The 70750-nt window shown below is 47.8% G+C and overlaps 1 protein-coding gene across 3 annotated transcripts; it reads left to right on the forward strand.

The window, feature by feature from the left end:
- The first annotated feature begins 19171 nt into the window (after positions 1-19171).
- Positions 19172-57955, forward strand: TBC1D24 (TBC1 domain family member 24). Of its 3 annotated transcripts, none has more exons than XM_060260678.1 (8): positions 19172-19211; positions 24566-24603; positions 32100-33110; positions 46672-46830; positions 50559-50622; positions 52718-52813; positions 53365-53599; positions 54423-57955. In XM_060260678.1, the coding sequence occupies exons 3-8, from the start codon at positions 32152-32154 to the stop codon at positions 54575-54577; spliced, it is 1668 nt and encodes a 555-aa protein (XP_060116661.1). In that variant the 5' UTR covers positions 19172-19211; positions 24566-24603; positions 32100-32151; the 3' UTR covers positions 54578-57955. The 3 variants fall into 3 exon arrangements, with proteins under 3 accessions (XP_060116661.1, XP_060116662.1, XP_060116663.1); XM_060260680.1 differs by lacking the exon at positions 19172-19211 and adding an exon at positions 19286-19391; XM_060260679.1 differs by lacking the exon at positions 24566-24603.
- Positions 57956-70750: the final 12795 nt, after the last annotated feature.

Raw genomic sequence — 70750 nt, forward strand, 5'->3', positions numbered from 1 at the left:
GGTGGGTATCTACTGCTTATTTAGAGGGACCTGATGCTAATGTGCATGTGTGAGGAGCAAGAACACCACATGTCCTTTCTCCTTTTGCATGCACAGAGGAGCAGCAAGACAGATAGGCAAGGCCACATATCAGCATTGGGGATGATTCTGCAGTACATAGACCCCTGGTTCACACCTCACTTTGGTATAGATGCCTCCAGGGACTCAACTTGTCTCTCTTGCTTCCCAACCGAAAACCCCACCACTAACATGAGCGAGGTCCTAACACTGGCCTCCCTTCTTCCTGTCATGTGGCTGTGATGTCACATCCTGGCAGCTCAGTGGGTGTCTGGCTGCCCCCTGGAGGTTGCAGGTGGGTGCTGCATCTGGAGCGGTTTGAAGACCACTGTTGTCATGTCCTTTTCATACACTCTTCATTCTGTCCTCTTCATACACTCTCCCTGCACACAGTGGCAGACTTTTGTCCATGCCTGTAAACCTCCAGTGAAATATGCCCATATCAGCAGGGGAAGAAATGAATGCTATATGACCACCATTTTTGTGACTCTTTATAACATTTTTAAAAAAACAACCCTGAAACAAACTTGGTAATCTCATTCTAGATCTCCCACACTATTATCTAGGCCAAGGGTGGCCAAACTTGGTTAATGTAAGAGCCACATGGAATAAATGTCAGATGTTTGAGAGCCACAAAACATGAACGTTAGATGTTTGAGAGCTGCAAGACAAGGAAGGAAGGAAGGAAGGAGAGGTGAAAAGAAAGCAACTTTAACTTTAAATGCATTCTTCAAGCCACTGGCTGGTTTGGCTTGGCTAAGTGATTTAAAGAGACAAATGCCTTCTCTAAGCTGGCCAACCGGGTGGTGGGGGCTTCAAGAGCATGATATGTGTGAGAGAGCCGCATGTTGCTTCTGAGCCATAGTTTGACCAACCCTGATCTACACATTTTATCTCACTTCATCTCTAAAGAGCTCAGGGCAGTGTACACAGTTCTTTGTCCACTATTTTTGTCTTCACAATAACCCTGTGAAGTCCGTCACAGGCTGAAAGACTTGCCAGAGCTTAGCATTCTATCCCACACTTGCCTGATTGAATTCAGCCCTCATTGTGACCTTGGGTTAGCCATAGCTATTGCAGGAGTTGTCCTTGAAAGGGCAGCTGCTGCGAGAGCCCTCTCAGCCCCACCCAACTCACAGGGTGTCTGTTGTGGGGGGAGAAGACATAGAAGATTGTAAGGCGCTCTGAGTCTCTGATTCAGAGAGAAGGGCGGGGTATACATCTGCAGTCTTCTTCATAAGGAATCATGGAGTGCCCAGCAGACATTTCCCTTCCCCCACCCCCGCTTTCTGATGACCCTGAAGCGGGCAGAGGGCCTCCAAACTGGGGCATCCCCTGCCCTCACCTGGAGAATGGCAACCCTGGTAAGAACAAATAAAATGCGATCATAGCTTCAGGAGACAGAACTTTCCAACCATGGAGGAGAGGCATTTCTACGAAAGGCGTTGACGAGAGGAAACAGCAGAGCTTTCCTCCTTTTTTTGCAAATCCAAGTACCCCAGTCTTGCCAGCTTTCCCCCTGGCTCAGAATCAGAAATTTCTGTTTATCTAAAGAGGAGCTTTCAGTCATTGGGAAAGTCGCTTTTTTAATGCTAATCTTTGCTAATTTCTAATCCGTGGCCAAGCCTTTGCCAACATACACATTTCCCTTCCACGCATCAAGTTTTTCTTCCATCTGAAGCCAGGCCACTTTGTTGAGATCCACTTTCCCGGTTCCCTCTCGAAGCCAGCCGATTCCAGCCTCCAGCGCCAGGCATGCAGAACTGGGCCGCTCATGTTACTGTTGTGAACACAAAGACTATAAAGCACCACAATGTGTGCAAAGTAACAGAAGAATGCCCAGAGGATTGTATATTGTTGCCGCTATGCAGAGTTAGGAAACGACGTTTACTTTCTAGGCTTTGTATGACTAAGAGCTTAGAAGGGTTCTTTTGAAGCCCACTTCGGGGGAGCCGGGGGAGCTTACCACTATGTGATTGTTGCATGCACGTGGCACCTTGTTTAAACTGAGTTCTCAGCTCCAACATAAGGAGTGTTTGCATACCAAAGCTTCTAGTGTCCTGGAGAAACTGGTGGACCTCCTGATGGCACCTGGTTTTTTTGGGCCGCTGTGTATCAGAATGTTGGACTGGATGAGCCACTGGCCTGATCCAACATGGCTTCTCTTATATCCTTATGTTCAAAGAGACATAGTGGTGGGCTAGGGTTGCCAGGTCCAATGCAAGAAATATCTGGGGACTTTGGGGGTGGAGCCAGGAGACTTTGGGGGTGGAGCCAGGAGCAAGGGTGTGACAAGCATCATTGAACTCCAAAGGGAGTTCTGGCCATCACATTTAAAGGGACCACACACCTTTTAAATGCCTTCCTTCCATAGGAAATAATGAGGGACAGGGGCACCTTCTTTTGGGGCTCATAAAAATGGACCCCCGGTTCAATGTTTTTTAAACTTGGAGGGTGTTTTGAGGAGAGGCACTGGATGCTATGGTGCAAATTTGGTGCCTCTACCTCAAAAAACAACCCCCTCCCCAGATACCCAAGGATCAATTCTCCATTATACCCTATGGGAATCGGTTTCCATAGGGAATAATGGAGTGCCCAGCAGACATTTCCCTGCCCCCGCTTTCTGCCCCCCCCCCCGGAACTGGGGGATTCCAAACCGGGGGGATTCCCTGCCCTTACCTGGAGATTGGCAACAGAAGGAAGGAAGATGATGATGATGTTGATGAAGATAGATAGATAGATAGATAGATAGATAGATAGATAGATAGATAGATAGATAGATAGATAGATAGATAGATAGATAGATAGATAGATAGATAGATAGATAGATAGATAGAAAGCAACATTAACTTTAAATGCATCCTCTAAACCAGGGGTGTCAAACATGTGGCTTGGGGGCTGAATCAGGCCCCCAGAGGGCTCCCATCAGGCCACCGAGTAACTGGCTGTCATCTGCTTCCTTCTCTCTCTCTCTTGCTTCCTTCTGCATCACAGCTTGCTTTGCAAGGCTTGGCCAATCACACAGGAGCTACAAAGAAAACCTCTGTTTTCTCCATTGGCTGAGGCTCCTCCCTTGGGGAAGAATGGGGGGAAGACAGAGCTCGCTTTGCCAGGCTCTCTCATTTGCGCAGCAGAGCTACTGATCCAAGTCTCTCTTCCTTCTATTGGCTGATGCTGCTCCCCCTCCTGGCCTCCTGGGAAGGAAGGAAAGAGCCAGAGCTTCCTTTGCTCAGTTCTCTGGATCCAGTGGGAGAAATAGAAAGAAAGCACATTTAAGACTAATGAGCGCTAATGTTTTAAGGGGTTTTTTTGAAAAAAATCTTTGTGTTTGTCTGCATCCTTTTTAAAGTTTATATCTCTGCTACCTAATCTTAAATAGGTACAAACATGGGCTGGCCTGACAAGGTCTCATTTAGGTCAGATCTGGCCCTCATAACAAATGAGTTTGACGCCCCTGCTCCAGGCTGCTGACTGGCTTGGCTTAGAGAAGTGATTTAAAGCAGGGGTCCCCAACTCCCAGGCTGTGGACCGGTATCGGTCCGTGGCCTGTTAGCAACTGGGCTGTGAGTTGTAATTATTTCATTATATATTACAATGTAATAATAATAATAATAATAATAATAATAATAATAAGAAGAAGAAGAAGAAGAAGAAGAAGAAGAAGAAGAAGAAGAAGAAGAAGAAGAAGAAGAAGAAGAAGAAGAAGAAGAAGAAGAAGAAGAAGAAATTGGATTTATATCCTGCCCTCCACTCTGAATCTCAGAGTGGCTCACAATCTTCTTTATCTTCCTCCCCCACAACAGACACCCTGTGAGGTGGGTGGGGTTGAGAGAGCTCTGACAGAAACTGCCCTTTCAAGGACAGCTCTGCAAGAGCTATGGCTAACCCAAGGCCATTCCAGCAGCTGCAAATGGAGGAGTGAGAAATCAAACCCAGTTCTCCCAGATAAGAGTCTACATATTTAACCGCTACACCAAAATAAAGTGCACAATTGTATCATCCTGAAAAGATCGCCCCCACCAGTCCGTGGAAAAATTGTCTTCCACAAAACCAGTCCCTGGTGCCAGAAAGGTTGGGGACCACTGAATTAAAGAGACAAATGCCTTCTCCAAGCTGGCCAACGGGGTGGTGGGGTCTTCGAGAGCCATACAATATGTGTGAAAGAGTGAGGCTCCACCCCTCTTTTTGTCTGTTTCTGGCAAACCCCGAACAGGTAGCATATCTTTAAGTGTTGCCTTGAGACTCTTCCTGGACACAGCTGACTCCACCGGCCATCGAAATAGAGGGGCACCAAAGAAGAGGTACAAGGACTCCTTGAAGAAATCCCTTGGCACTTGTCGCATCAACCATCACCAGTGGTCTGACCTAGCCTCAGATCGCAAAGCATGGAGGCACACCATCCACCAGGCTGTCTCTTCTTTTGAGAACGCACGCATAGCTGGTCTTGAGGACAAAAGGAGATTGAGGAAGAATCGCACTGCTACAGCACCAACCCTAAATCAGACTTTTCCCTGCAGCCACTGTGGCTGGACCTGCCTGTCCCGCATTGGTCTTGTCAGCCACCAGCGAGCCTGCAGCAGACGTGGACTATTGCACCCTTCTTAAATCTTCGTTCACGAAGCCAAGCCGAGAGACTTGGCATTTAATCAGCCATCCGATTGTATCAAATGGAAAAGCCGCCACAGTTTAGTGCAGGGGTGTCAAACATGCAGCCCAAGGGCCGAATCAGACTCCCAGAGGGCTCCTATCAGCCCCCCCCCCCAAGCAAGTGGCTGTCATCTGCTTCCTCTCTTTCTTTCTTCTGCATCATGGCTTGACAATCGCACAGGAGCTACAGAGCAAAACCTCTATTTTCTCCATAGGCTGAGGCTCCTCCTACAGGGGAGGAGGGGGAAGGAGAGCTTGCTTTGCCAGGCTCTCTCAATTGCACAGCAGAGCTACTGAGCCAAACCTCTCTTCTATTGGCTGACGCTCCTTCCCCTCCTGGTCCCTTGGGGAAAAAAGGAAAGAGCCAGAACTTCCTTTGCCCAGTTCCCTGGATCCCATGGGAGAGATACCAATAAAGCACCTTTAAGACCAACAAGTGCTAATGTTTTAAGCATGTTTCATTTTAAAATATATTTAATTGTGTTTTGTTTTCAAAATATATTTAATTGTGTTTGTGTGCTTTATAAAGTTTATATCTCTGCTACCTGTCATTACATTTTAAGAAACACATGTTCCGGCCTAGCAAAGTCTCAATTATATCAGATCTGGCATTTATAATGACAAGTTAGTTCAACGCCCCTGGTTTAGTGGTTAGAATGTTGGACTAAGAGCTTAGAGATCCAGATTTGAATCCTTACTCTACCATGAATTCTTGATGGGTGGCCTTGGTCCCGTCAGGCTCTCTCAACCTGACCTACGTCGCAGGGCACTTGTAGTGAGAATAAAATGGAGGAGAGCAGAAGGATGTTGCAAGCAAGGATCTCCACTTAGGAGAAAGGAAAGGAAAGGTCCTCTATGCAAGCACCAGTCGTTTCCGACTCTGGGGTGACGTTGCTTTCACAATGTTTTCATGGCAGACTTTTTACGGGGTGGTTTGCCATTGCCTTCCCCAGTCATCTATGCTTTCCCCCCAACAAGCTGGGTACTCATTTTACCAACCTCGGAAGGATGGAAGGCTGAGTCAACCTTGAGCTGGCTACCTGAAACCCCAGCTTCCGCCAAGGATCAAACTCTGGTTGTGAGCAGAGCTTAAAACTGCAGTACTGCAGCTTTAACACTCTGCGCCACGGGGCTCTTACTTAGGAGAAAAGTAGGGCACAAATACTGAAATAAATAAAAGAGGCAATTCTCATCCCTGTGAGGTATTCCAAGCTTCCAAAAGCCTTGGCACATATTTTTCTTACCACCTTTTTCGGCAATTTCCCATCTCAGGCGATGATCCATGCTCAGGCAATGATCCATTTCCAAACCTGCTTTACTTCACCAGTGGAACACCAACCGTTTTTGAACTCCAGATAGAGCCGGAAGAATCTGTAATCTCCTGCAAGAATGGCTTTTGTTTCCCAACCTCTTGCGCCATCATCTGCCCCCTCCGCCAAACACCCCACTGGTTTTTAAGTGGGCCGTAAATGTTTTGTACCATGGCCCTGTCCCAAATATACCCCATAAACCGCATTCCCGTGCTGATCATAAGACAGGTAATAAGGCCACCTTTTTTGGAGGGGGAGGGCGTCCCACCAACTGCACAGAGGTGGTAGGGAGGAGGGATAAATGCTTATTAACACCGAGGTAGATTTTATGTGCCGATGGAAAATGTTTACTCAGCTGAAAGCAAGCCGGGTTTCGAACCCTGAGAACACCCATTAACGAAAACAAGGGCATGTCAGACGAGAGGGGGGTTCGTTCTTGGCACAGAGTGGCAACTCATTCTCCAGCACAGGTGCGAGCACGCAGGAGAAGACCGAGGCCTCAGAATCGGAGCACTCACTGTGGTAGGGTTGCCAAGTCCAATTCAAGAAATATCTGGGGACTTTGAGGGCGGAGCCAGGAGACTTTGGGGGTGGAGCCAGGAGCAAGGTTGTGACAAGCATCATTGAGCTTGAAAGGGAGCTCTGGCCATCGCATTTAAATGGACTGCTCGCCTTTTAAATGACTTCCCTCCGTTGGAAATAATGAAGGATAGGGTCACCTTCTTTAAAGGCTCATAGAATCGGACCCCCTGACCCAATCCTTTTGAAACTTGGAGGGTATTTTGGGGAGAGGCATCAGATGCTATGTTGAAAATTTGGTGCCTTTACCTCAAAAAACAGCCCCCTCCAGAGCCCCAGATACCCACAGATCAATTCTCTATTATACCCCATGGGAATCAGTCTCCATAGGGAATAATGGAGTGCCCAGCAGACATTTCCCTCCTCAGGTGGGGGCGGGAGATCCCCCAGTTTGGAGGGCCCCCCTAACTTTCTGATTATCCTGAAGCGGGGGGGCGGGGCTCCAAACTGGGGGATTCCCTGCCCCCACCTGGGGATTGGCAACCCTATCCATGCTGATGCCCCTCCCGTCCCCAAACCCCACCCTCTCCCAGATCCACCCCCGAAGTCTCCAGGTATTTTCCAACATAGACCTGTGAATCCTAGAGCTTCCTCTTTTACAACTGATCTACAGCTGACAGACACCAGCTTCCCTGGAGAAAATGGCTGGTTTGAAGGGTGGACTCTGTGGCACTGGACCATGCTGAGGCCCCTCCCCTCCCCAAAGCCCACCCTCTCCCAGATCCACCCCTAAAGTCTCCAAGTACTTTCCAACACAGACCTGGCAACCAACGTTCTGTCTAAGCTGCAGAGTCTTGTGAGCAAAAATTCTACTTCGTGAGCTACTGGTTTCAAAGCTGTGAGCTGCTGCATAAATTAGTGTGCTCTGGGGCCATCCTTCCTGAGCTAAGACAAAAAATGTGTGAACAGGAGACTAAAAATCTGTGAGCCAGCTCACGCTAACTCAGCTTAGAGGGAACACTGCTGGCCACCCTGCTCCTGCAGCCGCCATTTTGTGGCTGTGCCCACCACACTGAAGAAGAAGAAGAAGACTGCAGATTTAGAACCCGCCCTTCTCTGGCTTACAATCTCCTATATCTTCTCCCCCCACAACAGACACCCTGTGAGGTGGGTGGGGCTGAGAGGGCTCTCACAGCAGCTGCCCTTTCAAGGACAACTCCTGCGATAGCTATGGCCAACCCAAGGCCATTCCAGCAGCTGCAAGTGGAGGAGTGGGGAATCAAACCCGGTTCTCCCCGGTTAAGTCCACGCACTTAACCACTACACCAAACTGGCTCTCTGTGACAGAATTACAAAGGCGCCCCCAGGCTGAAAAAGTTTGGGGACCCCTGAAGAATGTTTGCTGGGTTTGCAAAAAGACTTAGAATCATTATCCTCCGGTAATCAGCACGACCGGCGTGCCTTGCAATCGTTATAGGCTTCCAGTCAATATCGTAAAAGTAATCTTATGAACTACTTTAATGCCCTACAGTATAAACTTGTTTACTTAAATTCATTTATATAACTCCATGCGTGCTGCTACAGCCTCAGCCATAAATATTCCACCATCCGTGTACAGCAAACTTGGGCTGTTTGGTCAGCAATTTAATTAGTTTTTCCAGATGTTTTCTTTCTAGCATTTCCTTGCTTGCATTACAGGTGTAAAAACAAAAGCTGTATTTGAACAGACAAAGTCTCACATAGCATTTCTGATATTTAATTGAGGTGTGCAGCTAACTGCACTGTGCCCTAGGCAACCTTTTTTGGCATTTGTCCATCATAATATGTTGAAAAGCAGTGCAACGCTTTAAAAATAAAATACAGATTGCTGTGAATTCATTCTGTCTTACCGGAAGGTATTTCATAATGGTATGTTTTTCTGGAAGCTGTATGATAAATAAAAAGCCTGCATTTGTCTCTGTGGAAGCTTGCTGGACAATCTTGAGCCAGACGCACATTCTCAGCTGACCTGACAAAATGAAGAAGGGGAGAACGTTGTAAGCCTTTGGAAAATGGAGTATTAGCAGAAGAAGAAGAGGAGGAGAAGGAAGAAGAGGAGGAGCTCTGCTTACGACCTGAGTTCGATCCCCAGCGGAAGCTGGGCTTTCAGGTAGCCGGCTCGAGGTTGACTCAGCCTTCCATCCTGAGGTCGGTAAAATGAGTACCCAGCTTGCTAGGGGGAAAGTGTAGATGACTGGGGAAGGCAATAGCAAACCACCCCGTAAAAACGTTGTGAAAACAACGTCACCCCAGAGTCGGAAACGACTGGTGCTTGCACAGGGAACCTTTACTTTCCTATACTCTGAATCTCAGAGTCTCAGAGCAGTCACAATCTCCTTTACCTTTCCCCACCCACCCACAACAGTCACCCTGTGAGGTGGGTGGGGCTGAGAGAGCTCTCGCAGCAGCTGCCCTTTCAAGGACAACTCCTACAAGAGCTATGGCTGACCCATGGTCATTCCCGCAACTGCAAGTGGAGGAGCAGGGAATCAAACCCAGTTCTCCCAGATAAGAGTCTGCGCACTTAACCACTACACCAAACTAGCTTTCACATAAAGAATCAATGTGTGGTTTTTTTAAATACTCAGGGATTCAGGTGACACAGTAAATGTTCTTGTTTGCTACTCGTTTGCCAGTTTGGTGTAGTGGACAGCCAGGTTTGATTCCCCACCTCACCACATGCGCCTGGGCGGTGTGAGCTTGAGACAGTCACAAGTACTCACAGAGCTGTTCTGTCCAAGACCAGTTCTCTTAGACCTCTCTCAGCCCAACCTACCTCACTGGCAATACTCCCTCTAAGCTGTGGAGTCTTGTGAGCAAAAATTCTACTTCCTGAGCTACTGGCATTAAAGTGGTGAGCTACTGCATCAAAAATGTGTGAACCAGAGGCTAAAAAAAAAAGTGAGCTAGCTCACACTAACTCAGGCTCAGTTTAGAGGGAACACTGCTCACAGGGTGTGAGGAGGGGAGGGGATTCCTTCAGGTAGTGAAGGGCAGGGTATAAATCCAATCTCTTCTTCTCTGTGGTATATTTGCATTTGTGAAACCTCCCTTCACTTATTGATCATAGGGCTGCCGATTCCCAGGTGGGGGCAGGGGATCCCCCGGTTTGGAGGCCCTCCCCCCACATCAGGGTCATCAGAAAGTGGAGGGAGGGGAGGGAAATGTCTGTTGGGAACTCTATTATTCCCTATGGAGACTTATTCCCTTAGGAAATAATGGAGAATTAATCCTCAGGTATCTGGGACTCTGGGGGAGGCTGTTTTTTGTAGCAGATGCACCAAATTTTCAATATAGCATCCAGTACATCTCCCCAAAATACCCCTCAAGTTTCAAATAGAGTGGACCAGGGGGTCCAATTCTATGAGCCCCAAAAGGAGGTGCCCCTATCCATTATTTCCTATGGAAGGAAGGCATTTAAAAAGGTGTGCAGTCCCTTTAAATGTGATGGCCAGAACTCTCTTGGAGTTCAGTGATGCTTGTCACACCCTTGCTCCTGGCTCCACCCCCAAAGTCCCCAGATATTTCTTGAAATGGACTTGGCAACCCTAAGTGATCATGATGTGCACAGCCAGAAAATAATTTGCCTTGCGAAAATAGGACGTAATGAGGGTTGCCTGTTCCAAGTTGGGGAATACTTGGAGATTTGGGGGATGGAGCCCTGAGAGGTCAGAGTTTGGGGAAGGGAGGGACTTTCATGGAGTGTGATGTCCTAGAGTCCACCTTCCATAGCGGCCGTTTTTCCCCAGGTGAATTGATGTTTGTTGCCTGGAGATCAGTTGTAATCCCAGGAGATCCAGTCACCCCCAGCTGGAGGTTTGCAACCCTAAAAGTAACCCTGCATAAGGATCACAGCCAGCATGGCACAGGACCAAAGGCTTGGGTTTGGATGTATGAAACCTAAATTCGAGCCCTACCTTTTTTTAAGGAGCCTAAAATTTATATTCTCTCAGGGCTATTTTTGTAGGAAAAGCCCAGCAGGAACTCATCTGCATATTAGACCACACCCCCTGATGTCACCATTGTTTCACATAGGGCTTTTTTGTAGAAAAAGCCCAGTAGAAACTTGTGTCTTGCATTTCAGTCCTGAAATTACAACACAGCGGACGCTACGGAGGTGACCAGTGGACTTCGCAAATACGCTCCGCCAATGTAGCTCTGCAAATACGCTCTGCCAATCAAGATCTGTGGCGGGAAGTTTAACTGGCTAGGATTGGACCTGGCCAGACTGAGGGTTGTTCCGGGCTATGTATATAATTGGGACCCGGCCCGCGTTGCCTTGCTTTGTGATGTACTCGCTAATAAAATATGTTGCCTTCAACACGTCTCGTCACTCAGTACATTACAGTGGCGATGAAGGTGGGATTCTAGCCAGGTAACTCCACAAGCGGGACTTCACTGACCTGGCCGGAAACGAGGAAGGCACGCATTCGAGGGAGACGGAAGCAACCACCGCTGCCACCATGGCTAACCCAAGTGGGACAACGGGCCACCTTGCAGAGTTTGACCCCGCCAACCCCGATAGGTGGGAGACCTACACGGAGCGGGTCGACTGCTACCTACGAGCGAACATGATTACAGATGACAGCCGTAAGAGAGAAGTGCTCCTGAGTGTCTGCGGGGAGGTCACATTCAAGATCGCAAAGGGTCTCTCAGCCCCTGCGAAGATCATGGAGAAAACGTACAAGGAGATAGTCAGACTCCTGACCAGGCACTTCTTGCCCCAGCCTTCCATCATCGCTCGCCGATTCCTCTTCCACAAGAGGGATCAAGGGGCAGAAGAGACAGCTGCCATCTACCTGGCCGCCCTCCGCCAAATCGCAGGGAACTGCAGCTTCGACAAGCTAGAGGAAGCCCTGAGGAATAGCTTCGTCTGGGACCTCCGAGATGAAAGACTGCAGCAAAAGCTCTTTGCAAAGGAAGAGCTCACCCTCCAACTCGCCTTCAACGAAGCCACCACGTTCAAGAGAGCAACCAAAGCTTACAACAACCCGCGAGCGGAAGCCGTCCACCAGGAGGAGATGGCACTGGGCAACCCAGAGGAGGAGGAAGCAAACCAGCTACGTCGCCAACCAGGAATGGGGCCCAGAGTACCCATGCGGCCATGAGTGACAGAGAGACCAGCCAACACCAAGTGCGCCAGCTGTGGGGATCCACACAAGCACCGGGACTGCCCCTACCGCAACGTGGACTGCAGGAACTGCGGAAGAGTGGGCCACATAGCACGGGCTTGCCGGGCCAAGGCCACCCGCAGACGCCAGTCCACCAACCATGACTCGACCGATGCCTACTCGACCGCATTGACTAGCCTGCAGGTAGTGAACTTGCCCCTCACCACCCCAGATAAGGTCAGGGTGTCGGTCCTAATCGAGGGCGCTCCATGCCTGATGGAGCTGGACTCGGGCTCCTCCATCTCCATAATTTCAGAGGAGTCTCTAAGAAAACTTTGTCCCCGTGGCCGGCCCCGGCTGCGACTGGCGGACTTCATACTGCGGGACTTCCAAAAAAACCCTGTACAGATTTTGGGTTGGGCCACTGTAAGGGTAGAGTTTAAGAACTTTAAGGGCAAGCTGGACATTTTCGTGGTCACCACATTACTGGGGCTGGCCTGGTTTCGACCTCTGGGTATTCAAATAGTGGGGGTGCAGCAGTTGCGAACGCAAAATTTCGAGCACATGTGCCGGGAATTCCCGGAAGTGTTTGATGGGTCCCTGGGGTGCTACGTTACCCCTCAATCCCCACGTGAGACCGATAAGGCTGAAGGCCAGGCGAGTTCCGTTCGCTCTTAAACCAAAAATAGAAGCGGAGCTGGACCGCCTCACAGCCCAGGGAGTGCTAGAACCGGTATCCTATGCTCAACGGGAAACACCCATAGCACTCCAGTGAAGCCGAATGGAGATGTGCGCATATGCGCTGATTACAAGTGCACAATAAATAAGGCACTTCAGGACAACCTATACCCCATTCCGGTGGTCAGCCACGTACTGGCAGCCCTAGCAGGCTCTAAGGTTTTTGGGAAACTGGACTTGGCCCAGGCGTACCAGCAACTCCCGGTGGATGCCGAGACAGCAGAAGCCCAGTCCATTGTGACTCACAGGGGAGCTTTTCAGGTGTGGCGGTTGCAATTTGGGGTTAGTGTGGCTTCGGGGATTTTTCAGAGCATAATGGATGCTCTTCTCAAAGGGATCCCCGGAGCGCTGCGGTTTTTTGATGACGTTTTGATCGCCGCCCCGGATGCTGAGGAGTTCAGCAGCCATCTGCGTGAGGTACTCTGCCGTTTCCAGGCGGCGGGACTTAAAGTAAAGCGGGAGAAGTGTTCCCTCGGGGTGTCGAGGGTAGAGTTCTTGGGGTTTGCAGTAGACGCCACGGGAATCCACCCAACAGCTGACAAGACCAGGGCTATTGTCCATGCCCCAGCCCCCACGTGCAAGACGGAGTTACAAAGTTTCTTGGGATTATTAAATTTTTATCATTCATTTTTGCCCCACAAAGCGGCCATCGCAGAACCCCTTCATAGGCTCCTCGATAAAAACGCCTCGTGGGTCTGGGAAAAGAAGCAGGCCGCTGCTTTTCAGGCAGTCAAGGACCTCCTAGTTTCCAATGATGTGCTCCACCATTTTGACAAATCCTTACCAGTGATTCTGGCTTGCGATGCTTCCCCGTATGGGGTGGGCGCCGTTCTGGGGCACCAACTCCCAGACGGGAGGGAGGTTCCCGTGACCTATTATTCGAGGACCCTGACCCCCGCAGAGCGCAACTATGCCCAGATAGACAAGGAGGCCTTGGCAATAGTGGCGGGTGTGCATAAATTCAACAACTACCTGTACGGTAGGCGTTTCATGATCGCCACAGACCATAAGCCGCTACTGGACCTCCTCGCCCCAGACCACCAGACACCGCAAATTCTGTTACAGCGTGTCCTGCGGTGGAACCAGTACCTCAACTCGAACACATATGCCCTGGTCCACCACCCTGGCAAAGATATAGGACATGCGTATGCCCTCAACCGCCTGCCGCTGCCCAATATGGACTCAGATCCTGCCCCCGCCCACCATGTGATGCTTATAGAGACTCTACCAGAGAGGCCCCTCCACGCTGCCGAGGTAGCTAGGGCCACGGGTAGAGACCGCATCCTCGCACGCATTTTAGACTGGGTGGGAAGGGGGTGGCCCACAGGCAAACTGGACACAGAATTCAGGGCATTCGCATCACGCAGAGAAGAACTGTCCAGGCACAAGGCGTGCCTTCTCTGGGGTATCAGGGTGGTGGTTCTCCCCACATCGCAGAAGCAAGTGCTGGAAGCCCTACACGAAACACACCCGGGGATAGTGCGCATGAAGGCCCTGGCATGTAGCTATGTATGGTGGCTGGGAATGGACGAGGAGATAGAAGGGTGGGTTTGAAGGTGCCAACCCTGCCAAGAGTTCCGACCTGATCCGCCCAGTGCCCCTGTCCACCGCTGGGAGTCCAACAGGAGGCCGTGGTCCCGGTTACACCTAGACTTTGCGGGGCCATACCAGGGCCAAATATTCTTTATCTTAGTCGATGCATACACCAAGTGGTTGGAAGTGATTCCCGTAGCTTCAACCTCCACCGCGGCGGCAATTAGAGCCTTGCGAAGGGTCTTCTGCACTCATGGGATTCCCGAGACCCTCATCACGGACAATGGGACTGCTTTCACCTCCCGGGAATTCCAGGAGTTCTTGAATTGGTACCTCATCCAGCACATTCGGTCCACCCCTTTCCATCCAGCCACCAATGGCCAAGCAGAGTGCATGGTGCGCACCACTAAAGATGCCCTGGGTCGCATTGCACAGGGAGATTGGAATCACCGCCTGGCAGCCTTCCTATTTGATAACAGAATCACCTCCAACCCCATCACTGGGTTAAGCCCTGCCGAGTTACTAATGGGGAGGAAGTTGATCACGAGGCTAGACAGGTTGCATCGTGACTGAGCTATGGACCTCCGCAGTTCCCCCCAAACCAGGAAAGCTGCTAGGGGATTCTTTCCAGGGGATCCGGTATACGCAAAAAACTTTGCAAGCGGGCCGGAGTGGTTAACCGCTTGGGTGCTGCGGGTCACCGGGTCCCGCTCCTACGAGGTCTCGTTGGAAGGGGGCCTGATCCTAAGGAGGCATATTGACCAGCTGCGCTGTCGCACATTGCTGGAAGAACCAACAGCGATCAGGGAAGCAGGAAGGGGGGGAGTACTAACAACAACACCCCCGGAAGCTGCCCAGCCTATGCCAGCTGCACCGACTATGCGGGCGAAAGAGCACCACAGCGGAGGGAGCCCCCCCCCCCAGAGAGGAGATTCCGGAACAGCAACAGGCGACGGACAGCCCTTTTCCGGTGTCACCCCACCACGAGGAACCAGCTGCCCTGCCAACCACGGCGGCCGCTCCAATTCCCCAAATAACCCCAAGGAGGTCGACCCAGGAACGCAGGGCGCCAGCCTACTTGAAAGACTTTGTGTCTTGAACTAGGGGGGGAGGAGTGTTGTGTCTTGCATTTCAGTCCTGAAATTACAACAAAGCGGATGCTATGGAGGTAACCAGTGGAAATCCCCTGGTCCCCGGATGTAGCTCCGCAAATACGCTCTGCCAATCAAGATCTGTGGCAGGAAGTTTAACTGGCCAGGATTGGACCTGGCCAGACTGAGGGTTGTTCCGGGGTATGTATATAATCGGAACTCAGCCCGCGTTGCCTTGCTTTGTGATGTACTCGCTAATAAAGCATGTTGCCTTCAACACGTCTCGTCACTCAGTACATTGCAGAACTCATCTGTATATTAGGCCACACACCCTGACACCAAGCCAGCTGGAACTACGTTCCTGTTCAAAAAAAAAGCCCTGTATTCTCTTAATTTAACTGTAGCCATGAAATTAAAAGACACTTGCTCCTTGGGAGAACAGCTATGACAAACCTAGGCAGTATAATAAAAAGTAGAGATATCACCCTGCGAACAAAAGTCCGTATAGTCAAAGAGATGGTATTCCCAGTAGTGATGTAGGGCTGTGAGAGCTGGACTGTAAGGAAGGCCGAGCGCAGAAGAATAGATGCTTTCAAGCTGTGGTGCTGGAGAAGACTCTTGAGAGTCCCTTGGTCTGCAAGAATATCCACTCAGTCAGTCCTAAGGGAAATCAACCCTGACTGTTCCCTGGCAGGTCAGATGCTGAAGCTCAAATACTTTGGCCACCAAATGAGAAGGGAGCACTCACTGGAGAAAACACTGATGCTGGGAAAGACAGAAGGCAAAGAAGAAGGGGATGGCAAAAGAGGAGATGGCTGGACAGCATTACTGATGTAACAAACATGAATCTGAGCAGACTTCAGAGGATGGTGGAAGACAGGAGGGCCTGGCGTGACTTTGTTCATGGGGTCGCAAAGAGTCGGACTCGACTGTGCAACTGAACAACAACAACAACAGAGATTATGTATCTATTTGTGCAATGACCAACGAAGTTTTATCTGTATCTGAAGAAGTGTATCTGTGTCTGAAGAAGCGTGCTTGCACACGAAACCTTATACCTTGGATAAAACTTTGTTGGTCTTAAAGGTGTCACTGGACTCAAATTTTGTTCAAGAACACTGTGAGGCTGGCTAGGCAGACAGAGGGCTCCTCGTCCAACTCTTTTACATTCATAAGACAGACTGATAGGCACTTGTGAGTCTCCTCCTGAACTGGAAAACAGAGATAACGTGGCATATAAACCACAGGCAATAAATAAGAAACCATGTTTAAAATGAACAGGTCATAAATTCCCTAGATCCTGCTGCAGCTAAAACTGCAAAAACGTCCTAGGATAGCTTAAAAATATATTCACATGGGTAGCCATGTTGGCCTGAAGCAGCAGAACAACGTTTGAGTCCAGCGGTACCTTTAAGACCAACAAAAGTTTATTCAAGGTAAATGTTTTCATGTGCATGCACACTTCTCCAGAAATTTCTGTCTGAAGTATCTGGACTTCTATCTGAGGACATGTGCACCCACCTGAAAGCTCATACTTTCCGATGTACCAGTTCTCCTCTTATTAAAGTAACATGATAGTTGGAAATAGATAGATCCAAGTGGGCAGCTGTGTTGGTCTGAAACAGTTGAACAAAGCAGGAGTCAAGTTGCACCTTTAAGACCAACCAAGTTTTATTCAGAACGTAAGCTTTCGTGTGCGCTCTAAGCACACTTCAGGTGTTTTTACACTGGCAGTTTGCGACTCTCTATCTCCACATTGTAAACTCACCTTTTACATTACATAACGTTCTCATAACTGTTTCACATCGTTGCTTCCCAAGGCATTTAAATTTGTTTCAGTGAGATGGGTTTCGACACCACTGCAAAAGCATTTTTCTCAAGACTAGTTTTGGTCTGGTCTTTTCTCTACGGGCGTTTCAAACTTGTATTGTAAAAGTTTTCCTGCATTTTAAAAGACTCCTCCAAAAGCCACCACAAGGTGTAGTAATTTGCATGAGAACTGACAGCACTTGAAATTTTTACATATTATTGCTTGCCTCATCTAGTGATTTAAATTTGTATTGTTTTTACAGTGTTGACACGATTTCCAAGCAATCACATACATTTAACGAAGCACTGGTATTCCGGCTGCCCTCTGATCAGAGACCCCCCCCCCTCCAAATTGAAACGCTTAAATGTAAAAGGAAAATAATTAAAGCGTAACAGTGGCAGGCGATTTGAAGACTCTAAAACTCTGGATCAAACTGAATGTAAAAACACCCAAATCAGATGAAGGAATCAGGTACTTAATCCCCTCATCTGATGAAGTGTGCTTAGAGAGCACACAAAAGCTTACGTTCTGAATAAAACTTGGTTGGTCTAAAAGGTGCAACTTGACTCCTGATTTGTTCAGTTGGAAATAGTCTCCAAAAGCTCTTAAATAATTTTTGAACAATTAATAAATAATTTTTGAACAATTATTTTAAATAATTTTTGAACAATTAATAAATAATTAACTTTGACAAATAGTTCGTTATGCTCAATCTATATTAGTGTAGAGAATACAGATATTATATAGTGGCAAAGATCTGCTCTTGATTTCTCACTTTGGAACCCGTTCATATTGACATAAAGTAATGTGCTTTTGTTTTTAGCCCTGGTTGTGAGCAAGCAAGTTACTATTATAGATATATAGTGTATACTCATCTTACCCATTTATGTTTACTTTTAATATTTTTAAAACCATTCAGTCAGGTTTTTTTTTCTCTTGTTTGTCTCTTTGTTTTTCGCCTTTGGATAAACATTTTGCATCAGAGATAAATAGTTCAGATTTATACTATAAATATTAGAACGGTATAACAGTTTAAAAAGCTATAAAAGGACTGTAGAATTTAATGGTAACATTTGGTTAAAGCTCAAAGACTTGCAGGTAGAAGAAATCTGATATCTTGTTTTGTTGTGGAAAGGTAACTGATATATTTTTTGCTTTTCCTTTGTTTTTTCTGTTTTGCCCCTTCTTTTTTTCTTCTGTACCCCCTTTCTTATTCTTAAAACCAATAACAAGTTAAAATGCGAAATCTCATACTTTGAATAAACTTTTGTTGGTCTTAAAGGTTCCACTGGACTAAAAAGATTCAAGGATAAAACAGGAATAATAAGCTTAGTTTCTAGGAGCTGATCTGTTTGGGAATACCTTTAAAACTGATACCTTTAAATACCTATACCTTTAAAACTTTCTTGGTCTTAAAAGGTGCCACTGCACTAAAAAATATCCCAACGTAATAGCTGTGTTGGTGCAAAATAATAAAGAGCACCTAAGACAGGGGTGGCCAAACTTGCTTAATGTAAGAGTTACACAGAATAAACGTCAGATGTTTGAGAGCCATAAGACATGAGCATCAGATGTTTGAGGAAGGGAGGGAGGAATGAAAATAGATGGGGAGAGAGAGGTGGAAAGAAAACAACCTTAACTTTAAATGCCTTTGCTAAGCCGCCAGCTGGCTTGGTTCAGATAAGTGATTTAAAGAGAGAAATGCCTTCTCCAATCCAGCCAACAGAACGGTGGGGGCTTTGAGAACCAAACAATATGTGTGAAAGAGCCCATTTCTGAGCCACAGTTTGGCCACCCCTGACCTAAGACTAACAAATTTTATTGTAGCATAAATTTATGCTCGAAAGCTTATGCTACAATAAAGTCTGTTAGTCTGATGAAGAGAGCTGTGTTTCTCAAAAGCTTATGCTATAATAAAAGTCGTTAGTCTTAAAGGTGTTACATGGACTCTTTACTATTTTAAAATTTACTGTATTTTGTGTGGTGATTTTCAGTGTCTGAGAAGTATTAGCAGAAGGACTTATTTGCAGGCATGGGAAGAACTCGACTGCAAAAAGACTGCCGTGTTTTTATTTTGTTTTTATTTTCTTTCATCACGGGGCTCGAGCTAATATCTCGCCACTGCTTCTGCGCTGGGGCTGAAGCGAAGCGAAGGGGGGGGGGGGTCTTGCGCATGCGCTCAACGCTCTTTCTCGCTTCTGTCCTCGCCGCGACTGAAGTAGAAGTAAAAAAACGAAGCCGTGTGAGGGAGTGAAAGAAGGCGCATGCGCGCAGCTCTGCCCCAGGCGTTATATCAACGCACTTGCGCAGTCTGCCGGCTCTGTGTGCGAGCGGATCCCTCAGTGCGGGCCTGGGGGTAAGAGGAGGGCCGGGCGGGAGCGGCGCTGGAGGGCGGGTGCGCGTGTGGCCGGTTGGGGGCGCCCGAGCCACGGCGCTGCTTGGGGGTAGGGAGCGGCGAGGGATGGTGGAGGGGGGGCACATACCAGCAGCCCCCGTCTGAGTCGCTGCGAGGAGATTATTTCCATTGATTTACTTGGTTTGTACCCCGCCTTTCTCCCCAGTGGGGACCCCAGGCGGCTTACAGCATTCTCTTTGCCTCCATTTTATTCCTTAAAGTATAGTAGAGTGGGAAGGTACGCCTGGCCCAAGCCTCCATAGCAGTGTGGGGATTTGCACCTGCCTCTCCCCCAGTTTTTTGGATTGCAGTAGCGTGGGTCTGTATATCTCTCCAGGAGTGGGTCTGTATATTACCAACCCCCCTTCGGGAGGATTTGAACCTTGGTCTCCTTAAGCCTGGTCCAGTGTTTTAGCCACTTCAGTAGGCTGGGTCTATATATTATTTTCCCCCTTTTGTGTGTGTGTGGGGGGGGGATTTTGAACCTTGGTCTCCCCCAGCCTGGTGCAGTATTTTAGCCACTGCGGTAAGTTGGGTCTGTATATTATTTTCTCCCGTTTGGGGTGGGTTAGGAATTTGAACCTTGGTCTCCTCCAGCCTGGTCCAGTATTTTAGCCGCTGCAATCGTCTGGGTCTGTATATTATTTTCCCTCTTGGGAGGGAATTTGAACCTTGCACTCTCTTGCACAAATATTGTGTTCCAATATCTAAGCCACTGCTGTAGGATGGATCTGTATATTATTTCCCCCCTTTTTAAAATGATGGCTTTGTATATCTGTTAGTCTTCCAGGTGCCTTCTGGCTTTGGGGGCATTTTTTAAAAAATATTTCACCTTCAAGGTGATGAGTTTCCACAACAACCCTGTGAGGTCAGCCAGGCTGAGAGTAAGTGACTGAGGTTGGAAGGGGAGCTCGGTTGCGCTGTGCCTCCTCTCAGGAAGGGAAAGTGGTACTCGGGGGTTTTGTTGTGAGCTGAGAGCAGAAACAAAAATGGGAGTTGTCTCAGCTTGCTTTAAAAACCAATGGAAAAAAATTCTTGGAGGACACAAGCTTTTGCGAGGAGCATCTCGAAAAGGTGCAGCTGATAAAAGAGGGTCAGACTCTCCTTAAACTTATGGTGTGGAGGAAAAAAACCCTTCCTCTTAAAGTGTTGCTGCTAAAAGAACTAAAGAGATCTGATTTAGGGGAGCTATTGATGAAGCTAGTGGAGCTTGTGGGGAAATTATGCTGGAGTAAGAAAATTTAGTATCCTTCAAGGCGCCTCAAGACCAAACTCCCTCTAAGCTGTGGAGTTTTGTGGGCAAAAATTCTACTTTTGTGAGCTACTGGCATGAAAGTTGAGAGCTGCAGTATGAATTAATGTGTTCTGGGGCCATTTTTCCCTAAGGTAAGACAAAAATGTGTGAGCCGGAGGCTAAAAAACCATGAACTTGCTCATGCTAACTCAGCTTAGGGGGAACACGGCTCAAGACTCTTGCTGGGCTCTGCTGTGGCGGATGAACATGGCTGACCCTCTAAGGCAGGGGTCCTCAAACTACGGCCCGCGGGCCAGATGCGGCCCGCTGAGGACGTTTACGCGGCCCGCCGGGTTATGGCAAAATCAGACCGGAAGTGGCGTTCGACCTAAACTCGCGTTAGCAATGCACACTTCCGGCACTGGGCTGAGGTGGCGGAGACAGAGTGTGAGGTGATACTGAGGTGAGGTGAGTTCCCAGGCCAGGGTGTGTGGTGTCGGGAAGGGGAGAGAGATGCAGAAGACGGAGAACTGATGGCCCGCGGCCTTGTACAGTAACGGCAGTCCAGCCCTCCAACAGTCTGAGGGACAGTGAACTGGCCCCCTATTTAAAAAGTTTGAGGACCCCTGCTCTAAGGAATACCTTCAATAAAACTTGGTCTTAAAGGTGCCACTGGACTTCAACTTTGTTCCTCTAAGGAACTGTAACTGTTGCCTGCCTACTTCATGGCCGGTGCGTGGGAGGAGGCCAAGTAGGTGGCCGCCTAGGGCACCACCTGTCCTAGGGGCGCCACCAGGCACCCCCTCTCCCCACATGCAGCGTGTGTGCTCCTCGGAGCCTGCCTTCCCCCAATGGAAAGCAGGCTTCATGGAGCGCAGATGCTACCCAACCAGTTTTGTGATCCCCGGGTCTGTTACAGACCCAGGAAACGCAAAAGCAGATGGCACCTGCACAGTGCACTCTCCAGAGCCTGGCAGGGATAAATTAGCCAAATGTAAAAGCTGAAGAAGAGTCAATTACAGTTTCTAAAAACTGGCTCCTGTTGAAGTTGCATGCTGCCACTCATCCTTCCTACTCCACTTTAACAGAGCCATAGGGTGGGAGCCATAGCTCAGTAGTAGAACATCTTCCTTGCATGCGCAAGGTCTTGTCACTGGCACCTCCAGCTAAAGGGTCAAGTAGTAGTCTCACAATTTTTATTGCGTAGTCTCACAATTTTTATTGCGTAGTCTCACATTTTTTTTTTTAATTCAAGTTTCTTCATTTCTCCTACAATTCTTTTTTAAATTTCGGGGAGGCACTAGTGGGCAACTCGCCTAGGGCTTCAAAAACCCTAGCACTGGCCCTACCAAGGTTCAGGCTGATTCTTATCCCTGGGGGGTTTTCTGGGCAGCTCTGAGCCATGGAAGCCCTCGGTGGTAAAGAAGGGAGGGAGAGGATTTGCTACACCTCTAATTACTAATATTTATCATGGAGTGCATATTGTGGGAAACTGTGTTGTCTTACAGGAGTTCAGAAGGGGTTGGTCATGGGGTAATGAAACAATTGTTTCATGAGATGAAACAATGCGAGGGGCAGGGCTTGTAACCTCGGCTGTGGGAAGCTTGTGGTTAAGGATGCTGTTTTGGAAGATGTTGGGGAAACAGTTTGTCGTTCACTTCAGGCCACCAAGGAAGTAGTCTCCCCCTCTGCCTCCCCCCTGACCCTTTAAGTAACCTTTCCTTCCTCTTGCATGCAACTTCCAACTTGAAAGTGAATTCTAAAGGAGTTTTCAGACATCAGGTTGAAACAGAAGAAGACTGCAGATTTATACCCTGCTGTTCTCTCTGAATCAGAGACTCAGAGCGGTTCACAATCTCTTTATCTTCTCCCCCCACAACAGACATCCTGTGAGGTGGGTGGAGCTGAGAGAGCTCTCACAGCAGCTGCCCTTTCAGTCACAACTCTTGTGAGCTCTAGGGCTGACCCAAGGCCATTCCAGCAGCTGCAAGTGGAGGAGTGGGGAATCAAATCTGGTTCTCCCAGTTAAGAGTCCGTGCACTTAACTACTACACCAAATTGGCTCTCAATAGATTCAAATCCAGTAGTGCTGTAGAATAGATTCAAGTCCAGTAGCACTGTAGAAACCAAGATTGAGGGGGTATCAGCTTTTGGAAACCATAGCTCTCTTTAATCAGATACCCTCCAAAGATTTTTCAGACTTTGAGGTGCTCCTGGGTTCAAATCTAGCTGTTCTACTGCAGACCAGCAGTTACTAGGGTTGCCAGCTCCAGGCTGAAAAATAGCTGGAGATTTTAGAGGTGGAGCCTGAAGAGGGTGGGGTTTGGGGAACCTCAGTGGAGTGTAATGCCCTAGAGTCCACCATCCAGAAGCCATTTCCTCCAGGTGAATTGATCTCTGTCACCTGGAGTTCAGTTGTAACCATTGTTCCCTCTTAAGTTGAGTTAGTGTGAGCTAGCTCACAGTTTCATAGCCTCCGACTTGCACATTTTTTGTCTGAGCTCCGGAAGGATGGCCCCAGAGCAAACTCATTTACGCAGTAGCTCACAACTTTAATGCCAGTCGCTCACAAAGTAGAATTTTTGCTCACAAGACTCCACAGCTTAGAAGGAGTATTGATTGTAAAAGCGGGAGATTGGAAACCCTAATTCTTCTGAAACTAAGGTTACAACAGCGATCCTATGCTTGAATTAGGGCAGGGGTGGCCAAACTTGCTTAACGTAAGAGCCGCATAGAATAAATGTCAGGTGTTTGAGTGCTGGAAGAAGATGATGCCAGATGTTTGAGAGCCGCAAGGCAGACAGGACGGAAGGCATATGTTGAGGGGAGGGAGAGGTGGAAAGAAAGCAAATTTAACTTTAAATGTATTCTCCAAGCTGCCGGCTGGCTTGGCTTGGAAAAGTGATTTAAAGAGAAATGCCTTCTCCAACCTGGCTGATGAGGCAGTGGGGGCTTCGAGAGCCACACAATATGTGTGAAAGAGCCACATGTGGTTCCCAAGCCACAGTTTGGCCTCCCCTGACTTAGGAGAATAGAGGTCCCCCCCCCCCAAAAAAAAAAACTTCATAAAGAGAGTATGCTGTAATTGTGACCCACAATCATAGCATGAAATGAGCCAATAAGAGATGTTTGGTTGCTGAATGTGTTTTTTTAAAAAGCCACCTATTGCAAGTATGGATGTGTTTGGCGAAGGTATCTTTTGGATCTGATATAAAATCTAAAGTGAAGGAGTTATTGGCATTTCTTATCAGCTAGAGCCGATGTTAGTACTCTAAGCAAATTGAACTGGCCGGAGTTAAAGAGTGGTTGTTGTATCAACACAACAGATAAGCTCCCTTTGGAAGCTCTGGCTTGCGTCTATTTTGGTGTTCCTGTGGGTGGGTTCTAACGTGCTAGGCTGGTGAAGCTGAAATTTTCTACACCCATTCTGGTGGTTTAAGGCCACTGCTCTGAACATCCTCCCGGCCTCTTCCAGCGCTGCTGTTGACATTCCTTTTGACACACTGCGACATAAATCCAAAGCGATCCAAAAATAGCGTGCGCTTCTCGGCCCTTGAGGAACTCAAGTGACTTCTGGGGCTTGTCGTGCAGCTGCCGGGTGGATGCAATTCGCCTTTGAGCTTTCTCCAAAACAATCATGAGCTCGTAATTAAAAGCTGATTCAAACCATGGGTTAGCAATGATTTCTGATAACGTCTTGCCTAACGCTGGATGTTGGGTAGAAGGAAGACGGGTACGGCGATTGAGGGCTTACGGGAACTGAACAGAAGAGGTATGTATTTAAGAGGGCAAGCGTTTGGATGTTGAAACACCTGTCAAGCTAGCTGAACTGAAGTAATTTATCCAGAGCTGGAAAGCTCTCCTGGCTCCTAGAAGGGTCGTCATGTGATTTTTTTAGGAGGATGGGCAGTCCAAGTCCCTAGAAGTGTCCAGTCCTAAATTTAACTGGGGTGCTCGAGTTTTGTCTAGCTTTGTTAGAGTAGACTGGTTTCAAACCAGTTGTGTGGTAGCTACTGTTGTTTTGATAATGCACATTATTACCATTCCTCTTTTAATCTCTTTCTGCCTTCCCTCCATTTAGGATGGGGCTTGTGCTGGCTTTTAAACGATAAAGAAGGGGTGAGTGCATGCTGTGTTTTTGATAAGAGAGAACTTTATACTGAATTGAATGTTTCATGGGATCACGAGCAATACTCTCTCTAAGCTGTGGAGCTACTGTGAGCTGCTGCATAAATTAGTTTGCTCTGGGGCCATTTTTCCTGAGCTAAGAGAAAAATGCATGAGCCAGAGGCTAAAAAACTGTGAGCTAGCTCATACTAGAAAGAGCCCTGTGGCACAGAGTGGTAAAGCTGCAGTACTGCAGTCCTAAGCTTTGCTCACGACCTGAGTTCAAACCCCTTCGGAAGCTGTGTTCAGGTAGCCGGCTCAGGGTTGACTCAGCCTTCCATCCTTCTGAGGTCAGTAAAATGAGTACCCAGCTTGCTGGGGAGAAAGTGTAGATGACTGGGGAAGGCAATGGCAAACCACCCCGTAAAAAGTCTGCCGTGAAAACGTTGTGAAAGCAACGTCACCCCAGAGTCAGAAACGACTGGTGCTTGCACAGGGGACTACCTTTACTTTTTAGCTCATACTAACTCAGCTTAGAGGGAACACTGATCATGAGTTTTTGATTCTGAAGCTGTCTATATTGTTCTTGTAGTGTTTGGTACCTTCAGAGTTTTTGTGGCTGCTGCCGGTAACATAATATGAAGTTGTTATTAAGTCTGCACTGAGGAATCTGAACTGGCAGAAGTCTGGGGATAAACTTGAGAATAAACAAATGTTTAAAAATGTCAATATACCTTTAAAGTCAAACTTCCAAGGAAGGTGGGCCATTTCTATGAAGATGTTTTGGTTTAATTTCTGCACTTTATGCTAAGTTAGAGTCCAGTGGCACCTTTAAGACCAACAGAGTTTTATTCAAAGTATGAACTTTTGCGTGCATGCACACTTCCCCAGATACAATTAAATGGAAGAGAACCATTCAAGTTTATAGACAGAGGCTCAACAGCAAATCAACATATAACATGATGAAGCTATTTTAAGATGTGTGTTTGTTGGTCTTAAAGGTGCCACTGGACTCTTTGTTTTATTGCTTCAGACCGATAACGGCTACACACCTGGATGTGTGCATTATGCTGTTATGGTTCTAGACCAAGCTGCTATCTTTAAAGGGAGGGCAGGGGAATTAATGTGGATGTTTGCAACTTAAAACATATTAAAGCTGACTTTTGTCTTACTCTGTATGCATGTGGAAGTCTAGTTAAAAAAACATTTGCTTTCGGGCTTACAACAATGCCAGTGTGTAAAGGCAGTCTTCAGGGCTCCCTGCCTGCCCCTACAGATGAAACCTGGGTTGTTTTTCTCAGGTATGCAGGCAGGAAGGTGGTTTGCGGCAGCGTGACCTTGACTGGATAACAGCTGCTTCCATGAATGATCAACCTTTACTCTCCTTAATGAAGGCAGAGCTGTGAGAACTGCCATTTCAAAACACGCACAGCAGGATTCTTGCTTGTCTCATTCAGACTCAGAACAAATGAGAAATGCTGGGACTCTTTTTTTGGGAAAGCAGCAGCAGAAGATGATATTGGATTTATATCCTGCCCTATACTCTGAATCTCAGTGTCTCAGAGCAGCTCACAATCTCCCTCCCACACCTTTCCCCCACACACACACAACAGACACCCTGTGAGGTAGGTGGAGCTGAGAGAACTCATCCAAAAGCTGCCCTTTCAAGGACAGCTCTACGAGAGCCATGGCTGACCCACGGCCATTCCAGCAGGTGCAAGTGGAAGAGTGGGGAATCAAACCCGGTTCTCCCAGATAAGACTCCAAGCATTTAACCACTACACCAAACTGTAGCGAAAATAGAGTCTGGCACACTGTTGGTGGAAGGGATGACATGTTCTATATACAGGGGCGTGGAATCGGAAAGAGAATATTTTCAGTACGTGTGGGCCAGCAGAATGATAAATTCAGTTTATTCGTTTCAGAAAGCATAATTGCCACATTAGACGCTTCCTCCTCCTTTTTTAGGTTACTCTGTTCTTTGTGCCATCCAAATGGGCCATACTGTGTGGCTCAGCCCCTCTCCAAGGTTGGCAGATGTGGTCTGGAAGTCAGTGTGGACCTCGGATAGTTCAATTCAAACAGTAAACTAAGGGTAGAGCTATCCAGAAATGAAGGAGGAAGTCAGCACATGACTTGAGAGCATGTGAGTGACGTGTCTGACTGCATTCCCAGTCCTCCAAACCATGGCTCTTAATTATGAATTGTTTGAGCTTTGTTTCTGAGTTTGGCTGTCCTTGTGCAAGGCCAGTTCTCACTGGCCGCAGCAGATGAGCACTTATACCAGCTCATAGTCCATGTTCTATACTAGCCTGACCCTTCGGGAAGGGGATAATAGCCAGTTTGGTGTGGTGGTTAAGTGCACGGACTCTTATCTGGGAGAACGAGGTTTGATTCCCCACTCCTTCACTTGCAGCTGCTGGAATGGCCTTGGGTCAGCCATAGCTCTGGCAGAGGTTGTCCTTGAAAGGGCAGCTTTTGAGAGAGCGCTCTCAGCCCCACCCACCTCACAGGGTGTCTGTTGTGGAAGAGGAAGGTAAAGGAGATTGTGCGCCCTGAGACGCTGAGATTCAGAGTGAGGGGCAGGGTATAAATCCAATATCATCATTGTCTTAACAAATGCCTGGCTGTGTGTTGGGGAGTAGACAGAATATTGTTGCAGAGAGAGCCTCACTGACAGCTGATTTGCCTCTGGGTACATCTCAGGGTTCTGGTTCTAACCTGGTCTTAAGCCACTTAGAGGTTTAAAGGTTATTAAGAGGCTACAATACTGGCTGTCTTTCCTTTCAGAGGACAGGCCAGTTATGGTTGTGTGGCAACAGGCATTCCTGTGTCTTAGTTACTTTTCGGATACTGAGTCAGAATGCTTCTGTTTTTTTATATATTGCTGATTGTGTTGTTGGAGGAATAACTTGATCTTCTGACTTGCCTCTGATAATGACATTTGATTTGACTTCTTCTAAAAGAGTTTCCCCACTGCCCATTCAATAATATTCATTTTTACCATTTGAGTGGGCTTCACATGTTTTAACTACAGAATCAGTTTTCTCCCTCCACTGCAAAAAATTGCCCAAGACAGAAGGCAGCTCATGTAATCTAACAAAGTAACCCGTAATCAGGGCTTTTTTTTTAGCAGAAACACACAGGCTGGCTTGGCGTCGGGGGTGCGGCCTGATATGCGAATAAGTTCCTGCTTGGCTTTTTCTACAAAAAAAAGCCCTGCCTATAATAGACATTAGCAGCCCCATGGTGCAGAGTGGTAAAGATGCAGTACTGCAGCCTGAGCTCTCTGCTCACGACTTGAGTTCGATCCCGGCAGAAGCTGGGTTCAGGTAGCTGGCTCAAGGTTGAATCAGCCTTCAGTCCTTCCAAGGTTGGTAAAATGAGCACCCAGCTTGCTGGGGGGGAAGTGTAACTGGGGAAGGCAATGGCAAACCACCCCGTAAAAAAGTCTGCCGTGAAAATGTTGTGATGCAACATCACCCCAGAGTCAAAAACGACTGGTTTTTGCACAGGGTAAAGGTAGTCACCTTTACTATAATAGAAGTTATTTTACAGTATACAGTTAAACTACAAATATAGGTGTCCCAATACAACAATCCCCAGTTAGGGCTCTGCTTCACCCTCCTAAAACTCCATTCCACCCTTTGCCTCCCCTGCTTTGAGAAGGCAGGCTTCTAACTTCCTTTCCATTCAAACCTTTCCTTCTAACAAACTTTTCCAAGCAAACCTATGAGCAGGTTTTGTTTTTGTTTTTTAAGTGTAACCACTTTTAGGGATGGGATTCCAAGAAGTTGTCCCAGGAAAAACTAACTGTCTCAGGTTTTCCTCTGGGCAGAATTTATGCATAAGTTCAGAGGGTTGCAAGTCATAAATGGCTTCAAAGGTAAATACCAACATCTTGGAACTGCATCACTAAGTGCAGTTTCTTTTGCCTTAAATTAGGAAATAATTTAACACTTTTTTTTCGTCAGAAATACAGAAGCACTGCTGATGCTTAAATCATCAGATCATTTTGGCATAAGATTGGATAGTGTACTTAGCTCACCTGTGTTACTAAATCGGTGTTGAATTATATTTTTTTTCCTCCCTGGAGTATAAAAAGGTAAAGGTAGTCCCCTGTGCAAGCACCAATCCTTTCCAACTCTGGGGTGACATCAAATCACGACATTTTCACGGCAGACTTTTTTACGGGGTGGTTTGCCATTGTCTTCCCCAGTCATCTACGCTTTCCCTCCAGCAAGCTGGGTCCTCATTTTACCGACTTTGGAAGGCTGAGTCAACCTTGTGCCGGTTACCTGAACCCAGCTTCTGCTGGGATCAAACTCAGGTTGTGAGCCAGAGGGTTTGGACTGCAGTGCTGCAGCTTTACCACTCTGCGCCACGGGGCCTCTGGAGTATAGCATGTTTTAAAAACCCTACCTCTTCTTCCAGTGCCCCATTATCCAGATACTTCTGCACAGCCAGCCTTTAATTAAATGTGTCCTGCGCTTGCAGCTATGGATCACACTGTGTAGTGTTTTATGAATGGTGTCTTATGAAGGTTCTGTGTACAAGATTCTGACAGTGCTCTTTGCCCATTGCACTGCTTTTGGCTTAATCACGCCATTGCAAGATGGATCAACTTACGAACTGTTTTTCCATCTTGCTGGCCAGGAGGGGCGTTTCTTGCCCATTCCACCCTGTTTAGGCTGGTAGGGTGCACTCTGGTTCTGCTCAGTGAGGTTTTCAGGTTGCTCACAGCTCTGATGAACACTCTCGCACAGAAAGGAGGGTAGAATTCTGGCAGTCTGCAGCCAGTATTTACAGTGCCTCCAGTTCTCATCCCTGCTCCAGAATTATTTTTAAATTTCAAGAATTATTTTTTAAATGGAGGAGATGGCAGGAGCTGCTATCGTGTCAGGATTTTTATCCCCACTGAGTAGTAGCAGCGGTTTTGACTTAGAAGTACTATCCAGGCATTGTATTTACAATGATGTAGAAAAGGGATGGCCAAACTTGCTTAATGTAAGAGCCGCATAGAATAAATGTCAGATGCTTGAGAGCTGCAAGACATGAACAGATGTTGCACACACATCTTTATTAAAATGTTTAATACATTCTTTGCACAGAAAGATAAAATACATATGCATGCACTTTACAACATGACTATGCTTGAGACTTTTTTTAAAGCTGGGAATAACAGTGCCCATAAAACCAGCATAGGGAAAGGTGAGATAATTGTTTTTGGCACCAGAGGGAGAAGGAAACACATATGTACCATATAAGTCACTGACCATTTTCTGCATCTATCTTTGCCTTGACATTAAGGTTGATCAATACAGCTCCTACAAGAGCTATGAAACTAAGGAGGAACCCTGCACCACTCTCATTAATTCTGTCCCTCCTTCCAGTGGCTCCCTCAGCTCTTGGACTTTCTTTTTCCCGCTCTAGGTCTCTGGGCAACCTCTGTGGTGGAGAAGAGCTTGCAAGCCTGTCTATTTCTCCCCCTTTTCCCACTTCACACATGGTAGAAAGAAGATGATTTTGGATTTATATCCCGCCCTATACTCTGAATCTCCTTTACCTTCCCCACCCCTCCACAACAAACAGGTAGGTGGGGCTGAGAGTGCTTTTACAGCAGCTGCCTAGAAACAGACTCAAAGGGTGACTTGAGATTAAGCCGGGATTAAGTTCCTCCTCGACCTTTGGGAACTGTACAATATGCATGAAAGAGCTGTATGTGGCTCCCAAACCACAGTTCCACCACCCCTGATGTAGAACATTACCAGGTTTTCTGGCGTGCTTACATTTGTTATAGCCTTTTTATTAAAATTCCTGAAGTCTTGTCCTTGCAGTAGCAGAGTGAGGAGTCACTGCTAAATTGTACTTGAAGAAAACAGGAAATTGGAGCAATTACCACCCAGTATATTTTATCGATTAGCGTCAGGGCACAATTGGGATCCGTATTCCAGCAGCTGACTCCCAGGGTTGAGAGTAGCATGTCGTTCTGATGTAAACAGCCCAGGGAAATATTGAGCTGCATTTAACCTCATTAAGGGAATCCATTGAACTGTCCGCTGGCAGAGGAAGGATTTCGACTGCCGAAACACCAACAGCGTTCTGTTAAATCTCATTGATTAACAGCCCTGGGTACTAACAGCCTCTGTTAGCATGTGCAGTGAAACAAACGTTAGTGCGCAGGAAGTGTTTTCTAAAGCGCGGCAGCAATTCCTCTTTTCTGTGAGCCATTCCTCTTGCTTGTGAAAGATTTCTGACACTTGGTACAAAGGAGCCGAGAGACTTGCAAACCATTTATGCTGTACAAGCCGGACAGTTGAAGAAAAACAAATCGACTTGCATTTAAAAAAAAAAATCTGACTCAACAGCCAGCTTGGTGTAGTGGTTAAGTATGCAGACTCTTATCTGAAAGAACTAGGTTTGATTCCCCACTCCTCCACTTGCAGCTGCTGGAATGGCCTTGGGTCAGCCATAGCTCTTGCAGAGGTTGTCCTTGAAAGGGCAGCTGCTGGGAGAGCCCCCTCAGCCCCACCCACCTCACAGGGTGTCTGTTGTGGGGGGAGAAGATATAGGAGATTGTAAGCTGCTCTGAGTCTCTTGATTCAGAGAGAAGGTCAAGGTATAAATCTGCAGTCGTCTTCTTTTTCCCCAGAACACTTGGGGCTACACCTAAGATAGAGCAAGCTTCCTAGTGCTAAAATGAGGCTGTTCCTGCAGCGAAGTGCAAACTGGGTCACAAACATGCCATCTTCCACTGTGCAGTTCCGCTGTCCACCAGGCAAGCTAAGGTAAAAAGGTAGTCCCCTGTGCAAGCGCCAAGTCATTACTGACGCATGGGGTGACGTCACATCACGACGTTTGCTTGGCAGACTTTTTAACGGGGTGGTTTGCCGTTGCCTTCCCCAGTCATTTATGCGTTACCCCCTGCAACCTGGGTACTCATTTTACTGACCTCAGAAGGATGGAAGGCTGAGTCAGCCTTGAGCCGGCTACCTGAACCAGCTGCCGCGGGGATTGAACTCGGGTTGCAAGCAGAGCTTGGGACTGTAGTACTGCAGCTTGCCACTCTGCGCCACGGGGTTCTAGGCAAGCTAAGCTCAACCATTAATGTGCTGATCTGGTCTGTATATAGTAAAACTGTTGTGTATGTAGACTCAAAAGAGGACTGAATAGAGTGTTCCTGCCTGGCTCATTGGAGCCATGCAAACAGAGCTTGGGGACTTGGAAACAGTGGGCAGTAGGATCCACATCCCTACCGCCCTACTCCAATCACAAGTCCCCGCCAGTTTGAATGACCCAATAACGTGCTTGTGCAGGAACCCTGAGCTGTATATAATTGGCCCCATTGGCCCAGTTCTCAAGTCTTGATAGTGCAGCCACCTACAATGCTGTACCGAATAAAGAGCTGTTATTCACTACCACCTCACCTCTTCAATGCTTGGAACCCACCATATTATAAAAACACAAATAACTGCTTGTGCTTTCTGTTCTCCCCCCCCCCCCCCCAGGAGCCAGGAGAGCGCGTGTGTGAATGTTACCTTGTAAAGACCCTCAGCAGCCATGGGCGAATATAGCCGTTTCATAGATTGGGATAGGATGGATTCTTCTATCCAGGACCAGGACTCCAAAGAACTGAGCAGCACAGAATTCCAAGAGCTGAAACAACTGGCTCGCCAGGGTTACTGGGCCAAGAACCACTCTTTGAGAGCCAAAGTGTACCACAAACTGATCAGTGGCATTCCTTGCCGCACAGTGACGCCCGATGCCAATGTCTACCGGGACATAGTTGTGAAGATAGTGGGCAAACGTAACAGCAGCACCCTCCCGCTGCCGGAGTTCGTGGACGACAGCTTAGTCCCCACTTACTGCCTGAACGCAGAGGGCGTAGGGGCGGTGAGGAAGATCATCTCGTGCATCGCGAGCCAGTTCCCAGACATTTCGTTCTGCCCGGCGTTGCCGTCGGTAGTGGCGCTCCTCCTCCACTACAGCAGGGATGAGGCGGAGTGCTTCGAGAAGGTTTGTCGCATCCTGGCCTGCAACGATCCCGCCAAGCGCTTCATCGACCAGACTTTCTTGGCTTTCGAGTCCTCGTGCATGACTTTCGGGGATCTGGTGAACAAGTACTGTCAGGCGGCTCACAAGCTCATGGTGGCCGTGTCGGAGGACGTGCTGGAAGTGTACTCCGACTGGCAGCGGTGGCTCTTCGGAGAGCTGCCCATGACTTACATCGCCCGGGTTTTTGACGTGTTCTTGGTGGAAGGCTACAAGGTGCTCTACCGCGTCGCCCTGGCCCTCCTGAAGTTCTTCCACAAAGGGAGAGCTGGGCAGACGATGGAGTCGGACAACGTGCAGCAGGACATCCGGGCTTTCATCCGGGACATTGCGAAGTCGGTGTCTCCTGAGAAACTGCTGGAGAAAGCGTTTGCCATCCGGCTGTTCTCGCGGAAGGAGATCCATCTGCTGCAGATGGCAAATGAGAAGGCCCTTCAGCAGAAAGGCATAACAGTCAAGCAGAAGAGGTAATAGGGATCTGTATACGTCCTGGAAGGATGTTTTGTTGCTGGGATTTTTAATTAATTAAATTTAATTTTTAGATTTATATCCCGCCCTATCCTGCAAGCGGATTCAGGGCGGCGTACAACAATAGAACGGAGTTAAAATAATATCATAAAAACAGGCATTACGAAACAGGAGCAGCACAGTAAACAATCTTACAGACATAGGAGGTAAACAGCATGTGGTTGATAGCTAATAGCATAACATAACACCATAATGGTGACATGCTGGGGGAAGGGATGACTTTCAAGGACGCCTGCTGGATTAATTAAAAGTCTGGTGGAAGAGCTCTGTCTTGCAGGTCCTGCAAAACGATAAGTCCCGCAGGGCCCGGATCTCCAGCGGGAGCTCATTCCACTAGGTAGGGGCCCAGACCGAAAAGGCCTTGGCCCTCATTGAAGCCAGCCCGGCATCCTTAGCACCAGGGACTATGAGAAGATGTTGATCAGCAGACCTCAGAGCCCGGGGGGGGGTGTTCATATGGGGTTCATATTTCTCTCCCTTTTGTGCAAGTCTGCACACTGTGCGATTCAGAGTTAAGCGCAACCTGTTTGCATGTTAGACTTCCGATGAGAGCTTAAATTTTTGTCATTTCCTTGAGTCGTGCCAGAGCAAATGGTGGCTCTTCCGGGTCATATTGGGTATCCCAGGCTTGTACAGATTTCTTTGAATTACCAACCCCAAAACTTAGACCAGTTCACCTGTTTGCACATCTTCACTGGTCTGTGACATAATGGTCTGAGAGGAATTGGGCGGGGGGGGGGGGACAGAGAGATGCAGGGAGAAATGTATGGGGGTTTTTTTCTTACATTCTTAGTTGGAGGGACAAGAAGATGATACTGGATTTATATCCCACCCTCCACTCTGAGTGGCTCACAATCTCCTTTATCTTCCTCCCCCACAACAAACACCTTGTGAGGTAGGTGGGGCTGAGAGAACTCTCCCAGAAGCTGCCTTTTAAGGACAGCTCTGTGAGAGATATGGCTGACCCAAGGCCATTCCAGCAGCTGCAGGCGGAGAAGTGGGGAAATCAAACCCAGTTCTCCCAGATAAGAGTCCGTGCCCTTAACCACCACACCAAACTGGAGGGTAGTTTCAGAGGGTAGCCTTGCTGGTATGTAGTAGAAGAGCTAGATTCAAGTCCCAGTAGGACCTTAGCAAGCAACAAGATTTTCAGGGTATACGCTTTTGAGTATCCGAGCTCCCCTCATCAGATACGTTGGGAGCAGGGCTTTTCTTGTAGCAGGAACTCCTTTGCATATTAGGCCACACACCCCTGATGTAGCCAGTCTTCCTGGAGCTTAGCAGGCCCTGTACAAAGAGCCCTGTGAGCTCTTGGAGGATTGGCTACATCAGGGGGTATGGTCTAATATGCAAAGGAGTTCCTAGTAAAAAAAAAAAAAAGCCCTGGTTGGGAGGATAGTCTTACTTGGGTGATTAAGCAAATGACTATTTACAAGCTGACAGGTATTAACCTAGGCACATTTTCAGGTGGGAGTTCCTTGGATTTCAAGGTAGAAAGTTCTTTTTGCTGGAATGTTGAGTTGCTGCCGTTCCTGAGCTTCTCTGACAAACTGAAAAGCAACTTTGCTGTCTAGAAATACTTGCTCCAAAAGGGTGAGAACACTGTTGAGTTTTGTAAAAAAATTCACATTACGAGGAGTGCATACCGTACCCACTTGGTTGTGAAATGTGTTACAATATTAAGCCCCTAAATTCATGGTGCATTGTATAAAATATACATATGAACATATGAAGCTGGCTTCTACTGAATCAGACCCTGGGTCCATCAAAGTCAATATTGTCTACTCAGACTGGCAGCGGCTCTCCAGGGTCTCAAGCTGAGGTTTTTTATGCCTACTTGCCTGGACCCTTTTATAGTTGGAGATGCCGGGGATTGAACCTGGGGCCTCCTGATTACCAAGCAGATGCTCTACCACTGAGCGACCGTCCCTCCCTGCCTTCAAGGCTTACTCTCTGAAAAGACTAACACAAGAGGAAAAGTGGCACTTTTAAGAACAACAAAGCTTTGTTCAAGTTATAAGTTTTCATGTGCACACAGGCTACTTCTGCAGAAAAGGAAGTAACTGTACATACATATAGGTAGAGGATGAGCAGTAAACTAGCATACAGCATAATGAAGATATTTTAACAGATTCAAGGGCCCAGTAGGAAATAACAAGCTTTGTTTAGGTTACATTTGGGGGGGGGGGACATAGTGAAGGAAATAAATATGTCAAAATTGAAGACTGATGGGCAGATGATGATGATAATATTGGATTTATACACTGCCCTTCACTCTGAATCTCAGAGTGGCCCACAATCTCCTTTATTGTCCTTCCCTACAACAGATACCCTGTGAGGGAGGTGGGCCTGAGAGAGCTCTCCCAGAAGCTGCCCTTTCAAGGACAACTGTGAGAGCTATGGCTGACCCAAGGCCATTCCAGCAGCTGCAAGTGGAGGAGTGGAGATTCAAACCCAGTTCTCCCAGATAAGAGTCCATGTGCTTAACCACTACACCACTTGGCTCTCATGTATCCTTAATTGTGGAATGCCGGGAGTAATTGACAGACACTGTCATTATGCTCCATCCATCTCCTCTCAAGCATGGAGGCAACCTTAGAGCATCTTATTTGAAGGGGGTAACTGGCTGTGTTAAGAGTTACCTGCTCACTCTCTTATCTATATGTATGGACTGGTAATTTCCATTTCATTGTATCTGAGAAAGTGTGCAGGCACATGAAAGCTTATACTTTGAAAAAAACTTTGTTGGTCTAAAAGTTGCCACTGTACTCAAACCTTGTTCTGCTGCTTCAGACCCCCGTGGCTACCCACCTGAATAAGAGAAAAAGAACTAGTAAATCTAGGGTGACTAAAGATACCAAAAACATCCATTGCGAGATGTATGTGGGATCTTTAACCGAAAGTACGTGTTGTGAAAATGTTCCAGCGGGGTGGGAGATGAGGTTGACATGTTGTGTTTCCTGAATGTGTTAAAGATTCTTGGGAGGGTGTGAAGACTTTGACGCTTTGGAGAGCTGTGTCTATGTTCAATGTATTCCACTTTCTTGTAATAGAAATAGAACGAGACCAGTGGCTGAGAAGTGGTATGGGAACTTGCAGCTTTTGTGTAAGTAGACCCCCCCAGCAGTGGTTTCAGCTGGCGTGGGGCTTGTGTGTGCATCTGCCTGCACCCTTCTCTTTTTGACTGGTGGGAAAGTTTCAGGGCGTTATTAACCTCTTAATCATTGCTGAAAGTGCATAATTCAGATATAAAAAGAAGCACATTTTCCCAGGGCTTTTTTTGTAGCAGGAACTCCTTTGCATATTAGGCCACACACTCCTGATGTAGCCAATCCTCCTGGAGCTGACAGTAGGCCCTGCATTAAGAGCTCTGGAGGATTGGCTACATCAGGGGTGTGTGGCCTAATATGCAAAGGAGTTCCTGCTACAAAAAAAAGCACTGCACTTTCCTACATTTTAGGAAGTGCGATCTGCCAGGATCCTTGCTAGTAATGTTTGCCAGGGCATGGAAAGGAATACCTTTTTTGTCATTTTTTTCTAGCCAAGTAGTTTGAGCTTAAAGCCAGAGGCTGAGGTCCACCAACAGGTGGTCTTCTGTCGACCAGGCAAAGGCACAGACCTGGTGTTCATATCAGAGGCACCGTATTTAGCCTGACTACCAGTGGGACTGAAGCTGCTCTCTTCTATTCTGGAAGAGAGCTCTGTCCACACACACTTCCTTCTTGTAAAAAGTTTGGTCCTCGCACCAGACCATGAAGCTTTTAGTTCAAGTGGCCTGGAGGCGGACTAATGGAAGGATATTGAGCTGCCAGCAATACGCTGGCGGCATTTAGGCCTGGTAAATGTCAGATCAGTCATATTTTTAGGGTTTGCAAGCAGCTTTTCTTTTCTTGTTCCTTGCTTTTTTTGTTGCTTCCAGTTGCAGCCAACTTAGGGTGACCCCGTAGGGTTTTCAAGATGAGATGTTCAGAGGTAGTTTGCCGTGGCCCGCCTCTGTGTCATGACCCTGCACTTTCTTGGTGGTTTCCCCTCCAAATATTAACCAGGGCCAACCTTAGGGTAGCTTCCAAGATCTGGTGAGACGGGGCCAGCCTGGCCTATCCAGAGCAGAGCTGTGCCTTGCTAGCTGCTGCTAATTAGGAGTGGGCTACCTGTTACACCTGCAGGATGCACATAAATAAGGATCGGTGCACACTGTTCCCCCCCAATGCTATCCCTTTAAGTGAGCCATTGGAAGGTTGCTCCTCTGAAAAGAGGCAGGTAATTGAGTAGTTCCTTGCCAATTGATGTTCTGCTCGAGATCTGATTTCTTCCATATATGAGGAAGAAGAAGACTGTAGATTTAGACCCCAGCCTTCTTTCTGAATTAGAGTCTCAGAGCATCTTACAATCTCCTTTATCTCCTTCCCCCACAACAGTCACCCTGTGAGGTGGGTGGGGCTGAGAGAGCTCTCACAGAAGCTTCCCTCTCAAAGACAACCTCTGTCAGAGCTATGGCTGACCCAAGGCCATTCCAGCAGCTGCAAGTGGAGAAATGGGGAATCAAACCCAGTTCTCCCAGAGAAGAGTCCACACACTTAACCACTACTCCAAACCCTGCCAATGAAGGGGGAGCTGCTGGGTGGAGAGATGTCCCCAGGAAAAAATGGATGAGAATGGGTGAGTGGGTGAAGTGCACACGGTTCCTTTATTCAGAACTGTGCTTCCTTCAGCACCTGCCTTTTCTTTAAAAATTAAAAACAGCTAAAGTGTTCTTTAAAAGAGCCCCGTGGCACAGAGTGGTAAAGCTGCAGTATTGCAGTCAGAGCCCTCTGCTCACGACCTGAGTTCGATCCTAGTGGGAGCTGGTTCAGGTAGCCGACTCAGATTGACTCAGCCTTCCATCCTTCCGAGTTCGGTAAAATGAGGACCCAGCTTGCTGGGGGCAAAGTGTAGATGACTGGGGAAGGCAATGGCAAACCACCCCATAAAAAGTCTGCTGTGAAAACGTTGTGAAAGCAGCATCACCCCATAGTCGGAAACAACTGATGCTTGCACAGGGGGACTACCTTTACCTTTCAATTGTTCTTTATGGCATTCGTTGGAATGTCGGAGTCTCTGAGAACCGAGCTCTTTTTGCAAGGGACATTGCAACGGTTGTTTGGATTTCCTGTCTCCCATCCATGTAGTAACATTAACACTAATTCAGCCTTTCTGTTGCATGTTGTGAATATCACTCCCACTTCTCTTTTATTGCAAAAGAAGTAATGCTTTCATAACAAGTCCAAATTGGAAAATGTGTCAGTTGGCAGATCTTGATGAGAAGTTGATTTATTCTGGTTAAACCCAGCACCATCCAAATTAACAATGGATGCTTCTCACCTGCTGAGATACACTCTTTTAAAAATGCAGGCTGCTAAAAAAAGGTTTGTGAGTATAGCAACATGCATAAAAGCTTGTTTTTTTAAAAAAAAACACATTTAAATAGGGCTAGTTTGAAAATAGCACAGTATATAAAATCCTTTCTTTAAACTTCCTGCACAAACTTCAGCACAATTTATGTATCAGTTAACTTGGCATTTATGTAGAAGCAAGATTTCTCACTGGAGCTTTAGTAAGGAATAAATAAGGGGTAAGAGCCCCGTGGCACAGAGTGGTAAAGCTGCAGTACTGCAGTCGGAGCCCTCTGCACACAACCTGAGTTTGATCCCAGCGGAAGCTGGGTTCAGGTACCCGGCTTCAGGATGACTCAGCCTTCCATCCTTCTGAGGTTGGTAAAATGAGTACCCAGCTTACTGGGGGGAAAGTGTAGATGACTGGGGAAAGCAATGGCAAACCACCCTGTAAAAAGTCTGCCATGAAAACGTTGTGAAACATTGCTTGCACAGGGGACTACCTTTACCTTTTTAAGGAATAAATATGTGGGAAATGGTTTGAACTGGATTGATATTTTTGGGGTGCCTTAAGAGATGCCAGAGGGACACCTTTAATGCCCTCAGTTGTTATCCCCGTATAGTGGTTGTGGGGACCTAAAAGAGAACCATTCATTGTTAGGACATTTTAGTTCTTGATACCACTCAACAGAATGTTCTACAGTACCTTCCTGCCCAAGTCCTGGGTTTCGGATTCTGCCTCGATCACAAAGCTTACTAGCATCACCTTGGGTTAGTTACTGTTTCTCAGGCTTTCCTACCTAGCAGGATTTTTGTGAGGACTGAGGGAATTAATGCCAGTGCTTCATTTGTCTGGGCTGGCAGTTCCAGTATTTGGGCCAACCTGAGTACGATATGGGTGGGTAAAATAGTAAATAACTCAAGACCCCGTTCTGTGGAAGAACAGGAGTTGGAAAAGAAACAGAACAGGCAGTTTTGTGGACTGGCAAGGAAGGCACTGCGATCTGGAGAATGCAGAACTATTATCTGTTTGCTCTCATTTGTATATCTGATTCATATCTCTCTGTATAGGGGTCTTCCATGTGCCCTGAGAATATAAGAAATTGCTGATCTTTTCCTGACTTCTTTTTTTTGTCTTGTTTCGTGCTGCCTCTTCTGTCCCTTCTGTATCCGCTTCAACCTTCCTTCCTTGCAGCAAAAGGTAGGTTTGAAAGTTTGAATTCTCTCCGTACTGGAATTCTCTCTCTCTCTGCTTGGCTTGGATTCCTCGTGGCTGTCTGCGGCTAGTGCTGGTGACTGCTCCAGTTCCTGATGGTGGCGGTGGGGAAATCAAGAATGTTTCCGCAAACCTTTGCCCAGTCCCGCTGTCAAAAGCATGGCGCAAAAGGCCTAATCTAACCTGCCTTCTCTGCAGTGCCATAAAGCTCATGAACTTCTCTAACACAACATGTACCGCAGGGAATGCTGGCGAATGAAAATTTAAAGGGCGCAAATATTGAGCAACATAATAGCGTACTTGAAGCTGTTCTGTGTGGGCAGGTAAGAAGAGGTTTAATAGCTAGCTGGCTACTGTTTTCAGTCTGCTGCCCTCAGCAGGTATACTTTGGCCCCTCTTGCCTTTTATCAGAAGACATGTGACAGTTCAGACCCAGTCAGGGGAAGAGAAGCACTTACCAGATGTTCTCTGTAACCGTGCTTTTGCTGTTGGTCTTTGCTGTAAAGATCTTCAAGGTGCCCCTGGACTCTAACTTTATTCTGTGCCTTTGCCTGCTTAGCTGTGCCACAAGCAACCCTTTCTGGGGACGTTTTGGAGTCTAGGGTTCAAGGTCAATTCACCTCCCTAAGGCTCTGTTTCCCGTAAAGAGCTTGCGATGGTGTGTGAGGTTCATTCTCTCCAGGGCTTTTTTGTAACAGGAACTCCTTTGCATATTAGGCCACACCCCCATGATTTAACATATCCTCCAAGAGCTTACAGGACTCTTAGTACAGGGCCTACTGTAAGCTCCAGGAGGATTGGCTACATCAGGGGTGTGTGGCTTAATATCCAAAGGAGCTCCTGCTACAAAAAAAGCCCTGGTTCTCTCTCTCCTATCCCCTCAATAGTCTGTCTAGTTCTGGTTGTTTGTCTCTTATCGTTTGTTCCACCTCTTCACTGCTTGCACTGCTCTGCTCCTTTTTTACAGTGGCTCTTAACACTTCGTATTCCTTTGCGTGCTGCGGATCCCTTGCGCATTCTGTCCCCTGTCTTTTGTCCATTTTTTTACTGACATATTTTTGTACGCATTTACGCTTGCAGTGTTTCCCCCTCACCCCCACTTCCCAGAGCAAGGGTGGCCAAACTGTGGCTCAGGAGCCCCCAGCACCCCATCAGCTGGCTTGCAGAAGGCATTTCTCTCTTGAAATCACTTCTCCAAGCCGAACCAGACAGTGGCTTGGAGAATGCATTTAAAATTAAAGTTGCTTTCTTTCACCTCTCCATCCCTCCCCTCTGTGTCTTTCCCCCTCTCTCTTCCCCCTCTCTCTTCCCCCCCTTTTTCTTTCTTCTCTCAGACATCTGATGTTCATGTCTTGTGGCTCTCAAACATCTGATGTTTATTCTGTGTGGCTCTTACGCTAAGCAAGTTTGGCCACCCCGCCCCAGAGCCTCTTGGGTCTAGCAATTAATTTCCCTCTCGCATACCAGTCCAGAGTCGCTTCCATTTATATCCGTGTCGCAGGCACGCAAGCCAGATCTCCTCTGATGGCTCCCAAGGTCTTCATTCTCCCCCTGCCCACCTTGAGTGAGCCTTGGCTCCAGAATACCTGCAGGATAATCAACACACCTGTCTGTCTGCTTTCAGCCCAGTTGGGCCTCATCAAATACTTGTTGCCTCTCTTCCTAATCATGGAGTCGGGAGGGACTTCCAGGGCCACCCAGTCCAGCCCCCTGCACGATGCAGGGAAATCACTAGTACCTCCCCTTGCCCTCCTTCTCATGATTTGCCTGAGCTCCCAGAATTAGCATTGCTGTAAGATGGCCATCTCGCCTCTGCTTAAAAAAGGAGAGCCCACCACCTTGCAAGGAAGCCTGTTCCACTGAGGAACGGTTCTAACTGTCAGGAAGTTCTTCCTAATGTTTAGCTGAAAACTCTTTTAATTTAATGTCAAATTCATTGGTTCTGGTCTAAACTTCTGGGGCAACAGAAAACAACTCTGCACTGTTCTCTAGTCTAGATGACAGCCCTTCATGTACTTGAAGATGGTGATCAAATCTCCACTCAGTTGTCTCCTCTCCAGGCTAAACATGCCCAGCTCCTTCAGCCTTTCCTCATAGGACTTGGTCTCCAGACCCCTCACAATCTTCGTTGCCTTTCTCTGGACATGTCCCAGCTTGTCTGTATCCTCTTTAAATCATGGTGCCCGAAACCATTGCTATTTGGACCCTTCTTTAAGACTTTGCCCTTTGTACAGCATCAAACTTTCTCTTTCATCCTTATCACTGAGTAAGCAGCATCACATAACATCAGAGGGACGCTGTGGTGGAAATAACAGTTATGCTTGGCAGCTACCTAGCCAGAGATGACTGTTGGAGCAGATAATCTATAAAAACAAAAAAACTGGTTGTTGCAACCTGTTTGTGTTGGCAGCAACTTACAAACCGTCTATCCCCGATACAGCCCCAGCTCTGCAATCAAATTAGACTATGGAGGAGTTCATCCAGTAGCAGATCCCTCCCCTTTTTGAAGATAAAGCCGCAGGTTCATTATTGCAGAGTTCCTGCCTTGAGTGACACAAGCTGAAATAGCAGCCCTTTACCTTGCAAAAAACAAACAAACAAAACCATTGTTTCCTTAGGCAAATGATGTGGAAACAGGAAACAGTAGTACCCTCTGTGCTTGCCGCATAGTTGCTGCAATTCCATCTGCCTGCAGACAGGCATAAGAGAAAGAAACAGTGCAGTTTGCTGGGTTTGAGCAGAGCCGGAGTACATTCATTACAGATGTAACCCCTGGGGGAGGGTTTGCTTCCTTCTTTCTCCACACACACACACACACCCCGCCGAAAAGGAAGCTCAGGTCTTCAGTACTGGTTACATTCTAAGCCATTTTGTATTAAATAATAGCCCAAGAATTGATCTTGTCCCAGACACGCACTCCTGCCACTTATGAGGGGCAGTATATTATAGTGGTTTATTTAGAGTGTAGGGCTGGGGCGGGAGGGCTGGTGTCAGATTCACCCATCAGCGATAAGTCTCCCCGGGTGTCCTTGGACCCCTTGCTGTTTTTCCCTTTTACATAAATTGCCACATGCCTAATGTCCATGAGAGGATAGTTGTGAGCAATGTTCCCTCTAAGCTGAGTTAGCATTAGCTGGCTCACAGATTCTTAGCCTTCAGCTCACAGATTTTTGTGTTAGCTCAGGAAGGATGACCCCAGAGCACACTAATTTATGCAGCAGCTCACAACTTAAATGCCAGTAGTTCTCACAAAGTAGAATTTTTGCAGCTTAGAGGAAACATTGGTTGTGAGCAGGGGTGGAATTCTAGCAGGAGCTCCTTTGCATGATATAGCCAATCCTCCAGGAGCTTCCAAGGCTCTTTTTGTAAGCTCTTGGAGGATTGGCTACATTGGGGGCGTGGCCTAATATGCAAAGGAACTCCTGCTAGAATTCCACCCCTGGTTGTGAGTATAGAAGGGGGGAGGGGGGGAGTATGTGTGCCAGTCTAACCTTGTTGGGGGGGGATTGAGATAGGTACTGAGGTAGTTAAATCTCTGTTGCTCCTCAGTCTTAACAATAGAAATGTCACCTATCTGAACCGTGCTGGCTCATTCTCATCTTCCCCCTCCCCCATTCCCGTTTCCACCTTCTTTGAGGCAAGCTGGAACTAGAATACCTATGGAACCTTACATTTTAATGTTGCGCGTAGTCCTACACCAGCATGTAGTGATGGAATTCTTCAGGGCCATATCATTTTTTTTAAACTGCGCCAAATTGGGTTAAGATTGTAAGCCGTATTTCAGTCTCTCCATAACTTCCTCTGTACTGAGCTTGTTCAAGGTGTCTCTGGCCAATGATGTCACCAGGGAAGGAGCTCTTATCTCCCTTGCTTGTGGGGGTTTTTTTAATTACTGTGTCATTGGCATTAAATGTGGAGTCTTGGTACACAATCAGTGTTCTGAGCATAGCGTGTTTAATCATGGCCTAATAGATTTTGAGTCCAATGGCCCCTTTAAGACCAACAAAAGTGCATTCGAGGTGCACGCACACTTCTTAGGGAACACAGAAAAGTGTGCATGCACTCAAAAGATCGTACCTTGAATAAACTTTTTGTCGGTGGCCCTGAACTTGAAATCTGTTCTGCTTCAGACCAACACAGCTGCCCACCTGGGCCTGTGGTATGACAAAGAACCACACCTCCATAAAGCTGGCCTGTCGGTTCTGCCGTGTAGAGGGGGCGGAGTCAGAGCCCCCACCCACCCCCGTTCTGGGGTTTTGAGGCTGAGAGGAAATTGCCCAGCTCACATGAAACTCAAAAGCGTGAGCTGCTCAAATCTCTTTACTATGCATGGCCTTAAACAGAGCTTTTTTTTTAAGTGGGAATGCACAGGAACACAGTTCTGGCTGGCTTGGTGTGAGGGGGTGTGGCCTAATATGTAAATGAGTTTCTGCTGGACTTTTGCTACAAAATAAAGCCCCGGCCTTAAAGATAACTTGTTAATAAAAACCAGTGTACTAGGTGTGTTAGGTATTAAAATGGAAGCAGGATGATGTGTTTGTACGTGGGTCTGCAATATTGTGGCACAAAGTGTTAAAGCTGCAGTACTGCAGTCCTAAGCTCTGCTCACGACCTGATTTCGATCCCCGGCGGAAGCTGGGTTTTTAGGTAGCCGGCTCCAAGTTGACTCAGCCTTCCATCCTTCCGAAGTCAGTAAAATGAGGACCCAGCTTGCTGGGGGGGAAAGTAGAGGGCTGGGGAGGGCAATGGCAAACCACCCCGTAAAAAGTCTGCTGTGAAAACATTATGAAAGCAACATCACCCCAGAGTCGGAAACGACTGGTGCTTGCACAGGGGACCTTTCCTTTCCTGCGTATCAACCTTTTCCCCTGGCATGCAGAACAGTGGCTTCAAGACGCAGCTTGCTCCATGGCATGGCTCTCGCAGATAATATATATCATGCTGTCCCTCCGACTGGCACTAGAGTTGGGCTTGGCTGTTGAAAAGAAATGGCTGCTGTATTGTCTTGCTTATGCTTCTGGGCCCAAGTCATTTGGCTGCTTAATCGGTTTCCAGTATCTTGGGCCCACCTGAGACATCTGTAGGCTCTTTGCTTCCACAGGTATGAAGATGGCCCTGCAGGTAGGTGGGTTCTTACAGCAGTTTGCAATTATGTTTTGCAATCGAGCGATGTGTACAATTCTGGTCACTGCACCTCAAAAAAGATATTATAGCATTGGAAAAAGTGCAGAAAAAGGCAACTAGAATGATTAAAGGGTTGGAACACTTTCCCTATGAAGAAAGGTTAAAACGCTTGGGGCTCTTTAGCTTGGAGAAACGTTGACTGCGGGGTGACGTGATAGAGGTTTACAAGATTATGCATGGGATGGAGAAAGTAGAGAAAGAAGTACTTTTCTCTCTTGCTTACAATACAAGAACTCGTTGGACATTCAATGAAATTGCTGAGCAGTCGGGTTAGAACTGATAAAAGGCAATACTTCTTCACCCAAAGGGTGATTAACGCGTGGAATTAAGGAGGTGGCAGTGGCTACAAGCATAGCCAGCTTCAAGAGGGGATTGGATAAGCATATGGAGCAGAGGTCCATCAGTGGCCATTAGCCGCAGCTTATCGTTGGAACTCTCTGTCTGGGGCAGTGATGCTCTGTATTCTGGGTGCTTGTGAGGGCAACAGTGTGAGGGCCTCTAGTGTCCTGGCCCCTCTGGTGGACTTCTTGATGGCACTTGGGGGTTTTTGGCCACTGTGTGACACAGTGTTGAACTAGATGGGCCATTGGCCTGATCCATCATGGCCTCTCTTATGTTTTTATGGCAGCAGTTGAGAAGTGTTTGGGTGCTGCGTACCAAAAGTTCTGGCCGTAACGTATCTTTTCATTAAGCCCTCTGTCCGCTGCTCGTTGTATGCCCCAGAAATCACTGTAATGAAGCTGTTTTTGGATGGATCCCCTGCAAAACCAAGTTTTAAACCATGGATGGCCAGACTTGCTTAACCTAAGAGCCACAAAGAATAAACACCCACTGTTCGAGAGCCACAAGAGAGGAAGGAAGGCAAATAGATGGAGGAGGGAGGGAGGGGTGGAAAGAAAGCAACTTTAACTTTAAATGCCACCAGCTGGCTTGGTTTGGAGAAGTGATTTAAAGAGAGAGATGCCTTCTCCAAGCCAGCCAATGGGGACTTTGAGAGCCACACAACATATGTGAAAGAGCCACAAGTGGCTCCCAAGTCACAGTTTGGCCATTCCTGTTTTAAACTGAGCACATGTTTTTACCGACCATTGGGTGAGTGCCTCATAAATCTGCCCACTTGCAAGTCTGCAAAAATAGTAAGGAAACAACTTAAAGCACAGTGAGGTTTTTAAACCTTTTGCGGATTGTATTTTGACTGTCCGCATGCTTAAAATAATGCGGACTTCCATCTGGTCTCATGAAAGTTCAGATACGGAAATGGAATTCCATTTGTAATAATAATATATATAACAAATTATACTTTAATCCTTAAAAAAGATCTTGTTAGGGTTATTGAGGATTGGAAAGCCACCTTACCCCATATGCAGACATCAATGCATTATAGCTTCCTCCTCCTATTTTCTGTTTATGGAGTACTGTAAAAGGCGAGACATCTTCACAATGGTTATACCTTCATAGTGTTTGCTGCTGTTTTTCTGCTTTTAAAAAAGTCTAGGGTAGGAAGTCTTTGTGGGCTAGCAGCCTCTGGGTTTTGGAGGGGGGGAGGTGTTAGTAGTTCCCCACATAACACTGTGTTAGTCATATGCAGTGCATAGTTTTAAAAGAAACTCTCTCTCCTTACTTCTGCCTCCTTGGAACCTGGAAGGTGAGGCCTGAATTGAACAGTTAGCTGCTTCAGCCCATTGATCTTGCAGCCTTTCTCAACTTCTGCTTCCTATTGCCCTGCAGGCAGAATGTCCACCTGGCGGTTCATGCAGAAAACTTCAAGTCTGAAATTGTGGACGTCAAGAAGATGAGAGACATCTGGTCGTGGATTCCCGAACGCTTTGCACTTTGCCAGCCGCTGTTAGTGTATACCACCTCGGAACACGGCTGCAGCTTGAGCAGGTGAATAAAAAGTCGTCTTCGACTCTGGGGTGACGTTGCTTTCACAACGTTTTCACGGCGGACTTTTTTATGGGGTGGTTTGCCATTGCCTTCCCCAGTCATCTAGAGTCCCCCCCCCCCCGCAAGCTGGGGATTCGTTTTATTGACCTCGGAAGGATGGAAGGCTGAGTCAACCTGGAGCTGGCTACCTGAACCAGCTTCTGCTGGGATCGAACTCAGGTCATGAGCAGAGGGCTCTGACTGCAGTACTGCAGCTTTAACAATGCACCACGGGGCTCTTCGAGCAGGTGAATAGCCTTCAATAAACCTTCAACAGGAATCTGTGATATAGAAGACTGTAAGATGATTGGCTGAGCCCCGTGGCGCAGCGTGGTAAAGCTGCAGTACTGCAGTCTAAACTCTGCTCACGACCTGAGTTGGATCCTGGCAGAAGCTGGGTTCAGGTAGCTGGCTCGAGGTTGACTCAGCCTTTTATCCTTCCGAGGTCGGTAAAATGAGGACCCAGCTTACTGGGGGGAAAGTGTAGATGACTGGGGAAGGCAATGGCAAACCACCCCGTAAAAAAGTCTGCCATGAAAACATTGTGATGTGATGTCACCCCAGAGTCAGAAATGACTGGTGCTTGCACCTTTTACCTTTCTAAGATGATTGCAGGTGGCTAGAAGGCCCTTTCTCAGGCCCCCTGGTGGCACAAGTGCTTTCTTCTTTGCAGCATATAGTTATCTAAGAGCAAAACTAGGCATTATGGTTCACATGAAGAAGAAGAGAGAGGAAAGAAGAGATTGGATTTATAGCCTACCTTTCACTTGACAAAGCAATTTACAATCTCCTTTTCCTTCCCCACAACAGACACCCTCTGAGGTAGGTGGGGCTGAGAGAGCTCTGAGAGAACTGCTCTTGAGCGGAACAGCTCGGAGAGAACTTGTGACTGACCCAAGGTCACCCAGCTGGTTTTATGCGGAGGAGGAGTGGAAAACCAAACCCAATTCTCCCAAATTAGAGTTCCCCCCCCACACTTAACTACTACACTGAACCGTAGTCAGGACATAGGTGCTCGATCCAACTCATTGTTCACATGTAATAACATCTCTGAAGGAGGGGCTTCCAGCTATTCTTGTCTCACACACAATGGCCACAGTCCCCCCCCCCGCCCCCCGCATTTTGGAGTCCAATGGAACATTTTTTTAAAGATGAGTAATCCTACATAAAATAAATTTTATTTAATTAAATCTAATCTAATACAATGGGAACCTAGGGAAAATAAATAATAATAATATAAATCTAACATACAAGGATCCAATTTAGATCATTAGAGGCATATAACAAACAATTAACTGTTCCCTGGAAGGTCAGATGCTGAAGCTGAAGCTCAGATATTTTGGCCACCAAATGAGAAGGGAGCACTCACTGGAGAAGACCCCGATGCTGGGAAAGACAGAAGGCAAAAGAAGTGTTCCCTCTAAGCTGAGTTAGTATGAGCTAAAAGGTAAAGGGAGATCCCTGTGCAAGCACCAGTCACTTTCGACTCTGGGGTGATGTTGCTTTCATGGCAGACTTTTTACGGGGTGGTTTGCCATTGCCTTCCCCAGTCATCTACACTTTCTCCCCAGCAAGCTGGGTACTCATTTCACTGACCTCGAAAGGATGGAAGGCTGAGTCAACCTCAAGCCGGCTATCTGAAAACCCAGCTTCCACCGGGAATCAAACTTACGTCGTGAGCAGAGCTTAGGACTGCAGTACTGCAGCTTTAACACTGCACCACGGGACAGTAAAAGATGAGATGGCTGGACACAGCATTACTGATGGAACTAACACGAATTTGAGCGAACTTTGGAGGATGGTGGAAGACAGGAGGGCCTCGCGTGACTTGGTCCATAGGGTCGCAAGGAGTCGGACTCGACTGTGCGACTGAACAACAAAAAACAAACAATTTACAAAAATAGTAAATAATATGCTAGGTATTAAAAATTGAGAAATAGCCTATAATTCATTCTATTAGGCAAAAAAGAAATTTTCCCAAAGAATTCCAAAACTTCATACAAGGTGTTACATGTGACAGCAAATCAGGTCAGGCCCCCCATGTCATAACTCCCGTCACATGGTTTGGCTCTAAGACAGCCAGTTTGGGCTGCATCAGCATGAGCAGAGCATTTGGGCTGGTTTTACTCTGAACCCATCTGTTCTCTCATCTGGCATTGTCCATAGAACCCTGCTGCACAAGCCAGCTTCTGTGCCAGTTTGGTGTAGCGGTTTACAGCAGTGGGCTCTAATCTGGAGAACTGTGTTGGATTCCCCGCTCATCCTCCACATGCAGCCAACTGGATGACCTCGGGCCAGCCACAGTTCTCTCAGAGCTGTCCTCTCAGTCCCAGTTCTCTCAGAGCTCTCTCTCAGCCCCACCTACCTTGCAGGCAGTGTTTCCTCTAAGCTGCAGAGTCTTATGAGCAAAAATTCTACTTTGTGAGCTGCTGGCATGAAAGTGGTGAGCTCCTGCATAAATTAGTGTACTCTGGGGTCATCCTTCCTGAACTAAGACAAAAATGTGTGAGCCAGAGGCTAAAAATCTGTGAGCTAGCTCATGCTCAGCTCAGAGGAAACACTGCTTGCAGCGTGACTTGTATTCTCTCAGAGCTGTCATCTCAGTTCTCTCAGAGCTCTCTCTCAGCCCCACCTGCCTCGTGGAGTGTCTGTTGTGTTGAGGGAAGGAGATTGTAAGCTGCTCTGAGACTCGGAGTGAAAGGCAGGGTATAAATCCAATCTCTTCCTCCTCCTCCTCCCCCTCCCAGGGTGTCTCTTGGGGGGAGTTGAAGAGAAGGCAATTGGAAGCCACTTTCAGACTCCCAAGTGAAAGGCAGGGTATAAATCCAACTCTCCTTCTTCTGTAACTCATTGGAGAAGAGAAGGGTAAACTTGATACAAGAAGGGAAGAAAATGCATAATTTTGGGGGGGAGGGGGGGTTGGAATTGAGGGAGCATGCTTCCTTCCGTAGTGTAGAAAAGCAAGGGATGGCCGTAAAATGCGGGTAAACAAAACCATCAAACCACAATCCCGACATTATGTGCTTGTGCAGGGATACTGTGTTTACCTTGCAGTGTTGTCTTGCAGCAGGAGTGCTAGGTGGTGTGTAGTGCTGGTGAGACTTGGCAGGAAGACACCTGTGTGCAGTCTCTCAGTCCTGAACATTTTATTTTAAACGTTTCCTTTAATCGGAAGGTATTCGTAATCCGTTCCTACCGTAAGGTTGGCACTAGTCACAGTTGGCTTGTGACGGTTGCGTGGGACTTCTTTCAGGGATCGACTGAGAACCGATGTGCTGTGTAATGTAGCGGGCTAAGGCTCTCCCCGTTGCTCTCGCCGCCCTTGCTGCCACCGCCACTCTTCCTTTTAAATTTATTTTTAAAGTGTATGATGTCATTTTGGGCCCCAGGGCCCTTCCACCTAAAATTTTGTCCCCTGGGGCCCCCCACGAAAATTTTCTGGCTATGAGCCTGTGAGGGACCAGCAGTTTGGTTCTGTTAGCTTCATGCGTGTCCATGCTCCACCACCAGACCAGACAAAGGTTGTACTTCTGTGTGGGCCTCCTCAACCCTTGGTCTACCAAGAAGCAGAACATAAGCTGTGACTTTGAAGAGCATGTTGTGGAGCGTTGAAGCCCTCCAAAGAGAACGTTACAGCAGCTAAGATAAGCACCGGAGTATTCTCACTAAGGTCTGTTCTCCCGTCTCAGGTTCTTTTCGCACTGCGAGGGACATGAGCCGACTCTCCTCCTGATTAAGACAACGGCCCAAGAGGTGAGTCAGTCAGATAAGTGCTGGCCCTGATTCAACAGCAATATGTAATTTCACAACGACGATTATGGCAAGGGTGGGGAATGTCACTCCCAAGGGCTGTTTATGGCTCTCGTGATCGCTTGGTCTGGTCCTCAGGGATTGCTGGGTCGAGCTTCCTCCCCCACTCTCTCTCTCTTGTGCGCCTTGTGCTGCTGGGGTATGTGGGTGCCTTTAAAGGTCTGCTGGGAGGGAGGGGGGGTGGGAGCCAACTACCACCAGTTCAATTTGCACATGATTATCCCAGATGGTGTGGCCTAATATGCTAATATTAGGGGATGTAGTCTAGTATGCCTGGATCTAGGCATTTGCCTAGGGCAGCAGACCGGGGTGCGTGTGCTGAATTAGGCTCTCCCCACGTGACTTCAGATAGAAAAACAATTATTTGCATTAATTTTGCCGGCCTGAATTGTTCTCCCTCGGCAGAACAAGATTTTTTAAGTTGATAATTTTGTATGGCCCACGAATGATGTTATAAATATCCAAGTGGCCCTTGGCAGAAAAAAGATTCCCCACCCCTGGATTACGGTTATTGCTTTGGTTTTTGGATCCGCCTTACGCAGAAGAAATCTGTGCTACAGTCACGCATTTTGCACAGGTACCCTCTCGTGTTTTAAGAAACTTGCCTTTGCTTCCTGCCGTGTCCACAAAACAATTTGTATCTCGAAGGGCAGTTCTTCAGGTTCTCTAAATAACATTGGCCATTTTGATTTTGCTCTTCACACTGCAGTGTTTGAGAGGCAACTGGGGCTCTTTAGCTTGGAGAAACGTTGACTGAGGGGTGACGTGATAGAGGTTTGCAAGATTATGCAGGGTATAGAGAAGGCAGAGAAAGAAGTACTTTTCTCCCTTTCTCACAACACGAGAACTCGTGGCCATTCAATGAAATTGCTGAGCAGTCAGGTTAGAACGGATAAAAGGAAGTCCTTCTTCACCCAAAGGGTGATTAACATGTGGAATTCACTGCCACAGGAGGTGGCGGCAGCTACAAGCATAGACAACTTCAAGAGGGGATTGGATAAGCATATGGAGCAGGGGTCCATCGGTGGCTATTAGCCACAGCTTATCGCTGGGACTCTCTGTCTGGGGCAGTGATGTTCTGTATTCTTGGTGCTTGGGGGGCACAGTGGGAGGTCTTCTAGTGTCCTGGCCCCACTGGTGGACCTCCTGATGACACCTGGGTTTTTTGGCCACTGTGTGACACAGAGCGTTGGACTGGATGGGCCATTGGCCTGATCCAACATGGCTTCTCTTATGTTCTTAGGTCTTTTACTGCTTTCTGGCAGCGTAACCTCCGTGCATTTTTAATAGGCCTATGAATGCTTCAGTTGTGCGGGTGGGGCTAATGCCATGGATCTCTACCCCATGATCGTTACCCCGCCTTCCAGCAAAGTAGTGATTGGGTAGGAGAGGGCCCATAAGGTGGGACCTGTCACTCTGGCCGCAGTATTCACAGATACACCACAGCAGCATTCGCAGCAACACAGGGTTGCAGTATAAGAACCCGGTTCCCATTCCCCTGCATTGATGCTTGGGAAGGGAGCTGCGGCATTGCTTTCCATCAGCAGCTCCGGTCTAAACAGTGCCTGGGCAGCCAAAACAAAGGTCAGGGCATACCAACTACAGGCATACATTTGTTACTGGCCTTGAAGGGCCATTTCATACATCACGTGAAGGCAAATCAGGATTTGCTTCCAGGTTTATACTCCCAACGAGGGGAGCCACAGCCACCCACAGCTTTTAGGCGAGTGCATTCAGAGGTGGATTTCTAGCAGGAGCTGCTTTGAATATTAGGCCACACACCCCTGATGTAGCCAATCCTCCAAGAGCTTACAAGACTCTTTTTTGTAAGCTCGTGGAGGATTGGCTACATGAGGGGTGTGTGGCCTAATACGCAAAGGAGCTCCTACTAGAAATTCACCCTTGAGTGCTTTTATACCTGCAACATCTTTGGCATGCCTCCCAAAAATGCGCTATGAAAAATTAGATCTTGGTGATATGCCTTGGAATGCTTGAACCTCTCTCTAAAAATCGGCTGTTTCACCATTCCCCACCTCAGGTCTGCGGTGCTTACTTATCGACAGACTGGAACGAACGCAAGCGAGGAGGAGGAAAACTGAGTTTCTTCGGGACGGGGGAATGCTTTGTGTTCCGGGTAAGCAGCGCTGGTCCCATTCCCTCCCATCCGATCGGGGATCAGTCTTTCTTTTTTTTTTGGCTACACTTCCAAAACTGGTCCTGATGCTGTCCTAATGCCTTGATCCCAAGCTGGGCCATCTTATCAGGCCAAAGGATCACCAAGGGCTTAGCATAATAGAATCGGAAGGGACCTCCAGGGTCATCTGATCTAACCCCCTGCACAATGCAGGAAATCCACAAACACCTCCCCCTAAATTCACAGGATCCTCATTGCTGTCAGATGACCATCTAGCCACTGTTGAAAAACCTCCAAGGTAGGAGAGCCCACCACCTCCAGAGGAAGCCTGTTCCACTGAGGAATCGCTCTCACAGTCAGGAAGTTCTTCCTAATGTTGAGCCGGCTTCTTGTTTGGCTTCAGGGCTGTAACGTGGGCCAGCTCTATGGACCGATTTTCTCAGAACAAATTGTGTTTTCCCATTGGTGGGGCGTCGCAAGCTCGCCGTTGATCGGAACTACAAGTTAGGTAAACAGTCAGCTCTAACCCCCTATCTCCTTCCTCTCCCTAGCTGGTGCCCGAAGTGGAGCGCTACGAGTGGGTGGTGATCAAGCACCCGGAACTCGCCATGCCTGGGCTTGAGCAAGGAGCTGGACCTCCTCAGGCGGCTGACACCTCCTCCTCCACTAGCGCTCCCTCCGACCCTTCTGGCCGCCTCTCCCCCTTCCTTTCCGCCCGTCACTTCAACCTGCCTTCCAAAGCTGCGTCCATGTTCATGGCTGGCGACAGGGAATGCATCATCGTTGGTAAGTCCGAGTAGTTGCTCGGTGCACCGTCTTGCGTCCAGTTTGTACTGCTGCATATACATTACAGGTAATAAAAGAAATAACTAGTGCAAGGCCAAAGAATAAGATAGTCTTCAAAAGATGCAGCATGGGGTCGGTGATGAAAACAAAGATCTGACTGTAAAAAAGGGGGCTATTTGCATAGGAATGAGAATTGCGGTTGGCGTGAGTTTATAAGAAGATATTGGATTTATACCCTGGAGTCTCAGAGCAGCTTACAGTCGCCTTCCCTTCCTCTCCACACAACAGACACTCTGTTAGGTAAGTGGGGCTGAGACAGCTCTGAGAGAACTGCTCTTTCAAGAACAGCTCTGAGAGAACTGCAACTGGCCCGAGGTCACCCCACTGGCTGCATGCGTAGGAGGAGTGGGGAATCAAACCTGGTTCTCCAAATTAGTTTCTGCCGCTCTTAACCACTGACCAGTTTGGTGTAGTAGTCAAAAGCGATGGAGTCCAATAACTTAGGCCTCACACACTTATTCAGGAACAAAATTAATGTCCCTCAGATGGTCAAAGTAATGCAACTTCACATGAAGCAAGGCCCTTGGTTTATCAGAGTTTATTTCTTCTAAGCAGGGCTTTTTTTGTAGCTGGAGCTCCTTTGCATATTAGACCACACCCCTCTGATGTAGCCAATCCTCCAAGAGCTTAATGTAGGCCCTGTAATAACAGCTCTGTAAGCTCTTAGAGGTTTGACTACATAAGAGGGACCTAATACGTAAAGGAGTTCCTGCTCCATAAAAAGCCCTGCTTCTAACAGTCATCTCTGGTCTCCTCTCCGCAGGTGGTGGTGATGGACAAGCCCTCTACATAGATGCCGATCTGAACCATGGAAGAACCAGCCACTGCAACACTTTCAACAATCAGCCGCTGTGCTCCGAAAGCTTCCAGATCGCCATCCTGGAGGTCTGGGGCTTCATTGACACCATGAGCAGCTGAGGCAGCTGCCTTCACTAAAAATGCCCAGCTCTTGGAGAATCTCGTGATCGTGAGCACCATTCCGGTTGGCAGGAGCCAAGCTAATACTCAAAACACCCTGAACTAGCAGGCTCCTTGTAATTCAGAGATCTGGAGGTCCTTTCGAGGAGCGTCCTCAAAACGCAGAGGGCTTAGTTGTTCTTGCTGTCAGTTTGTTCGGACGCAATTCCCAATGGACTCAGTGGGGCCTGTGCAGCACGTTAACTTTTTGGCGTGTGTCTGAATCTTGATAAATGTATCGTGATATTTACACTGGTGAGGCTGTGTGCTCTTGTATCCCCAGGTTGGTGCAGAGTCACGTCGGAGCTGTGCTTAGCTTCTAAGAGGCTAAGTGGGCTTCCGATGCCGGCAAGTCTTTGTGGGCATCGAGGGGTAGAAGCCTCGCGCTTTGCAGAAGGTTCCTACCAGGATTGAAATCTTGAGGGAGATGAGCGAGACCTGAAGTGGTGATTGTTTTTCCCCCACCCCATTACATAACATGCCAATCCAGCAGGGATCCCGCAACTCTCAGGCGTAGCTTTTCTGGGGCTGAAACAGGAGGGCTGGGAAAACACATGCGCCCTGCTCAGCGTACATGGAAAAGCTCTGCACACGCTGTCTGGGATCCAAGCCATTGCCTTCTCGATTCTGTTCCCCGAAAAGAAATGTCTTAGGTGGTTTTGTGTGTCACGTGTGAATGTGCTCTGCAAACTTATGTCTTAACATTCTGTGGTGGCTGGAATATGGTTGAGGGGTGACTCAGGCACGCTTGCTTCCCATCCCTCTACAGCCCTGCTGCGGTGGCTTCCGATGTGAAGCAGAAAGATTGCTAACGTGGCCTGGCATTCCATTTCGCTGTGGTTTTAGGTGGTACGTTGCGGCAGCTCTAGGTGTTTGAAACGAAGAACGCCCTGCCCTCCCCCAGCAGTGGAGCCACTACATTGCCTTTGGAAGAAGAGGAGAAGGAGGCAGGCAGGCAAGCAGAGTTTGCAGGAGAAGCGTTGGCTTGGGGTTTTCAAGCAGCCTTCAAAGTTCAAGCCACTGCAGTTGGCTGCAAAGTTGTTTAAAACACATCGGCCTCTGTTTTGCCTGCAGATGGGGCTGACTTCTTCCACGGACTCTAGGGGGTGCTCTTTCACTGACAGGTTGCCTTAGGTCTCCAGCAGCCCTTGCGTGTTCCTTTATGGTGGGTTTTTTTTTTCCCCGATGCAGGCGGCCATCGATGAGCAAAAATCTGTTTCTTTTAGATGCATCCCGCTTCCCAGCTGCCTAGCTGAGCAAACGAAAGAGGGAAATTTTAAAATACATACCCAGCATCTCTGTGGTGTATTGGAGAGCTTGGAGACTTTGTCTCCTCCGTGACAAACGGGCCGGTAATTAACTGTGTCACTTATTCTGGATAGGGTACAAACGTCGTTTGAAGATGGAAGACGGGGATGAGAGCTGACAGCTCCAGGAACACTTAAAATAGAGCAAGAAGCCATTTAGTGTCGCAGTCCGGGTCTCTATTCCAATGCTGCCTCCAAATGCCTTGGTGAGAGAGGTGCTATGGATTGTATGACAAGCCTACCCACGAAGACCAGTTGTTTGTGACAGCTGGTAGAGCTTTATTTGTGGTAGTGCTGCCTTTCTGGGTGATACTGAAAGTCCCCCCCACACACACACTCCCCAAATTTCACATCGTCGTGAGCAGAACGATGCTGCTGCTTCCTTTATGTGATAGAAGCAATTCTGGAATATCCAGATGCGATGGGTTATATTTATGAAGTAGAAGTTCCAGCAATCCTTGGGCCTGGCACCGGGGTTACTGTGTCCATCCGGATCACGATGCCCGTTTTTCAGCTGGCGTTGCATTGCAAAAGACTCAAAACGCATATCCATCCCGTGTTATGGGAAGGAGGATTAAGAAAACCATGGCTGGCATACAGTCTCCCTGCTCGGAGATGGGTTTACGACGCTGCTTTGTTTTTGCCCAAACTGTGCAACTGCCCCTGGCAATCATGCATTGAAAGAATAGCCTTCCTTGGATCACGAGAATCCCTTAAATTACATACCAATTGCTTCCATTAAATTTATTTCTGAGAGGTTAAGGATCTAACAGTTGGGACGGAGCTGTCCTGCAAAGCAAACCATACAGTTCAGATAATCCCCCCCTCTTTGATTAATGCCGGGTAGCAACATCAGTAGCACTGAGGAAGGTAGAAACAATCCTGGAGATCTCCAGGGAATGAGATCTATCTTTGAAAACTTTTGGTCATGCCCCAAGAGAGACTTGCCCTGTTAACTGACGGCACTGTACGCTCCCTGGTTGATCTTCTGTTGAGAAGACACTTGAAGAACCTCTGCTGTTCTCGTCGTCCTCATAGGCAAAGAGGGAGGGACCGGGTTTTTTAAAAAGTACGACCAATTTTACACTAGGCCTTGAATCCCGGTTTAGCCCTGTCCCCAAACTGACATTCTACGCTAGACTCACAGAATCAGAGAAATCAACTCTGCGGCTCTGTGATTCTTTGATTTTAAAGTAGAATGTCAGTTTGAGGAGAGGGCTAAACCAGGATTGAAGGCCTAGTGCAGAATCGCACGTAGAGAGCAGGAATGTTTTCAGTTTCAAAAGAAAAAGTGGGTATACCATTAACCCCAACACGAGCGCGGAGGAATAAATATACAGCTCCTGCTGGTTCTTTTTCTTTTCCAAGGGAAATAGATTCTGCTTGCAGCCCCTTCAGTGTGTTCCACGTTACCCCTTGGAATTTGATTTTTTTTAACCGTAATAGTCAGCAGGGCTTTTTTTTGTAGCAGGAATTCCTTTGCATATTAGGCCCCCCTGATGTAGCCAATCCTCCAAGAGCTTACGGGGCTTTTAGTCCAGGGCCTACTGTAAGCTCCAGGAGGATTGGCTACATCAGGGGTGTGTGGCCTAATATGCAAATGAGGTCCTGCTACCAAAGAAAAGCCCTGATAGTCACCATGGTGATGGTGTGAGCAAGGGCAGCCCCTCTCACCTTTGGCCGAGGAAAGGTACTCTGGTGCGTTGACCTGGCAGCTCCCAGAAGAGAGATCCAGGCTTCTGGCTTTTAACGTCCGTATCAATTGTTCTGTGTGTTAACTTTCTTCAAGGTGAAAATTGTACTTGACTGTATCAGTATGTGGCGAATGTGCTGATCCCCATCCCCATTTCCGATGTGTGGCTTGCGTTCCTTTCCCCCTGCTGGAAACCTGTTGTTATTGCTCCGTTTACCATGTCATATAATGTGGATTCTCCAGTTTGATGTCATTGATTGCAGCAGCGCGTGTGACTTTTTGCTGGATAAACTTTGGGGGTTTTTTACAGTCAAGAAATAAACTTAATCTTTCACTACCGCCATGTGGCTGCTTATTCTGGCTGTTTGGTGGTTCTTTAAGTCGGTTCATGCCTGAGGCCAGCAGTTCTGTGGCAGGGGGCGGGGGGGGTGCTCAGCTAGAACCACTTGTAGCCCCTACTGCAGTTGCACCATATGACCTCTTGAACACCAGAGATTCGACTCCTAGCAGGCCAAGGGGCAATCCGGATGCAACTTTGACACCATGAAGCTCCTCCTCTATTCCCTCTAAGCTGTGGAGTCTTGTGAGCAAAAAAATTCTACCTCGTGAGCTGCTGGAATTAAAGTGGCAAGTAGGGGTGTGCATTCAGTTTGGCCAAACCGAATCAGCCGCCGAATCACCCCTGATTCGGCTGTATATGGAATCGCATACAGCCAAATCCAATTGGGGCCCATTATGCGGGAGCCTAGTGTGGCTCCCCATGTACTTCCGTGTAGATATTCGGAAGTATACGGAAATCCATGGAAAAGGCAGGAAAGGGGCTTCTGCAGCCTCGGGAGCTGCTTGCCTCCTTTCCCGCCTTTGGTAACCTTTTCCCACCTCTCCCATAGCCTCCCTGGGATCAGGGAGGGGGGGAGGGGGAAGAGGAGCCCCAGCAGCCAATCCAAAGCATGCATTTGCAAAATGCATTGCAAATGCATGCTTTGCAGGGCTGTTGTGTAGCTGATCCCCCAGCCATCAGCAACATTGTTGTTCTTTTGATCTTTTGCTTACTTGAATATCCAAATAAGCACTGTTGTCTGGCCAATCACAGAGCAGTGCTATTTTTTGAAACTGCTCTCTGTAGGGCCAGAGAACCTTTTTAATGAGTCTGCCTGGCTGGACTCCTCCATTGCTGCTGTGTTGGTGTGAGAGAGAGATTGTGCTGTGCTGGCCCTTGGCCTCAGCTGCTGCTGCTGCTCTCTCTCAGCCTTACCAGACTTGCCTGGAGTAGAGAAGACGTCTTAAGTAAGACAGTCTTGGGGTTCTTGTTTTTAATTTAGTTGGTAAAAGGACTTTTTAAGACTCAGAGTCCCTTTACTTATCCAGATTTGGGTGGTGGGTAGCTTATTTGGGGTTAGGGTTAGGGGGTTCTGCTGGGGGAGGGGGCCTGGGGTGGGGGGGATTGCCAATTTGCCCATATCTTACTTTAGTGAGAGGACTTTTAAAAGTGCAGTGTCCTTTTACTTTTCCTGATTTGGGTGGCTTGGATTTCTTGGGGTTAGGGTGAAGTTTTTTTTGGGGGGGGGGTTGTAAAGTTCCTGTATTGTTAAAAGTTAAGTTTTTTAACTGTTTTAAAAGGATTCTGTGTTTGATTTGCTGCTGCTGTGCTGTGCTGCTGTTCCTTTTTTCTTCTGATTCTGGTTCTTGCAGGGGGGGAGCTGTTTGGCCTAATTTTCATTGTTTAAAAGGTCACTTTTTAACAGTTTAGTTTGTTGGCCTTTTCTCAGTGATCTGTTTGGATCTGTTGTTGTTTGGATCTGTCCACTGCTTCTCGTTTGAGAGTTGTGTTGTTTGGGGCAGGGTTGGAGAGCTGGCATCTGTAGATTGTGTGTTCTGTGGCAGGGAAGCTGGCACCTGGGTGAGAGACCCAGAGCCAGCATGCTTGTTGTGCTTGGCCAGCTCTCCCCGCATTCTTTGGGGCAGGGCTGGAGAGATGGCATCTAGGTTTGCTGCAGCCAGGTCTGCAGAGCAGACCTTGAGCAGATTGTGTTTTGTGTGGCAGGTTTCATAGAGTAGATAGAGGGATGTAGTGCATTTGGGTTCTACAGAGATTCTCTGGTGTGAAGTTAGGTTTGGCTTCGGGTGCCCCAGGAATTGGACCCCCTGGCCCAATCTTTTGGGGACTTGGGGGGTTTGTAGGGGAGTGTCCCCTGCAGGTCCCCTGCAAATTTGGGGGCTCTCCCTCAAACCCCCTCCCCTCCAGGCGGCTTCAAATATACCCTATTTGCCACTGATTTCAATGGCCCATAGGGTATAATGGGGCTGTATATTCGGAAATAGCCGCGCAGCTACCGTATATGCGGCTATTCCAACTACGGAATTCAGAAATATACGGGATTCCGTATTTTCCCCCCCGTATATTTCCGAAACCGTGTACTACCAAATTTTTTTTTTGCACATCCCTAGCGGCAAGCTACTGCATAAGTGCATTTTCTCTGGGGCCATTTTTCCCAAGCTGAGACAAAAATGTGTGAGCCGGAGGCTAAAACCCCTGTGTGCTGGCTCACACTAATTCAGCTTAGAGGGAACACTTAACTCCATAAGGATTTTTCTGCGAGCGTTAATGTATAATATTCAAAATTCGTAGTTGACATTGATGAGCTTGCTGTGGGCACCTAATATTGGGCAGCACCTCACAGCAGTCTTGCAGCGGTTGAACTAATTTTATACTGTGTTCTGAACAAATGACAACCCAGCATGGTCATAGAGCCGGAGGAGTCAGCCATGTTAGAATTTTGCGTTTACGTTGCACTCACTTCCTGCATCCGCTTGTATATGAGCTGTCGGTCTACAGCAGGGGTGGCCAAACTGTGGCTCTTTCACACATATTGCGTGGCTCTTGAAGCCCCCAAAGGCCCATCAGCCAGCTTGGAGAAGGCATTTGTCTCTTTAAATCACTTGTCGAAGCCAAGCCAGCGGATGGCTTCAAGAATATATTTGAAGTTGCTTTCTTTCTACCTCTCCCTCCCCATCTCTTTTCCTTCCTTCCTTGTCTTGTGGCTCTCAGACATGTGACATTCATGTCTTGTGACTCAAGCATCTAACATTTATTCTATGTGGCTCTTACGTTTAACAAGTTTGGCCACCCCAGGTCTACAGCATGCCCACCTTGCCTTTTAAAGCATTCCACTCATTCTTTAAAAAAAAAAATCGTGGTTTTCAGCACTTCCTCAAACTTTCAGTTTTTACCATTGTAAAAATTCTAAAAAGGTCAAGGGAAAAATGGGAAAAAATGTTCTGAATTTTTTATTATTATTATTTTGGGCCTTCACATTTGTTACCTTGGTGGGGCCCACAGGGAGAATTTGTTGCTGGGGAGGGGCAAGAAAGCTTGCTGTGTGGAGTGAAGTGTTAACCAAAGTAACATGTCGTTTGGGGAGGCACTGACTAAGGCTCTTGGGTCTTAATAGGAAGAGTACAGGAGCAAAAATATACTCTATGCCAGGGGTGGCCAACAGTAGCTCTCCAGATGTTTTTTGCCTACAACTCCCATCAGCCCCAGCCAGCACGGCCAATGATTGGGGCTGATGGGAGTTGTGGGGAAAAAACATCTGGAGAGCTACCGTTGGCCACCCCTGTTCTATGCTACTGGGCGAGCCCGTAGCTACCGTGGGGCCTGGGGGGGGGAGCCCCATCCTTTCAACCACCACCCGCCTTCTAACTGTAAGGCCCCTCCATTGGAGGGCCTCCAATCTGTTCCCTTTGCTCACCACCGTTCTGAACTAGTAGCATTGCTGGTGGTCTTTTTGTTTTTTCCTCAACCTTTTCCTAATACAGCATGCAAAACAAAGGGGGGTGGGGGTTAGCTTGTGGAACTCGAGGCAGCTTACAGTGGCGAGAGCCCAGGGCCACCAAACTGGGTGCCCCACCAGCCCCTCCCCAACAACAAATTCTCCCTGGGGGCCCCACCAAACATGAAATCCTGGCTATGGGCCTGCTACTGGGCCTTAGTAGGTAATATTAACGAGGACTCCCAGGGCCTAATAGGCAGGGTTCATTTTGTAGGAAAAATAGGTGGTGGAGCTCATCCCGGGATTGTTATGCAGCTGCACCTACTATTCAGTGGACAAGGCGGGAAGGAGTAGGTGGAACTCTCAGAAAGGTTCAGGAGCTGTGCTCCTGTGAGCTCCCGCTGAATCTGAGGCCTGCTAATAGGTAATAGGAAGGGTGCAGTTGCATAGAATGGGCAGTTTGGTGTAGTGGTTAAGAGCAGCAGACTCGAATCTGCAGAACCAGGTTTGATTCCCCACTCCTCCATGTGCAGCTGCAGGGTGACCTTGGGCCAACCACAGTTCTCTCAGAGCTGTTCTTTCAGAGCTCTCTCAGCCCCACCCACCTCACAGGTGAGTCTGTTGTGGGGAGAGGAAGGGAAAGGAGATTGTAAGCCGCTTGGAGACTCCAAGAGGTGGGGGTATAAATCCTACTCCTCTTCTTCTCTGCAGCAATGCAATGGAAGACAAAAATAAGTTGTGCCCATTCTTTTCTCAAGGGATGCTTCTCAGCAGTTATCCATTAGAGAGCCAGTTTGGTGTAAGTGGTTAAGTCTCTGGACTCTTATCTGGGGGAACGGGGTTTGATTCCCCACTCCTCCACTTGCAGCTGCTGTGGAATGGCCTTGGGTCAGCCATAGCTCTCGTAGGAGTTGTCCTTGAAAGGGCAGCTTCTGGAAGAGCTCTCTCAGCCCCACCCACCTTACAGGGTGTTTGTTGTGGCGGTGGGGGAGGTAAAAGGAGATTGTGAGCTGCTCTGAGACTCTTGAGTGGAGGACAGAATATAAATCCAGTGTCGTCGTCATCTTTTCATTCAGGTGCCTGGGTAAAGGAGCTTTGAAAGCCAAGGCTCGAAATGAAATCTGCTTGCAGTACCTTTTTCTGGCCTGCAGGGACTCCTGTTCAGCTGGTTTTAGAGGTAGAAGTTATAAATAGAAACCAAAAGGAAGCCCCGTTGTGTTAGCTAGACGAGACACTTGCAGTGCAGGAAGCGGGGTTAGGTTCAGGGAACAGCTGAACCAAAGAGGTCTGTGCAGCAGCTGTTGCATTCGAGCACTGTCATGAGTTGGAGGAAACACGCCACCTATGTATCCCTTTACTGTGGTCTTAGCAGTGGCAACCAACTCAGAAAGCCCTTCATGCCTAATGTTTCCCTGCAAGGTATCACTCCCTTCTGGAGATAGAGTGAAAGCATAATGCCATGATTCCAAAACTGAAATGAAAAATATCCTGGTGACTCCCAAAGTTCTGTGGGGAGGGGGAATAAGAACAGCCTTTTCTCTCTAGGTCAGGGGTCACTAACATAGTTCCCCTAGGTGCCATGGTACCTGCCTAGAGTTGCCAATCCCCAGGTGGGGGCAGGAAATCCCACAATATGGGGGGGGGGGGAGGAATGTCTGCTGAGCACTCCATTATTCCCTATGGGAACAGATTCCCATAGGGTATAATGGAAAATTGATCTGTGAGTATCTGGGGCTTGGGGAAGGTCCTGTTTTTTGAGGTAGAGGCACCAAATTTTCAGCATAGTACCCAGTGCCTCTCCTGAAAAGACCCTCCAAGTTTCAAAAAGATTGGACCAGAGGGTCCAATTCTATGAGCCCCAAAAGAAGGTGCCCCTATCGTTCATTATTTCCAATGGAGGGAAGGCATTTAAAAGGTATGCAATCCCTTTAAATGTGATGGCCAGAACTCCCTTTGGAGTTCAATTGTGCTTGTCACACCCTGCTCCTGGCTCCACCCCCAAAGGCCCCAGGTATTTCTTGGATTGGACTTGGCAACCCTATACTCGGCAAATGTTTTACGAATTGGGTGGGGCTTTTGCCCATCAAGGCTTCTGATTAGCTAGTGGAGTTTTGATTGGCTGTGCAGATGTTTTTTAAAAAATGTAGCTCTGGCAGCAGTTGCCACTATAGCACAAAGATCTACACTGCGTGGCTGAACAGAAGCTGCAGCAACTCTTTTGTGGCTGGCTCTGCCTACTGGAGCAGCCATCTTTCAGCACTCATTTTGTGGCTGTGACCAACATACTGGGCACAGAATTCCAAAGGTGCCCATAAGCTCAAGAAGCTTGGGGACCCTGATCTAAGTCATCTCGACATCACTTTATGTAGCTGTTCTCCACTGACCATTGTCAAATTGTAAAGTAGTTCAGTCACTTTATGCCAATAGCACATCACTTGGGGTCTCTTCTGCTGGAAGCATCAGTCAAAAAGGCCTTGAGGTGCTGTGAGACGGCTGTGATTTCTGTCCTCTGGAGAAGGATGCACGTGTCAGCAAAAGGAAGTGTTGGGTCCACTCTCACACTGGCTTTCTGCAATTCCATGACCTGCCCAGGACTTCTGGGAAGGCAAGCAGATGATTTTGCGCATGCATGCAAATACATTGTGAACTTGGAGTTTCACTTTCTTTGTGTACAGCGATTGTAGTCTTGGGTTCATGGTGCCCTTGGGAAGGGTGTGTGTAGATACATCATTTTATCACTCTTGTTTTATAGGGAAGCATATACCCAAAACATGATGGAATATCAGATAAAAGTTGGGTAGCGTTGTACAGAAATATATATTCAGCAATTACTGATTAAAAATTTATGCCTTGGTTATTTTAAATGTTAGGCCAACTGTGGCTCCTCTTTCACACACACTGAGTGGCTCTTAAAACCCCCACTGCCCCATCAGTTGGCTCAGATAAAGCATTTTTTCTCTTTAAATTGCTTCTCCGAGCCAGGCCACCCAGTGGTTTGGAGAATGCATTTAAAATTAAAGTTGCTTTCTCTCCACCTCTCTCTCCCCAGTTTGAGAGCCAGTTTGGTGTAGTGGTTAAGTGTGCGGACTCTTATCTGGGAGAACCGGGTTTGATTCCCCACTCCTCCACTTGCACCTGCTGGAATGGTCTTGGGTCAGTCACAGCTCTGGCAGAGGTTGTCCTTGAAAGGGCAGCTGCTGTGAGAGCCCTCTCAGCCCCACCCACCTCACAGGGTGTCTGTTGTGGGGGAGGAAGGGAAAGGAGATTGTGAGCCGCTCTGAGACTCTTCGGAGTGGAGGGCGGGATATAAATCCAATATCTTCTTCTTCTTCTTCCCCTGCATCTTCCCTCCTTCCAGCTCGCAAGCATCTGAGATTTGTGTCTTGCGGCTCTCAAACGCCTGACGTTTATTCTACGTGGCTCGTTATGTTTAGCAAGTTGGGCCCCCCCTGATCATAAGCATCTGTATCTGCAGGGCCAGCTCTGCCACTAGACAAACTAGGTGATCACCTAGGGCACCAGCCTTCTGGGTGCATCAAATTGGGCACTGCCGTGTGACTTGGTGACATTGTCAGTGCGGGGGGAGGCACCAGAAGTTAGCTTTGCCTAGGGTGCCAGACAGTCCAGGGCTGGCCCCATGTATCTGTTCCCCAAATAATGAATCTAAGGTCTCCAGCTTTTTCCAAATGTTGCTGTATCTTCTCTGCTTCTTTCAATTTAACTGTGACAATTTTACAGCTGAATCCATTCCTGAATTGGATGTGGACTCCTGCCAGATCTCAGCTATCCCCTTTGCTGCAGTCAGCAGGCCCTTGTGTAACGAAGTTTTGCAATAGTTTTTTTCAGAGAGACCAGAAATATCTTTTTCAGTTTTAAAGGAAAGGTACATGTTATCCTCTGGTTAATTCGTTGTTGTTTTCCAGAATAATAGATTTATTTACTATGTGTTTATGTTTTCTTCCCCCCCCCCCCAAAGAAAAGAAAGCCCAAGGAAGTGAATGGAAATAAAACACTCGAGTCTCAAGAAATCTTAGTGGCAGTGCTGCTGTGGCTCTCAACTTCAAGCTGCAAAGGAAGGTGGTCTCTGAAAAGAGAAGCAGACAGCTCTTGGTGGACAGCTCTTGCTAGTGGGGCAGAGTGGTAAAGCTGCAGTACTGCAGTTGGAGCCCTCTGCTCACGACCTGAGTTTGATCCCAGCGGAAGCTGGTTCAGGTTTCCTGTGCAGTCCAGGTTGACTCAGCCTTCCATCCTTCCGAAGTCAGTAAAATGAGGACCCAGCTTGCTGGGGGGGGAAGTGTAGATGACTGGGGAAGGCAATGGCAAACCACCCTGTAAAAAGTCTGCCGTGAAAAGGCTGTGAAAGCAACGTCACCCCAGAGTCGGAAACGACTGGTGCTTGCACAGGGGACTACCTACCTATTCCTGACTGCTGGTTGGGAAGAGAGATACAGGCAGACATGCTTTTAAAGGGAAAGCAGGGCTGTTAATTCACTCCTCCCCCCACCAAAAAAATGCCTGAGAGATGTACCTGCTTTACCATCCCAGCCTTGCTCAGAACATGTGTTTCCTGTGCAATATTGATTGATTGGTTGATGAGACTTCTACACCGCCCTCCCTGCAAAGTGGGGCCAGGGCGGTGTAAAACAGTTTAAAACAGAGGTGTCGAATTCATTTGTTATGAAGGCCGGATCTGTCCTAAATGAGACCTTGTTGGGCCGGGCCTTGTGTGTACCTATTTAAGATTAGGTAGCAGAGATATAAACGTTTTAAAAGATACAGACAAACATGACTGATTGTTGTTTCTTAACTCAAAATAAAACATGCTTAAAACATTAGCCCTCGTTGGTCTTAAAGGTGCTTTCTCTGTATTTCTCCCATGGGATCCAGGGAACTGGGCAAAGGAAGCGCTGGCTCTTTCGAGGTTTTGCTCTGTAGCTCCTGTGCGATTGAGCAAGCCTTGCAAAGCAAGCTGAGATGCAGAAGGAAGCAAGAGAGGGAGAAGGAAGCAGATGACAGCCAGTTGCTCAGGGGTCTGATTCGGCCCCCAGGTTGTAAATTTGACACCCCTGGTTTAAAACAAAGGGATTCATTAAAATACAACCTACCAGGGCTTTTTTCCGAGCAGGAATGCAGTTCCTGCTGGCTTGGCATCAGGGGGTGCGGCCTAATATGCAAATAGGTGTCAGTGTATGTGCAGGCGACAGGCCACTGCTGACAGCAAAGGATCTAATTGACATTAGATGATCTGGCTGACAGGGGCATCTGGAAGACAGCCAGAGTGATGTGACCATGACTCAGCACTAAACCTGATTGGTCACTTACCTAGAGGACATGTATAAATGTACAGTAGTACTCTGCTACTTGTTGGAGGTCGGATGGTGAATTGTGTGCGGAGCATTTTGCTAGTCTGTATGATAGTTGTAAATAAATGTATATAGCTAGTCTAATCGCAGCTGTGTACAAGACTTGATTCCTTTGCGTCTTCAGAAACCCCTCTCACCAAACGCGGAAGACCAACAATAGGTTCCTGCTGGGCTTTCTCTACAAAAAAAAAAAGCACCCTGTGACCTACTAATATACAGAAGTTGTGTAATATCAAAAAACCCACGTAGTGCTACAATGCATCAATTTCTAATCCCCATGAGCATGTTCTAGTCCTCATGTTGTGAGCCTGCTTGCGGGATATAAATCCAAAAATTAAATTTAATTAAAATTTAAAGCGGGGGGAGGGGCAGAGGGAGAAGGCAAACGAGCGACGCTGATCGCTGTTGAAACCTTTGCTGTCCTCACCCATGTGCTTGGCGGGACACCTTTGCCTTTGCAGGCCCTGTGAAATGGTAGATGTTACATATGCGACTGGTGATGTGTCTGTTATATGGAGTTCTTGCCTGGCTCATTGGAGCCTGCAAGACCAAGCTTGGGGACTCGGGAACAATGGGCAGTAGGATCCAAATCCCTGCTCCAATCACAGGCCTCTTGCTGGTTTGAATGGTCCAATAGGACGCTAGCGCGGGATCCTGGAATGTTATATATAGTTGGCCCTGTAGGCCCAGTAGTTAGTCTTTAAGTGCAGCCCTATATGATGCTGTGCAAATGAAAGAGCTGCATTCGCCTCATCATTGTGTGGACCCCTCTATATTACAGTAGCAAGCTCCACTGAGTCAGAGCCAGGGCCGAAAAAGTCCTGGCCCTGGTTTAGGTCAGCCGGATGCTCTTTGGGGCCAGGGAATTCCAGCAGATTTTGTTCTCCAGTATTTTAACTGCATTTCCCGCCCATCCCGGAGGCCCACCTCTGCATGGTGCGGGCAGCAGTCAGATGGTTGTTGTCAAGATCTCTTGGCATTCTGTTGTATCTGTATGCTCCGAAAAGAGTCACAAAGAGTCGGACTCAACCATGCGACTGAACAGCGACCAGAAATGCTCTGAAAGGCTCTTATATGGGCTGGGAGGGGGGGAGCCTCATGCTTGCTTTGAATGCTTTGCACCTTTCCTTTGCAACAGGCTGAAGTATCTTCTGCCCTGCAGAACTGAGCGTCAAGGTCACATGGTCTGTAAGCTCCAGGAGGATTGGATACAACAGGGATGTGTGGCCTAATAGGTAAAGGAGTTTCTGCGACAAAAAAAGCCCTGAGCATAACTCATTAGCATATGCCACCCACCCCACCAGCCTAAAGCAACACAATGCAAGAAAGGAGAGCCCCAGGCAGGCGAGGTTGGAAAGACAGAGGGCATGCTCAGAGTTAGGCTCTGAGTGTGCTCACTGACACACACACACACACACACACACCCCAGCTAGGCCTCGGCAAAGTCAGGGGGTTAGCAGTGAGTGCACTCAGAACCCAGCTCTGAGCACGCCCACTGTCTTCCTGACCTCACCGAGGCTTGGAAAGCGGGGGAGGGAGGGAGGTCATGGCAGTGAGCGTGCTCAGAGCCCGGCTTCCCGACCTGCCCCTTGCCTGGCCCTCTCCTGCTTCAGAGGGAGCTGGGAAGAGGTCTTTTCAGCTCCCTGTGAAACGGGAGAGATCTGAGCACAGGGGTGGGCCAAGCACTCATGCTTTGTGCCCTGATGATGTCACTTCCTGGGGGGGGGTCGGCCTGGGGCACTAGAACCCCTAGTGCCAGGCCTGACGGTGGCACAGTTTGGTGTAGTGGTGAAGTGTGCGGACTCTTATCTGGGAGAACTGGGTTTGATTCCCCGCTCCTCCATTTGCACCTGCTGGCATGGCCTTGGGTCAGCCATAGCTCTGGCAGAGGTTGTCCTTGAAAGGGCAGCTGCTGTGAGAGCCCTCTCAGCCCCACCCACCTCACAGGGTGACTGTTGTGGAGGAGGGAGATAAAGGAGATTGTGAGCCGCTCTGAGATTCGGAGTGGAGGGCGGGATATAAATCCAATATCATCTTCTTCACATGCAAAACTTCCATCCTTCTGGCAGAGGAGAACAGGCGCTTGCTGCTTTAATACCTCTTCTTTTTTCCTTGCTGTGCAGTGACATAAGCATCTTGAGAAAGCTGTCGCTCCTACAGCCCACGCTGCTATGGGAACCCGGGAGGGGGGACGTTTTCTCTCTCGCATGGGAGTATGTGTGAAACCGAAAGGAGTGCCTGTTTGAGGTAAGCTGGAGCTCTGCTTCTTGAGTCGAAGGTGGCTGGAAACAAAGACTGCTGTTTACTGTTTGTGTGCTCAACCCCCTTCCAATTCGGGTAAACAGTTGTGGGGGGGGTTTCCCCCTCCATTGATTTAAATCCTGTCAGAACAGGCAAGTCTCATTTTGGGCAAGAGCTCACAGGAGTGAAGTTCCAGAACCTCTAAATTTTATTGTGCTCTTCCTTTTTTATGCCCCCCCCAAAAAAAATGCTTCTGGGCTCCATTGTTCAAACCCTCTCTGAGAATTTTGCTGAACTCTAAAATTTGACAAACTTTGTAATATTTCCCCCCCCCAAAAAAAAACAAAAAAAAGGGAAAATAACCAAAACATCTAAAGCAGACAGATGGAAATCTTCCTCGTGCCACTGTGGCCACAGAAGAGAAAGTGATGTAAAAAGTATAATGGGAATAAGGTTTGATATGACCATTATAATTCAAGAAGCATCTTAAGGTAGATGCTGAGCTGATCTAATTGAGTGCCCCTTCTGGTGATGTCAGAGGCGTGTGGCAGATGCAAGTGAGTTATGCTAATGAACTTTGGCACTGCTTTTTCTACGGAATGGCCCCTGCAAACAGGCAATATTAGGATAAAACTGCATGTGACATCTATAGTAGGGACTGAGAAGATCATAGTGGCTAGCTTAATGTGTTGGGGGAAATTAGAAATACATAGAAACTGTTATTTACTGAACAGGACCGTTGGTCCGTCTCTCATACTGCTAGGCTCTTTTTCTAGCAGGAGCTCCTCTGCATATTAAGCCATGCCCCCCCCTAATGTAGCCAATCCTCCAAGAGCTTAGAGCAGAGGTGGCCAACGGTAGCTCTCTAGATGTTTTTTGCCTACAACTCCCATTAGCCCCAACCATCATGGCCAATGGCTGGGGCTGATGGAAGTTGTAGGCAAAAAGCATCTGGAGAGCTACCTTTGGCCACCACTGGTTTAGAGGACTCTTAGTACAGGGCCTACTGTAAGCTCCAGGAGGATTGGCTACATCAGAGGGGCGTGGCCTAATATGTAGAGGCGCTCCTGCTAGAAAAAGAGCCCTCAGCAGAGCCTTGTGAGGTTGTAATTGGAGACATGCCTTCCCCAATGCGTGCTTGCAATGATCCTGGCCAGAGGTGCCACAAATTACTCTTCTGCATGGAAAGACTGTGACTCTGGGCCCTGAGCCCTCCAGTTGGTCCAAAGAAGCTGCCTTAGTGATCTTCCTGGTATCCTCAGGCCAGGGTGGGGACAGTGGAGCAGAAATCTATCTCTTGGACTGATAATGTAGCTTTGAGAGAAGCCATCTTGATAGGAAGCAGACCCATTGCTCCAAGAGGGTTCTCACAAGGCAGCGCCCTCTCCCCAGTTTGTCCAGCCCAACCAGAAGACCAATTGTGTCTGCTCTGGTAAGAGAGAAAGAGAAAAAAACTCTTTTGTAGGTAAAAGCTGTTTTCATTTCCCCACTAGCTATCAGCTTCTAGCTGGAGGTGTGAATTGATCATCATTGTCTGGCCAGGGAGGTCATTAGCATTTCTGAAGTGTTGAGAGCCAGTTTGGTGTGGTGGTTAAGTGCATGGACTCATAACTAGGAGAACCAAGTGTGATATCCCACTCTTCCATTTGCAGCTGCTGGTGTGACCTTGGGTCAGCCCCAGTTCTCTCAGAGCTGTTCTGCTCAAGAGCAGTTCTCTCAGAACTCTCTCAGCCCCACCTACCTCGCAGGGTGTCTGT

The sequence above is a fragment of the Heteronotia binoei genome, chromosome 20 (genome assembly GCF_032191835.1).
Source record: "Heteronotia binoei isolate CCM8104 ecotype False Entrance Well chromosome 20, APGP_CSIRO_Hbin_v1, whole genome shotgun sequence".
Taxonomy (NCBI): domain Eukaryota; kingdom Metazoa; phylum Chordata; class Lepidosauria; order Squamata; family Gekkonidae; genus Heteronotia; species Heteronotia binoei.

What these genes read in the sequence shown, in the direction of transcription:
- TBC1D24 (XM_060260678.1), top strand. Translation starts at nt 32,152, where the DNA reads ATGGGCGAATATAGCCGTTTCATAGATTGGGATAGGATGGATTCTTCT. An exon ending in TTAAGACAACGGCCCAAGAG is followed by an intron (nt 50,623 to 52,717) that starts GTGAGTCAGTCA and finishes TCCCCACCTCAG; the next exon opens with GTCTGCGGTGCTTACTTATC. An exon ending in CAGGGAATGCATCATCGTTG is followed by an intron (nt 53,600 to 54,422) that starts GTAAGTCCGAGT and finishes TCCTCTCCGCAG; the next exon opens with GTGGTGGTGATGGACAAGCC.